The sequence below is a fragment of the Rhopalosiphum maidis genome, chromosome 1 (genome assembly GCF_003676215.2).
Source record: "Rhopalosiphum maidis isolate BTI-1 chromosome 1, ASM367621v3, whole genome shotgun sequence".
NCBI classification, from domain to species: domain Eukaryota; kingdom Metazoa; phylum Arthropoda; class Insecta; order Hemiptera; family Aphididae; genus Rhopalosiphum; species Rhopalosiphum maidis.
The window spans coordinates 3,040,651-3,112,739 of NC_040877.1; the positions used below are offsets into that span (position 1 = coordinate 3,040,651).

The following is a 72,089-nucleotide window of genomic DNA, read 5'->3' on the forward strand; positions in this document are numbered from 1 at the left end:
TATTATTATGTATTTTTTTATTTTAACTACCATACGATAATTACTAATTACTATATTTCCAACTATATATTACCTATATTTAAAAGACAACTTTAATATATGTATTAGTAAATAATACTATATTTTAGTTGAATAGTTCTATTATAGATATGATAATTATAATAACAAAATAGTTACAACTAATAATACTAAGATACTTATATAGTCGGTGGCGTATTAATGAGAGGGGTGCTGATCCCCCCACACCCCCAAGAATTGGTGATTGAAGAACAGAAAGTTTGATTTCATTCTATAATTTGACTATATTTATACATATAAATATATAATTTAATAAGATTTTCATCCCCCCTCCAAAAATTATATGTTTTAAATAGTAAATACTATAACGTTTAAGAAGTGCCTACCTAATACTAAACATATAGTTTATTATCCTATATTTTACTGTAGCAGCTAACGAATTAGTTAATACTTGAATACTTAGGTACTTAATTATTAAAATAATATATTATTATCATACATTTTATATTTTAAATTTTTAATTAGATACCATTTTTTATAATCTTTCATGTGATCGATAATTTAACATTAATATTCATAAATTTGTATATAGGTGTATATATTATATACGTATTATATATGCATATTAATAATATATTGCTAATTGAGACAACTAGTATTCGTTTTTAATAATTATTTTTTATAATGTGTATTTTAGCTAAAATCGCCTGTTATAAATAATTATAATACGTATATTATGACTTAGGTATCTATAATATAAATGCTTTCACACATACAATGATTATGCTTATCGAATATTATATTTAAATTAAATTTTTTTCACTTTTTTAAATTTTAAGTAGATTTTTTGGTTCATTTTTGAAGTTTTCTATCTAGGTTAGGTAAGCTAGGTTAGGGTAACACCCTATTATATTATTATACTCATAATTGTATTATTATAATTTAATCATTTATTATTATTTAATTATTATTCATGCTTACCGGTTCTTTGTAAAATGAGACTTCGATGATTTTTTCTTCACTATTAAAATTGTATATTAATATCCAGTAAAACGTCTACCTAAATTGACATTAAAAACCTTCCATTAAATTATTTAATTGTTTCAAACCGTGTATACATAGATATCAATACTTAAAAGTTATAATATGTTACTACCACACACACTCATTAAGCCAATGTTTCCCAATCCAGTGGCATACTTAGACCTGAATTTGGGGGGGGAGGTGATCCCCTTTAGTACACCATTGTCCCAATCTATGGGTTATATACATTATACATACATGGGTTTTATATTAAAAAATATAATCTAAAGGACATTATTAACGATGATTAACAGACAATTATACTATATAATATTAAGTATTTATATGGTAATTGAGATATAATTTTGACAAAACATATTACCCATTTGCGCAAGATACACATCTGCGATCTGCAAATACAATAATAATTTAATACATTTTTATATACATATATACTGCAGTGGATAGCATTATAAATTGTAACTCTATTTATGGGTTATATAATATTTTATATTACTTAAATGTATTGCATTTACTATTTGATAATTTTTTATCTATGCTACACACAAGGAAACATTGCAGTCAATATAAAATACATTTTTCAATTTCATTTCTCAAAATTACAACTTAAAATTATATACCTATAGGTATTTAAGAATTTAATATTTAGTAATAAAAAAATAAAAAAATTAATAATATAATTAATATTATAGTATGAATATATGTATTTTATTATTCATTATATTTTGACTATACTTTACGTCCTTTATGATTAAATATTATATTATATTCTATATTGGCCAATATACAAAGGCCATTTTATATCAAGCCCGGGCATTATAAAAAACACTAAAATTGTATACTTTGCCCATAACATAATATACATAATGTAATTAATATAAATATAAATTAAACCGTTCCTGTGAAAACATAAGTGACATCATAAATAAAATTATCTTCTCATTTTCAGTGATTTCCACATAATTACTAGAAACTGGGTATGCGTATTCCATATAGAAAATGATTATAGATGTATTTTATCATATAATGAAAGTAGCATAGATAGATTCTTTTAACTAAACAAATAGAAATTAAGACTAACAAACAAATCAAAAGGTAAAAAAGATTCTAGTTTAATTTCTGTAATCATGAGACACATTTTAAACTATAAAAATTTATATTGTTTTCTAAAAAAGTTATATATAATATATTCTAGTCTATAACAGGGGTTGGCTACTAATTTTGAAAAAGGTCTAGAAGTTTTTTATTTAATATTTTTGTTTACCAAGTTATTCTAAAATAAAAAATTCTAAAATATTTATGGTTAATTTATTTTCAATTTCTTTTTCACAGTTTGCCAATTGCCAACCACTGGTATTTACTATGAGTTATGACCTAATGATAAAATTATAATCATAATTATTTTTGATAACATTTGTTTGGATCATGTTTCTATTTTAATACTTAATAGCTGTTAGGTAATCCATTTTAAGTACATTTTTAAAACTTAAATATCTAATTCAATATATATTGTTTTTATTTTTTAACTTCAACATAATATGATTCTATGCAACTATACAAGTAAATGTTAGGCATTTATGATATAAATAAAAAAATAATAAAAATAATTCAGTGGAGATGAGTTTTAAAGGAAAAACAAATTTAGCAGTGAAAAATTAAACAATTTAAAAAGCAACAAAAAAAAAAAAGAAACTGAAAAATAGACTAAAACAATTACATTTTTAAAATAAAATGTATGCCATGGTTTAATATTTTAAAATTTAAAGAATATTTGTCCACAGAAATATAAAAACTAATAAGTCTTTACAAACATATAAATTTCAGAGTTTTAGATTTATGAAAATAAATATGCGCTTTAGCAAGAAACAATATTTTTAGAAAATTATCTGTTGACCAGAATTAAAAGTTCAGTCAAAAAGGCGACATTTTTCTAACTTGAACTAACAACTAATATCTAATATCACAATTTGGTAAAATAATCAAATACAGTTGCAAAAAATAAATAAATAAATTAAATAACAAAAGTTTTACTATGCTAGTGGTAAGCCTTGTACCCATGAACTTAGGTCAGTGACTGTAGTATTAAGTGGTTCGTCTTCACGTTTACATACAATCAACATTTCAGCAGCTGCACGCCCAGACAAATATGCCCCGTGAACAGTAGAGTAAAAATTTGGATGGGTATGTTCCCCAGCAAACGTTATAATAGGCTGTAAACAAAACATGTGTATAAATAATTACAAATACATTACTGATTTTATGTTACTCACAATCTTATTATTATTAACATGCATTGGCCTTGCAATGTGTTCAATATCTAACTGACTAGAACCAACTCCAATAGCTGTATATGAACCGAGACTGAATTCATTAGTTTTCCATCGAGTGCTACAATAAAAAATAATTATAACAAAACTAAACAAGTATTCAGAGTGTTCTACTGTTAAGTTATAAAAACAATGTAATTACTTACCAAATACATTTAGATGGATATGGTATACAAGGGTCATTCAAAAAACGTCTCAATACTTCTGTACACTTGTCTCCAATTATTTTATCATCCAATTTCTCCATAATTTCAGCTTCATTACCAGATAACCAACCAAGCAATAGTGTATCATTTACTTTTGAAAAACTATATATCTTTTCACTCCAATCCCCGATTTCATCATTTTCCCATAATAAAAGTATCTCATCTACATCTTGACTCAAAAATGGCCGATCGTAATACAAAAAAATTTTATCTACAACGCCATACAATAGTCTACCAATAGATTTTTCTTTGTACTTAGGTAGTTTTGGACAGAAAATGTCATTGGATTTGAGTATACCCAATGGCAATGTGCAAATAATACTGTCAGCTTCATAAATCTTATCATCACAATGAACATACACAGTTTCATTGGTGACATCCTCTCCGCCCACTTCAATTACAGTCTTATCAGAATCTTCAGAATCTGTACCATTGTCAATGCCTGATGGCCATTTGATTTTTGTCACTCGAGAATTCAATTTTATGCAATCGGGTGGTAACTTGCTATGTATTGGATCTAGAATACTGCTGTAACCACTGGGCAGTGCAATATTACCACCCTGCAGTTCTTTGTAACTACCTAACTCAACTAAATCAATATCAACCATATTGTTACATCCAGTAATACAAGTTTCTCGCTTCAATAGACAGTTAAAAATTAACCGCTGTAATTTACGAACATTATTATTTTGTACTTTTTCTAAATAAATTGCAATTTCGAGCTGCACATGTTCTCCAACACTGTGAATCCCGGGTGGTGGATCAAATGCGCCCGTAAAGTAATCTTCACATCGCCGCAAAAAACACATGTATGCTTCATATGTTTCCTAATAATAAAATATTATTAAAAAAAAAAAATTATAAAGTATTTATAATGGTGACAAATTTATTTTTTAGTTGTCTCTCAAATTTTTTAACAATCGAATTGATTTTTAAATTTCTACGAGTCTTACTTACTGAATACCCATAGTAATTAATTGTATCTAATATAAACCTTATGAAAAAAGAAAAATCATAGTTACATTTTATTTTTGTATAACTTTTTTTCCTGTCTAATATTTACACTATAGTTTTCCTACCAACATGTTTTGTTCTAGAGAACTGACTCAAACCTAAATCTACCATTAGAATTAAATTATTAAATAAATATTTTAACTTACTTGTAATAATTCAATAGGAACCTTAGTTCCATCCATTGCAGTTGCAATAATACTGGGTAATTTCGGACGATGAGTAATATCCACTAGACCATTAGCCAAAGCTAATTCATACATAGGATTACCTAATACGCCATGAATCCAATGAGCCCCAAGTTCAATTTGTTGACCATCTGTAAATCACTCATATATACAAATGTTAAGTAACAGTAATATATTTTCATACTTATTGTAGTAGAACATATTCGACCACCAATACAATTTTGTGCTTCCAAGACAATAAAATCATTCATATTATGCTGTGACAAATGTGTGGCTGCTGCTAGACCAGCTATTCCAGCGCCAATAATAATAACTTTGTGCTTTAGGACATCGGGTAATGGTTCACCCATAATAATCAGTCTTGATAAAAAAATCTATAAAAAAAAAATATGCAATTAAAATTGATAAAATTAAAAAAATTAAATAATAATACATAAAATATTGATATGTATGATATTTTTAAACACAAAAAATTTTTGTCAGGATGCAACTTGCCATTTTAGTTGATATATGTTATTTATTAATACTTTAGTTTGTAGTTATTAATTACTATTTAAACATAAATCATATTGATTAACTGAAATCTTTAGTATCATCAATCATTCAAGCGCAAATAAACTATAGAAACACAACATTTCTTTATGCTATTATATGATATTAATGAAAATAACAACCAAGGAAAATAAATCAAAATTATTAAAATTATTTTAAAAACTACAAGATTATTTATCCATTATAAATGTTCAATAGAACTGTATTCAAATACTCCATTAAAAATCTCCAAAGATATGGTTGGATTACCTGATCTTAATTACTTTTAGAACTGTAAATATAAAATTCTTAGGTACCATCGTGGCACTGTTAAGTAGTTTTTCACCTTTAGTAATGCAATTTCTAACGTCTAACAAATTAATTAATATAATAATTATTTATTCAAAGACTTTATTTTTAAAACATTTTAAAGTAGCTAAGCTTCATCAGAATTTATATTAATAAGGTTAAAAGTGTCTAACCAATCTTTACTCAATGAATTCCACAAGAAACCTCAATAACTTTTAAAATTGAAAATGAGCATTAGCAGGCCATCTAGTAATAAAACAAATATTTCATGAATACGCATGAGTTACATAAAAATTCATTAATAGTTTAAAGCATTACCTAAGTTATTGAAGACAATATTAATTGTATATATATCACTATAAAACTTATACTTTATTAAAACATTAGACCTGCAAATAGCTAAGTTTTTGCACACTGTTTTATTTGCAAAAAATTTTGTAAATGATTATATTATCAATATCAACAATATTTTATTAAAGATTTTCACTGTCATCAAAATGATTATTGCCTATATACAAATTAGGTTTTGATTTTTAATAGTATTCTAACATACAGCAACATTTCATAATTCTAGTTGTAAAATATTTATATTCTATAAGACTATAATACCTACATTTTTAAAACTATCAAATTTAGTAGGTTACACACAACTAAATATAAATATATTTAATTTTTTTCATATCTATTTTCTCCCTGCATTTGACAACTTTATCCATCATAGTTAGTGCCACAACAACCGGGTGTTTTACATGTGTCAAACACACGGGCCCCTGGCCCCAACCTATAATGGACCTAATGATTACAATTTTCAAGAGGAGGGGACCATTAATTTTATTTACATACGGGCCCAAATTGGTGAAGTTGCGGCACTGATCATAGTATAGAGTATTAATATATTATAAACATTAAACATTATATAATACATATAATACATAACTAAAGTACATATTTTAAGCAAAACAGTAGTATAAAATATTTAAATCATGATTGGTTAATTTAGTCAATATGAAAGTAAGTGTATAATATTATAATTGAATTTATAAAATTCAATTTTACAAAAAAAAAATATTTTCATAAAATAATAATAGTGTCCCACACAAAAGACTAGAAAGTATAAGTTTTCTATACATGACAATCATATCCCCTTTCCACTTATCAATTATTTTCTTTTTCAAACTAATATTATTAAATTTACTTATTGAACTAAGTTAAGAAAAGTGTAAATATTTCTAATAAATAAATTCAATATATTTATCTATATACATATATAGATAATATATAATGAAGAATCTATTTTAAACAGAACTGTAGGTAACCTCAGACCAGGGTCTTGTAATATAGAATAAAACTAAATGATATTTAGGAATAAAGAACATATTATATTATAAAACATTATAATATCTACTAATGCATTCATGCATGACCCATCAAATATAGTTCAAACGAAATCCATAAATTTTTTTGTTGGTATTTACAAAACTATAAGTATTAATAAAATATAAATCTTGAAGCACTTACTAGTTATTTGGTATCCAGAGATTCGACAATCATGCTATAAAATGTATTGGCCAACCTTGACTAGATATATGGTTTTTGGTCATGTTGTGTGGGATAAAGGGATAAATGCCAAGCTAGCTAGTTAGCTGTGGACTATACATAAGAAAAACATTTGATTAAAGTTTAAAAAAAATTTAACACTATTTTAAATGCTAATGAAAAAAAAACAAAACTATTAAAATTGTAATTGATAAGAGTTACGTGATAACATCAACTAATATGATAATGGCCATAGGGTGTATTGACAAAATGGAATTTATGTCGCCAAACGGCCATACGATCATACTCAACATTAATCTCAGTAATTTCGAACAATCTCGACACGAGAAATCGCAAATCTGAAACCATTATACAATATACAATACAATATATTATATTTTGTCATGAAACTATCATTATTCAGCCCATTCAGGAACGAATTTAAGCGGTAATCGGAATAAAAATCCCCGAAATAAAATATCGCATTTCTTAATATTTTAACAATAATGTGTAAGCAGTGCTCGAATTGGCAAAAAAATTGAGGACGGACGCTGGTTTTAATTCAGAAAACACCATTCCATAGCAGATAAATTGTGAGTAACCCGTTATGGACTTCGTCCCCCACACCCCCAGCACATATAGAAAGGTTTTATCAAGCTATTATGTTTCCTCGCTTAATTAGATGAAGGGGACGCTGAAATCTATGAAAAAATGAAAACGGACTCCGTATAAAAACTTCAAATTGATAAATTTTTATGTTAAGAATATCTGAATATGTATTGTGAGGTGACATTGTATTTACAAATGATATATTTTGTTTTATTAAAACCTATATCTTTTTAATTAATTATAAATAATTTTGTAATTAGCGTTTAAAAAATTGAAGTGTAGGGATTTTTTTCTGAGGTTCTTGGTCCTGTTAAGCCTGCTTAATGCTTACTTTTAACTTTACAAGGGTGTTCACTTGCTATTGTAATCCGTTTGAAAATAATAATGATTGACATTATCGATAAATAATAATAGTTTTGACGCTGACCGTCATTATCGTCATTACTATTAAAAAAAAATAGTAGCTATTAGCGACTACGATTTCTGACGCCTCTGTGTATAGTTAGAAATACATTCAATATTATTGTTCATGATCGTCAAAGTCGTCATACACGGTTGGTGTATGACGATTACGCACGATACAAGAACCTCTAGAATCTAGATGCTACTGCAACCGTTCATTTATTTAAAAACATATTACTCAATACTCATCATCACGTATTTACGTTAGTATTCCGTGTTGGTACATTTTACTACATAAAATACAAAAATACCTGTTATTTTTTCAAATTTAATAAATAAATTTATAAAAATTGAATTTTAAATTAAAAAAATAAAGTTATTGTTTAAATTTATACGTTTTTCTGCATTTACCGTTAAATAGTTAAAAAAAAACTGGGGCCCCTTGTAGCTATAATGCAAATCACTTTACCACCCCCACGCCATCATCATAAAAATAATTCAGGCATACTACTACTTTTGACGTCTTTCTTTCTTTTACTTTGTACTTCTCTGATATCTTGATTGCTGGCACGGTCTTAGAATCTTCTAAGTTCTAAGGATTGCTGGTAGTTAGTTAATCATGGCTGGTATATTCTAGGACTGTGGGTGGTAGTGTGGTGTGTACTAGTGTGATACTTAGCGTACTCGATTTCTAGTGATTAATAATAGATATTAGCAATAATTGTCGCGAGCCACCGTAGAAACCGACCACTCAACAATTATTATTATGATAAACTGATAATGTGATATGAATATTGCTCGATACCGGTATCTGCACCAGTGACATGTCTTGTCTTAACGAAAACACTTCGTTATCCGAAAAACCGACACTGCGGCCTTGAGCTACTCAGTGATTACATCTTCTACCACCATGACGATCGCGCACAGCTGACTGATTGACATATCACCACAAAATGTTGTGAATAAATATAATTTTCCAATCGTTTGCCGAAAATATAATTAGTGTATACAAGATATTTAATAACAACGAAATTGATTGCTAGGAAAGTGGAACCGTTCGTGACGAAATAAAATGCAAACATTAAAACACGAACATTTGATTTATCGTTTGCTGTGAGAAACTCGTTCACAACAAAACGTGTGCACCTTCGGAGAGTTCGTTCGTAACATCAGTACCAAATCTCCAAAAATCGTTTTATCACACAGTGTCGCTTTCATAATACATATTATCATCGCAACATCGCCGTCATAAACTCAAACTATTCAAAGCTTATTTCGCTTACACACATGTAACGTTCCGCATTTCATCTTAGACATATTGGTGCTCATCAGTCGCTTAAAGTTCAAGCTTTGTTGTACAAAACATTGTCACAATGAATATAACGAGAGCGGCGAAATCGGGTTTACGACCCTATGGAAGTAAGTCAACGTATTACATTTTAATAAATTTAAAAAATATATATTTTAATGACCCCTTCAGGAAGTATTATGCCATTTAGAAACTATAATTTTTAAATACCGCACCATTCTATTCAAGGTCGACATAGTTATCAAATTGATATTTTCCCCTAATCTTATTTATCTTATATTTAAAATTGGGTATCTAAATCTAAGAGATTATCGAAGTTTCATTAAAATTAATTTAATAAATTGTACTACCTAATAACTGTATTTCAAAAAATTGTCTAGGTCAAGAACTTATTGGTTAAAGAAAATAACTATTTTTATTTTTTTTCTCTATGCATTATTTTTATTTATCTTTAATATATTAATTTGATTATACTTATTTATTTAAACGTTAAATTTTTTAAGTATTTTTATCAAGTATAAAAGGTAATAAAAAAAACAAATAATTTAAAAATAATTGGTATCTACAAATTCAATTGACTTATTAGTATAATACTTAACTCCAATATTTAGATTATTAAATAAATCTATATATTTATATGCACTATTTAATAATATTAAATATGTAGGCATTGGTAAATATTTTGTTTTATATTTTCAATTAATTTTCTATTGCAAACTATTTTTGTACATTGAACATTATACAACTATAATATTATATTTATTATAATATATAATAGCTATTTAATTTAATTTTTTTTAATTGGGTAAGAAAATAATTTTGTATTCAACTAAATATGTATGTTTTTTTATAAACAAAAGTTATCTTAAGTATCAATGTATTACTTTTATTATATGTATGCAGTATTTGTTGACTAATAATATATAGTATATGTTTAATTATAAATCTACAATTTATGTACCTAAATTATTTATGATTACTTATTTGTACCTAATGTACCTATAATAAAATAAGTTTAAAGTCAAACTAAAAATTATTTGTTTATTTGTATTGAATTTATACATTTTTTAAACAAAATCATAAAATTGTAATTTTTAATTTTAAGTAAATACCTATCAAATAAAAAACAAACCTATAGGTATATTTATCAATTTAGGGCTCTATTCAAATTTCAAATTAGTTATTTTAATCCATTTTTATTAGTTCAAGGTCAATATAGGTCATAATTAAATTAGCATGATTCATTATTTTATATAAATGAATACTGGGTAATCTAATCTATATCCAATAACTATGTTTAATTAAACTACATGCAAATTGAAATTCAATTAAGTACCTAATTTTGTATTGATCACAATATTATTTCTTTATTTTTTTTTTCAGATTTGTACAAATTTTACAATAACAAACATTTTGGTGCCGTTTGCTTGAATCCACAACCATGTACATATTCAAACAATTTCTTTTACTCAAATGTTACCTCAAATCAACTTCTTCCTATATCTCGTTTGATAACAAAGCTAGAATTTTCCAATCCCCATATTCGAAATTTTTCTTGCACATCATCACTGTTATCTGAAAAACCATCTTCTAAAATTGAAGAAACTGTGAATGCAGTCAAAGAAAAAGCTCAAAAAGAAGCTGAAGGAAAAGAAATTGCTGCAATCAAACCTACTAAAACAATAAAACAGAAAGTTATAGATGAAGTGATGCACTATTATCATGGTTTTAAACTTTTAGGCCTCAACGCAAAAATCTCCTTTAAGTTAGCTCTTAAAAAAATAAGAGGTCATGATTTGACAAGAAGAGAACATAACTTAGTAAGTTTATTAAAGATGATTGGTATTCTTGTCATTTGTGATCTACCATATAATTTTTATACTTAATTAAAATATAAATAAATATATAAATGAAGAACTATAGTATATTTAATAATACATAATAATTCAATAAAATATGTCACAATATTATAATCCTAAGTTGACAATTAGAATTATGCATGGTAGATAACAAGTGTATAATAGACCACATACAACAAGAATACCAGATGATTTTATAAATATTAATTTATAAAAAAGTTAATGTTTTTTTTTTTTTTTACTTAATTTTTTCAGTTTGTTGAAACTGTGGCTGATCTATTCCGATTATTACCTTTTTCTGTGTTTATTATTGTTCCATTCCTTGAATTCACTTTGCCTATTTTTATAAAGATCTTTCCTGGTATGTTACCAACTACATTTCAAACAAAGGATGATAAGGTTAGCTTTATTTATATTTTTATCCCATATTAAACATTTATTTAATATTTAATTATTTTAGGAAGCTAAACTCAAAAAGTCTCTTAAAGTGAAACTTGAAATGGCAAAATTCCTTCAAGAGACTTTGGACAATATGTCTGTGTCTGGCAAAGGACATACATGTGAATCAGCACAAGAATTTGCAGATTTTTTTGCTAAAGTAATTTACTAACTTCTTATGTTTTTAACTTTTGTATATTTTGATGTTAAATAACATTTTAGGTTAGACAAGAAGGTACTGTTATATCAGCTGATGAAATACTTAAATTTTCTAAACTATTCAAAGACGAAATTACCCTTGACTCACTTCCTCGACCACAGTTGGTTGCTCTTTGTCGAGTACTTGAACTACGACCAATTGGGACTTCAAACTTCTTAAGATTTCAACTGACACTTAAACTACGTTCATTATCTATTGACGATAAGGTAAATACCAACTAATTTTAAATTTAATTATTTATTAATTTAATAACTTAAATTTTCAAATTTTCAAGATGATCCAAAAAGAAGGTGTTGATTTACTGACATTGAGCGAACTACAACAAGCGTGTAAGTCTCGTGGTATGCGTGCTTATGGTCTTACTGAAAAACGCCTTAAACAACAGCTTACTCAATGGCTAGACCTATCACTAAATGAAAAAGTTCCTCCTTCATTACTTCTTCTCTCTAGAGCATTTAGCTTTACAGAAAATATCCCAACTAGTGATTTATTAAAGAAGGCTATTTCTGCATTGCCTAATTCTGTTGGAGTATCAACTGAAGCCGATCTAGGAGAACGTGATGGAGTTATAGATAATAAGGCTAAATTGGAAGCAATTAAAGAGGAAGAACGTAAGGTGAAAGAAGAAATAGAAGAATGTATGGAAGAAAAGAAAAAAGAACTAGAAGATGCCAAAAAGAAACCTAAAGAGCAACCTATTCTTGCTAAAGAAAATTTAGTTGATACAGCACCTATTTTAACCGACACAACTGGAATTAAAAAAGAAGTAAGTCCAGACATGTTACTTTATGCTTTAATTGTTTTTAACCCTTTTATTTATTTATAGGAAGTAACGTCTACGGATTTAAAAACATTGGAAAATGCTATCGAGAATTTGAGTTCAGAACAAAAAACGCTTATTGTAGAAAAAGAAGAAATCAAAGAATTGAAAGATGAACTCAAAGATTACCAAGAAGTTAGTAAAATATATTAAATTGTAGATATTATAAATAGTGTATTTAATTTATTACATTAAATGTTGTCATTTATTCTAGGATATAAATGATCTTCAAGAAGTAATGAAAACTGAGAAAAAAGAACGAGTTAGAGAATCCAAAGCAGCCAAGCGATTATTTAAGAAAGTCAATAATATGATAAAGAATATGGATCAAGTAGTTGATAAGTTGGAGACAAAAGAAAAAGAAATCAAAAAAGATATTGAAACTAAAGAATTAATTGGTGAAAAAACTACTAAGGAAAGGTAAACATTTGGCTGTTCCAATTTTTTTTAATTTTACTTATTATGCTAATCTTTTTTTTAGCGAATTAATCAATATTGATGAGGTTATTGGAGCAGTAAGAAAATTACAAAATATACCTGATGAATTCAAACTACAACAGATAAGTGAAGTTCTTAGTAAAATTGATGATGATCATGATGGTTCAATAAGATTAGATACTGTATTGAAGGTAAGAATCATGACATACATTATTTTGCTTCTAACTTATACTTATTACATATTTATCATATTTATATTTTAGGTATTGGAGCTGATTGGTACAGAAAATGTTAAATTATCTACTAAGGAAATGGATATGATAACACAATTAGTTATCAAAGAAGAAGAAATGGAAACTATAGAAAAAATGAACAAAGTGCAACAATTGGAAAAAGATGATGTAGCTCAAGCAGCAAACCCCAAAGTAACTACAACATCTGAAACAATTCCAAAAAAATCTGTAACAAAAATCATTGATTCAAAAATTGTCTCCGATACAAAAATACCACCATTGCCACCAACGAATATAACAAAATCAGATGAAACTAAAAAACTATAAGTCAATAATACAATAGGCTTTCATAAATTCAAACAATCATTCAAGTATGAATACAAGTTTTTAAAAAAATGTGATACTGCAATACATTTCCACAGTTATGTGACTAATGTGTTAATTCTCCCTTACATTTTAGTTTGTACATACAGTTTTTAGTTCAGGACAATTTATTTAATATTAAAGAAAATTGTCTTCTGGTTGTTCGTTTCTTTTTGTTAAGTACTATATTATACTGTTATTTATTTAAAAATAATAATATTGTGGAATTCAAGTTCATATTTTTTTTTCTCATTTTTCTTTAAAATAATACCCTAATTTAAAATTCTTCTTTAAAAAAGCTTATACAATTCTTCACTAAAATAGTAAAATTAAATATATTTTACCATGATATATATAAGACTGTTTTAAACTATTTATTTATTTATTTACACTTGAATTTTTTATTAATAAATATATTGAAAAGAGTATACTATTTGTGTCTCATAACATCCAATATTAAAAAAAATAATAAACCAAAATTATACAAATAATCTAATTTGGTTTAATGTTTACACCTGTAAATTAAAATCTCAATAATTAAAGAAAATTAGTGATCACAATTTCCAAAAATTACACCTAAACAAATAGGTACATAATATTTGGTTGTGTAGTCATATAGTCAAATATTTTTTAAAAAATTGGAATGTAAAATTTAAAATTTAATTTTATGGTTTTATTGTGAGGATTAAAATCAACTAATCAGTCAGTTAAACAAAATTATATTTTTATTAAACTATCAATATAAAAATGAATTTATTAATAAATAATAAAAAACTTTTTTTTTCATTGTTAAGGTCATACAATGTATATTATTCTGCTAAACTCAAATTGTCCACGTTGTACGTTTGTAAGACAGTGACAACTTATGTAAGTGTTGCATCCTCTTGATTTAATTTAAAAAAATCTATTGGAAATAAACCAATACTTAAAATGTTTACGTTATTAAATCGTTTTTACGTTTTTAATACTATAGTATTTATAATCAATGATTATACTAACAGCTAAGATATAGTAGCCACAGAGCCATGGTGGATAGCAGACACAGTGTCACTATAGGCTTTGGGGGCTAAACTCTCCTAGTTCCCAATTAGTCCCTTCCCCCAAATTAATACCCTAATTATGTACCTAGTTTTATATCATTGTTTCACAAATATACTACTTTTTTTTTTTATTATTATTATTATTAATTAATTCGCGGCAACAAAAGCCATTGGATGGTTTATTTATTTGTAGAGGGGAGGAACGGTAGGTTGAAACACGTTTTTTGTATATGTGGCAAGGATTTATCTCTAAAATCCCGAGTGGTCACCCTCCGGGAACTAGCAACACTGACCGATACGTACACTCGGATCGTTTCCGCAGTTGGTGCACCACACCAAGCCACTAAATATACTATTAAAAGGCATAATAAAGATATTTCTTCTACATCAGTTTTTTTATTTTACTGTTTATTTTTATAAATGTAGTGATATTGCAATACTATGCATCAATACGTTTTAGTTTATTTTTTTATATTTGTTTTGAAATATAATTAGCTGCAATACGCTGAACGCTAACTGATTTTTATTTTTTTGGTTTTACAATACAACAAGATTATTTTTAACTAAATAGGAAATTAATAATTATTTTTATTAAGTAATCTGGGGTTTGAGCTCCCCCTCCCCTTCCTGCTAAATTTACCAAGCTCCACTATGAGTATCACCGACTACCGCCAATCCAATGATTGAGTGTAAGTATCTTTTTTTTTCTTTACGATAAACAAAGAACGGGTGGGAACTGTTTGCTACGAGTACAATACTGCCTCTCGGTCCCGTATCGTTAATTCGCTGAATTTTAAAACATAGATATATATACATAGATGAATGCCTCTAACCACCCTGAAAAGCTGGCATTCGGCTCCCACAGCACTAACCGTACTTAAGCTACCCGTCCTCCTCTTGTCTGCCTAACGCGTTCTGCAACCTCCATCTGCCCGAGTATCGTCTCCACACATGGTGCTAAACACCAGCCTCAATCTTTCCGCCGACACCTCGATCCGTCGTCTTCTTAACATATCGTCCGGGAGGAGCTCCCCATTCAACACAGCACGCATAATGTACATTTAAAATAAGGATAATGTTGGTGTATGTGTATTGTGTATATATATACGTAATTAATATTCGTATAATATACATCAGTTGTTCGAACGCGGATCGATTATCGCGCACTATCGAAACTAGATAATTTACCCCAAATCATGCAACGGGTGGCGAATCTTCTCGGGCCAGTTTTACCCCCTCCCTTTTCGAAGTTTGCCACCGTACCGTCTACCGTGAGTGCTAATTTTATATAAGCTGTGCCGCCAGCCCTTTACATTATAATATGACACTTTTTCCTAGGCGTTCGAGCCTAACGCACCATTGCGTCCGCTCGCAGCCTCATGACGTGTTGTGTGACCAAACCGCGTATGCGGTCAACGCGTTGATTTGTATTTTAAGCCGTTGTGCCGTTGTGTTAACTTATACTCGCTTCCGTTTGCGTCGCCGTCGACAATATTCAGTGTCTTTGAGTGCGTGGTTGAACTCATCGGACGCTACGAAGTTCATCGCCCTAATAACGCCATGGCCACTTAGCCCCGTTACTTGACAGTAATTAATATATATATTACGTGCCGTCGGTATTTACGAGCCGGACAGCCCGGACACACAATCATATTATATTATATGCATAATAAACATCGCGTATTATTGGTCATCCTCCCGTTGATTGCGTACCACGCGGTTGGATCCGCGATTGTGCAAATAATACCTAGTTATCTACCACGCCAATTTCTTACCCGTGGACACAACAGTGCCGAATTGAAGAACCCGTTGCAGTCCCCTGCAGAGTTCAGGTTGTAACCGGCGGAGAGGTCTTCTGCGTGTCAGCGTAACTTCATAGGCGATCAGGTCGTTTTATGTTATTTTATAATCTATTGTATATTTTGATCAATTAATATTTGTATTTTTTTTATATACTCGGTCATATTAGCCGGAGTGTGTATATTATTATTATTATTATATTAGCCATTATAATCTATTAGTACAGGGCGCCCGTTAGGTCTAACGTTATATAATTATACTTTGTTGTATGTTACGGTGTTGATCCGATTATTATTATTATAAATATTTTATCCGTTTTATTAATGTTGTGCCATTAATTTATTTGTATATGCACACATATACCCGGTAACTTTTTCCCGTCTCCAACACTTCGCGAGTCGTGTCCGATAACTGCGAATTTCCAAAAGTAGGATCGGACACGGCGCCAACATCAATAATACGTGTATTATTGGCGTAATGGGGTATTAGTAGTTGGTCGAACTACTCGAACTTAAATAGATTTACGTGTAAGAATACACGAATATATTCAGTTTAAAATACATTGATGTACATTCGTATATTTTCCGTGGTAAAATTGCGTTTATGATATACGTTACTATATCCCAAATCTATATTATCTACTAATATATACGTAATTTATACGTTGAATAAACGTTAGAATTTACGTATTTTACACATATAGTATTATAGCGATGGCTTGCTCCATCTCTCGCTTAACATCCGTCCACTGTCCAGAACGAGCAAATGAACAGCGTATGCTCTGCTGTGTCCTCCGGTTCCTCAATATGGGTGTAGGTATCTTAGTCTTTAGATCATATGTATAATATATTTCGATAGCATGACGGAGGCTAATTTTTGAGGTATGTGCATCAATTACAATTGTGAATAAACAAAATAGGCGTATATTATACTTATACAGGGTATTAGTATATTTCTTATATCCCCTTTTTCTTCTTCAATGATACAGTTATTCAAAATTTGATTTTTAATTTTTAAATATAATTTAAGACCAAATTTTCAAATTCTTAAGAGTTTTTTGTACTATTTAAAGAGTTACCCTTGGAGATACGTATTTATATTTTTCAAGCGTGAATCTCATTCTTAACCTTTCTACTGTAAATTATTTAGCGGATAATTTTTCTGAATATTATAACATATCAAATTTTAATTTGAATGAGAAGTTTTAGAGTTATTTAACTTTGTGCTTTATATTATATTATCAAGGATAATAGGTCCGTATAATAATGTTTTTTGAAAATATGGGTGCAATGATTTGAACATTTTAGTAATAAATATTAATCCAATAACATTTTATAATTTGTAAAAATTGTAAAAATTGTCTTAGTAGAATGAATACTAGAAAATGTTTTACGTATATTTGTAAAAAAAATGTTAAGGAATTTTATCTTTAGTTTAAACATTTTAATGACTAAAAAACTACTCGAATTGGATAAATCAAAATATTCACTAAAATAATTTATGATGTAGTAAAAAATAAGATCTTATATATTTTGAAAAACATAAGCTTGTATCGCTATAAGACACCACTCCATACGACATATATAATACAAATCTTAAGAATTTGAAAATTTATATTTTGAGTGTAAATATCAAAAGATCCAAAGATCAGAATTTGAATAAATTCATTATTAAAGGTAAAAATTATAAAGGAATCATCCTGTATTATACACACACGATATTTCATCATGTTATCGTACTTTCTAGTTCATACCAATAATGCGTATTTCAAAATTCAATCGATGATGGTAACTAGTAGGTTAGCTTTTAACGGTGTTATCGAGTGTAAACAAGCTTATAATTTAATTATTCAGATCAGTGAATCAGGAAAATGGGTAATAACTGAAAAAACGTATAACACCAGATACGAGTATTCCATCGCGATGCGTAGAGAAAAACGTCACTAGCATACTAACATCCTAAGAGTTCAACTTTGTAAACTATCAACGGGAGCATATAATAATATCAGTCATCGTTTATTTATTTATCAACACCCAAACTGTAATTCATCAATTAATTTATTACGTATCAATACCTTAACCTTATATACATTGTACCTACATCTCTATAACGTCTATCTAGAAGTGAAGAATTCATTAAGGTACTTACCTAGTTTAATTTTTATTTAATATATTATTATTTTAGATTTTTAGGTACCTACCTATACTACATAGACCCGTAGTGAAATTAACAAAATGTGTGTGCCTTCAACAGAACGTGTCGATCATAAGTGTTCTTCCGATAGCACGTATAAAAAAGTCATGAAAAAGTATAAAACGATATGGATTTTAAGTACCGTAGCGGCTTTACTTGTTATATCCGCGGCACTGCAAAATTATACCGTCAGTCAATATGTTCGCGCCATCTTGAAATTAACTGTAATGCAGGTAATAAAAGTCAATAATAATAGTTTATAATATTTTTCTTGCGGACATAGTATAGTTAATTTATAGAATTTCTCAAAAGATTCCTTACTGAAACATTATAAATAATTAATAGTACTGGATAGTTTGGAAAAAAGGTACCAACACTACCAACTTAATTAAACGCATTTTGTTACTGAGTTCTCCTCGGATAATTTTTAAAGAATTAATCGGTGCTTTAATAAGTTTACCTAATATTTCAACACATTTTCTGGAACATTTCTACTTTATACCTTATAAATATATCTATATAGTATCACCAAAAACAACCTATCTGTAAACAAATGTCTTTCCTGTAGATCTTATTATAAAATATATTTAAATACTTTACTCGTAACAATCTAGATATATATTATATTATGTAGATACAATATATGTGCTGTAGGTATATTTGGAATGCATAGCTGGTGTATTCATTTAATATATGCATGAAATATCCCATGATTTGTGAAATAATTTAATTAAGTAATAGGTAAGAGCCTACCTAGCAAATAATTATATGTTTTATATTATATTAACTTTGTTTGTACTGTTTGTAGACATTTAAAACAAATACTCAGTATTTATAATAATTTTTTTAAACCTTTACAGTTAATAGATCTGAACAATTTCAAAAATTTACTTCACGATTCGTGTTTAGTGCATAAAAAAATCCCAGAACGCGAACTTACTGAATCGGACTGTTATGTAAGTCAAAATAATAATAATAACATTATAGTCTAATACACACAAACGTTTTAAGTATCTTGGCACCTGTTATCTGCACCTTAGCACCTAAACATAGGTATCTATTATAAACATATATAGCCATAAAGGTATATAGCTAGTGCAGTTGTGTTAATAAAGTGTATATTAATGTTTGTTCATTTATTTAGTCATGTGAAAGCATCGATCAAGTGGACGTTGTTTACAAACCCGAAGACGTTTTAGAATCGTACGCAGATCTCAATTGGCCGGTTGCGTTCCAAAGCAATGTCAAAACAAACCTTACTGTTGAAGATATAGCGCTTGTAGGTATTCGTATTATCATTTTTGCTGTCCATAATGGGAAAATGTCTTTAATATTATAACGATCATGTTTTGTTTATTAAGGTTTTTTTAATCGGAGATCTCTTACCTTGTGATTATGAATCAAACCTAAAAATCGATCCGCTCCGAGCAATCGAAATGAAGTACGGATGGTTTATGCATTGGTTAGTATGGTTAATCATTAAGATTTAGTAATTTAGTATACCAACCTGGACTACCTGTAATGCACGTTACTTGAATAATAATCCAACATCGTACTAACAAATCTTGTTATGTTTGAATATTATGATAAAACTGCAGTGGCAGATTAATGTAATAATTGGCTTTATAAAGTTGGTTAAGTCCTGAATTTACTTAAGGTATTTACTGAACACAGTTCGTCAAAAATTTTAAACTTAATAAAAAAAAAACCCTGCCAGTAAAAAAAATCAGGTAACAGTAAAAATGAATATATATTATTAGTTATTAAAAATAAAATAAAAACCATAGGTACTTTTTATGATAATAATAGTTCATATCAAGTAATAGTAACGTATAATATGAAAAAGTTGATTAAAAATATAAAATGACTTTGTTTATAATATTATTAAAAATATAATTGTCTGAACACATAAAATAGGAAGTAATATTATTGTAATGTGTATTATGTACATTGAATAAATAATAAATACTCATAATAATCGTACAATATGTAGGTACATTAAATTATAATAAATGAATCGATTTGACGCATTAAACTAATATAAATTTTAGCAATTTTAACGTATGTCATCGTAACAGATGTTAACGTATACAATATGTGAAAGCCTTAATACAGATAGAGTTTCCATGTACCCAAATAGGTAAGAAAATTAAACTTTTGAAATTAACATTAAATGTTTTCATTTAATCGATTTCTGGCACAGTTTACAATACATATTAGGTACACTAGGTGATTTGTTTGTGTAATAATAAAGTGGGTCCCTGTAGATTTGTTTATGTTTATAATGTTAATGTACGTCATTTGATCATAATAATTTCGAGGTGCATCAAATTTAGATCGCCGCAGCAATTTTTATCCAAAAATAAGATACTTTCAAAAAAATAAATCGAAATTTTCCAACTGTCTTGAGTTTAACCAGCCGCGTTCAAATGATGTAACTCCGTGTACTTAGCTTATGTATACATTATCTATATAAAATAATCAAGGACCCATCATTCGTATGTACTGAATGATTTTGCACCTCGAGTATTTTTTCAATAATGTTTTCAAGGAGAAATTGTGGTGACATCCAAGGAAAAATAATGCGAGCTTTATACAGACCGGATTCATTTTTGAGCATTTCTTCCGAAACGTGGACAATTATGTCTTTCAAATATAAAACTTTCCATTATAAACAAGTATGATTTAACAATTGAAATGATAACGGTATCTAGCATGCTCTTCACAAATCAAATATATTTCTATTTAGATCAATATGTACTATGATAGCAGAGTGGCGGTATCTCAGATAAGTGGAACGTTTAATTATCGTTTGGTGCCTAAAAATCCTTGTACAGAAATATGTTATCATTTGGATGGACGTTTAGAAACTTACCATACCCGTAAGTACTAAGTACAACGATTTATTCCTATATAATTTATAATAATCCATATATATAAAATCATTGATGAATTGTTTTATTTATTGTGCAGTGGTTTTCGACAATTTTATTTGGGATTTTCAGTATCTGCCGTTGAATAATTCTACCAACAGCATAGCTATTATTTATTACATAGATTAAAAGTCAAATAGGTACTCCATCTATATCCGATCAAAAGCTTAAAATATTTAAATTTTTATTTATAAATTACCTATTATACATTGTTTATAAAAAATAATATTTACTGTTTTTAATGTTATTATTGTATTTGTAAAGTAGCTAATAGCTATACCTACATATAAATTGTTTTTTTTTACGGTATTTTTAATGAATTTAAAACACGAATATGTAACGAAAGACAATCTGTATAATGTGTATAGTTACTAAAAACAGTACAACTACGTATAATAGTATAGTATTGTTCTATACATATATGATATATACGACAATGCGTATAATAATATATACTCAAGTCAAAACACATCTCATCATATATTATCTACAGTATACACGTGTGTTAAATTTTTCAATTCAGTAGATACGAATGAAATTAATGTCATTTATAATTCAGAATTCTGTCTTATAAATAGGAATATAGGTAAATAGGACGACTTATAACTTACACAAATCGTGATGAGAAATAATAATTAGCGTGAGAATAACCTACTCATTATATATTATATATTATTATTTCACGTATAGTACACGAATCGTCTTCCATACGTTATACTTATCTTACGGTACCTACCTAATTTAAATGCACTGTTAGATGCAGTTATAGACTTATGGTATATAGGTACTGATATGATCATTTATGAATATAATACTGTTTATATAGTGTTAGAACGCAAACTAAACAAATTTAGTCACGATTAAAAGTTCCTACTATAATTTGTTGATCTAATTCAAATGTTTATCCGTTATTTGTATAGAGAGTATACTGTATACACTGGCTATTTAATTAATATTTACAGTACCTATTTACTCATGTTTGGGCTTTGTAATCGAATAAGTTCTTTCAAAACTTAACGAACAATAATAAATAATAATATATGATATGTGTATAAGTGGGTTTATAGTTATCTATTAATGCTAAACTGCATGATAATTATTTTTAAAAAATAAATCAATATTGATATAGACATTGCAATTTTATTAAATTGTAGGTCAACGCTTAAAAACCAGAAATTATAGGGTCAGATGGTAAGTAGGAAGCGTCAGAAACATATCAGTATTCAATGAACTTTCTCGCGTGGCTCTTTATAACGACAGTCTTGTCAATGATGGGGTAAACCTAGTGTTAAACGAACGAAGGAGATTAGGAGATTCGGATCTCTATGAAAACGTAGTTGATATTTAACTATTAATACTGTGTTGATAGATGCAATATCAAGTATGTCTGTATAGGTCCTGTACCTCAGGACCTCAGCAGTATTTAAGTTAACAATTAACGTATTATAGATGATTTTGGATAACGTGAGTAAAGGACGCATTCATCGAATTAACTAGGTACCAAAAAACTATTAAAAACTTTTTATATCTACTATTAATTTTGTATTATTAATATTTTATAGTTAAAATGGTTTTACTTTTTTTATAATAAAATAATCACTTTTTTTTATAAGTATTAATAGAAACTTCTAAATTATATTTTAATTAAAATTATTGTACCTGCGTATCGTCAATCATTTGAAAAAATGGGTATCAGTAAATTAATACAATAAATGCAGATTGTATTATTATATACGTATATTATTATTGTTATTATATATATATATATATATTTGCAAATCAAATTAAATTTTTCGCATGGGACACGTATTCAAAGTTTTTAGGTTATAAAATTGTTTTGCACGGTCAGATTCTACGGTCTTAGAAGCGGTTTACAAGTTCCGACGGTATGACTTCAAATTTGATCGTAATATATTATACATTATATTGACAGGCGAGAGCGTCGCCACCGTCGGATGTAGACTGCAATATAGACACGCGCACGAGCGTGGCGAATAATAATATTAATTGTCTGACGTCCGTCTTGGGATCCGGCAAATATATATATATATATAAATCATGATTTTTATTGACTACCGCAATGTCTAGGTGTTTACAACTGTGTGTAGATATTTTTTAGTTGGTCCGATACGTGCGCCAAGCAGTATAAGAGAGAGGGAATACAGTTAGTGGAGACGATATACGATAACGAATGGACTGCTAGAAACTGCAGATACCTGTTGGTAGGTATACGCGTAGGTAACTAAGTAGGTAGATATAGCTGGCACATGTGACTGCGTCTAGAAACGGATCAAGAAATGTGTTCGCGTTTAGTCGTGATCGTGCTTAACTATTAAGAGGTACTAATCGTTACCTATATTACTACATGCCTAATGATACTCATTATTTTTTTTATCTTCCCTGCAAAATCTCGTATCCGAGATAATACGAATAATATTTAATTTCACAGTGCGGTCGTATTTCTGTATATTTTTGTAAATTTAATAATAAACGTATAAGTACATAGTTACCAGGTGAGTGATGAACACACGTTTTTATTAAAATGTAATTGTCGTAATTTAAATTTCTATGTACCTATCTTTAGTTAAACGCATTTTAAATATTCGTATTAAAATAATCAATTATTTATTTTATTATTTAACAAAAGAATCGACTATAACTGTATTCAATTAAAAAAGGACCACCAACTATATACAATTTTAAATATTAAATGAAAATATAATTTTCACTTTTATTAATTATCACTTTATAATAAAGTATTCGTGTGATTCATTTAATTGTTTTTACTAATTTTTAGATTATTTACTATATGAAGTTTTGATATTATATCAGATTTTCTGTTGACTACTAAGTATTTAGTACCTATTATCTGCAGTTTAATTTTTTTCAGGGGTCTTTTATTTTATCACTACCTACTTATAATAAAAGTATTAAATATATTTTTTTGTACTTTTATAGCAAAATTATCAATTTTTAGTATTATTCTAGCTTTTTCAATGTTTTGGTACATCTATTATACATCAATAAACTCTAAACGAACAATCATTTGTGACCATATCTTTTTTTATATTTATATTGCCTATATATACGCGATGAAATCATACAATGCATATATTATTTTATTTAATCATTGTAAAATTCTATCTTTGATTGTGAACTACCCATGTTTAACAAATAATAATTTGTTAATTAAAATTATTTGTAAATTTCTAAAATGTGTGACTAAATTAAATTATGATTTATATTACGATATAGGTAGGTACTTAAGGGGATTGGAAGCGATGATTTTCTGTCTTTGTCTAACACACACGCAACATAGGATTATAGACGTGTTTTATTTCCAACGTACCGATTGATATAATGAAACGATAAGAATTCTTAATATAGATTTGAATTTATCATCAAGTCTTCTTGAGATCGACTTTCCCACGTTTTTGATTTTTTGATTTTTACTACTCCAAAAATTGAAATATGTCAATTTTTTAATTACTCTTTTTAATATAACGTTTTCCGGATTTTGGGAGAATAAAATCAAAAATGTGGGATAGTCAATCTCAAGTAGACTTTATAACGAATTCAAATCTGTATTCAGAATTCTTATTTCTTCATTATATCAATTGGTACGTTGGAAATAGAACACGTCTATAATCCTATGTTGCGTGTGTGTTAGATAAAGACAGGAAATCATCGCTTCCAATCCCCTTAATACGCGTAGTATTGTAAGTAATATTATTGATCAATGATCATTGTACAAGATTACACTTAATTTTTGATGACTTTTGAGCTCATGCAATATTGAATATAGTATATTAACCATAAGTATAGCCAGTATAGGTAGATCGTATGTATATTTGTAATTAAAAATAGTAATGTATTCATTTAATATTTTAAAACCACTTTTTTCAATTACTTTATTTTTATAAGTATGTCGTTTTACGTCATTTTTTTCCGGTACCTATGATAATCTTATAAGAGAAATCTTATATTAAATGGCTCAAACTTTATGTATTTCAATTAAACATATTAATTTTAATTTTAAAAACGGATTTGAACGTTTTAATACCTTTACTTTAGATCCGACGAATCACTTTTTTGATTAAACTATTTGAACAAGCACAATTAATAATTATTAATGTTGTTGAATAACGGTAATGCACAATAAACATTGTATACGACATTTTTAAAGTCAACATATGATAAGTGAATGTATAAATTTGTTTAAAAGTTGTAAAATTCAAAATATAAATAAGACAAGATCAGAAATATAAAGTTGTTTTTAATAACTGTAGCACGTAATTAAATCAATCAATATTCAGAATGAAAATACATAGATCTTTTTATTATACAAAACAGTCCGTTTGAAATCCCTTCAAATGTTAATTTTTGTCCTAAATCTTAATACCATACAGATGGAAAATTTCTTAATCTTATAGCAATAGGTCGAGTGGTAATTTATTGAATACCACAGGCTTGTATTTTTTTTTTTTTTTACTAAAACTGAAAACTTCAAACTTTTGCAGATTACCTCCAAAACGTGACTCGAGCTTAACCCATAGTTTAACTAGTTTAAGCTCCTTGAATATACTAGGGGATATTTTAAATATTCAATATAGCATATTATAGAGTTAATTATTATTATTATTGTAATAAAAACTGATTTTATTATATACATTTATTATTTTAATTTATAATTTATTATTATAAGTAGATACTTATAGTTATAATATAATACAACATTAATAGTATTACTGCTTTAATTCTTTTTAATTAAAATATGTTATTATCTTATCAGTACACTATAGTTTTTCCCCTATTATTGTTTCAACAGCTTAAACATCTAGTAATTTATGTCTGATTGAATGTTAGGTCGTATAGTTCTGAGATTAAAGTGGGAGGTAAAAATAATATTTTTCAATAATTAATAATCAAAATTTATTTTATCTTCGATTAAAAAATATATACATAGTACATACCATATAATCAATAAGAAGACCAACTAAAAATATTATTTTGAAGGAGAAAAATCTTCCCACCAATCACTATTTATAGCTCTTGAACCTTTAATAATTATAGATAAATAAGTACCTATTACAAACATTATTTTACAATTTTTCATACAACAAATATCAAGCATGACTGGAGAAGAAAAAATATTTTTTCAAGCCGATTATCCATCTGATTGTAATAATTATAAAACAATTTAAATTTATTAGGTATCCATAAATCGTTAAACTATCCAGTGCATACCTATAACAACGCGTCAATACTTTCGTGGAAAATTGTACGTTCTCACTTATATTAAATTTATAACCGATTTAATTTAACAATACATAACAATTCACAATTAATTATTGTGATTTATAACTATACCAATTTTATACGCAGTTAAACATAAAATACCGTATAGGATATCATTATATTTTTATTTTATTTTTATAGTTTCACACTTTAATGTCAAGTGCTGTACTTAAATATAGTTATATAGTAATTAATATATTAATAAGTTTTAACACGTACGTCGATATTCGATATTATAATAAGATGTCTTATTGTATGAATGGAGGTCGTGTTGGGTGAGCTACAGTATTTATATTAGAGAAAGATTGTTTTCACTGTGTTTTAAAAAGCTATTTTTGTTTTAGTCTGTTATTACTTGTTAAATCACTGATCAATCTGTACAATTGTACAATGTCTATGTATAATATAGTTATACTTCAATAATACAACTACTTGTATGGTCTAATGAAGGCTAGTGAAAATAATATTTATCAGTTTTTCACGGTTTGTTTTTCTTTATAAGATATACCTGATATAATAAATCTATGAGTATTTAAACGGACAATTCACAATTGAAATAATCATTGAAATGTAGGCGTATTAATATTATCATGTTTATCGCTTGTAGCCCTGTAGAAAATTGATGCCCTAAATAGTCTAAATTACTAAAATATAAATTGTTTTATAAACGTATTTTATTTAATTTAAAAAAATTTCTTAATTTCTCTAGTATATCTAATAGTATTCAGTATTAATTCGAAAATTTAATCGATGCAAAAAATACGTGTAATCTGTACGTTCATAAAGTTATTTAATAATTTTAGTAAAAATACTTAAAGAAAGTGACTTTTACTTTTAATTAATGATTTTAACTTAAAATATGAAATAATACCACTAGAATTAGAATTCCGTTGACTTCAAAGGTTAGAGAAAAAACTTGAACTCCTGCGAGATTTTAAGTTTTATAAAAGTTATTTAGTAAGTACTAAATAGGAAAAGTATATACTTACTCTAATTAATATCTGACAAATGCAAAATATAAATTTCTCAAAAGAAATAAAATATTAAATTTGAACGCATAGGTGCAATACTGTAATGGAACCTATAAATGTAAAAAGCTTTATTTGTAATTCTTTCAATATGACTGATACAACATAATTATAAAAAACAAAAGTAATTTCTAAATCTATACATGATTTCACTTACCATTGAATTATTAAGCTTACAATCATAACAAGTACTAGTAAGAACGAGAAGAAATCTTCTCCTTTACTCACCTTTTCAAGGCTTCAAATAATCCTCAGCACAACTCACCACTACGATCGAACTATTAAAAGTCATCAAAACAGTCCATACATACAAATAATTATAATTCAATAATTATATATCTACTATTTTAATTTTAAGAATATTTCTATACATTTCCTATGATCTCCATTCTCCAATAGACTTTTCTATCTAGGATGCATATTTATTTTTTAAAAAAATACCACATTTTTAATATTAAATTTTAAAATGTTATATTTTTTGATATTAAGAAAACCAATTTAAATAGCTCCAATCATTAAACTTATTTACATTTTCCTGTAAAATAATACTTATATAATCACAAAATTACTATATTTTTTTTATTAATTAAAAACTACCTGCTTAAAATTAAATATGATATCGGCAATCCACATCAGTATAATATAGTATATATTCAATCACAATGTATACATACTAAACTTACCTACTTAGTACTTGTATAGAAACGTGGACATTCGGTGACATACCTACTACATATTTTATTATAATATATAGATAGATAGATCGATAAACAATACAAGTAAATACAAAATATAATATGTATATATTATTACTTATTAGTTGCCGATTTTGAATGCGATAAATGTAATTTTTTCATGTAAGTATTTTGTATTACATTAACATTTCTCAATTATCACCTAAACTGAATAATATCACAACATTCGTAAAATACTGACAACTTCGCTGTTTTCAAATACAATCATCACCGTTGTATTGTTTTGAGGGAAATCGATTTGTCAATAATATATTGTTTTCGAAAAATTAATCATGATTAAAAAAAAAGCGTGTTATAATATTATGTACTATTTACGATTTGAATCGATGTTTATAGGATCCGGTATGACGCGCCCATCGGCTATTAGTTATTAAAACGGGCTGCATCGAAGTATCGTACGATACAGAAACAGAACGTCATTTCATCGTTATCCGAACATCCGATTGCTATTATTGTGGTGATAAAACTCTGTATAGGTACCCCACGAAAAGAAACTCTGTCCAACACTTATATACAGAGACAATTACTATGATCATCAATAATACACGATAGTTTGTGTACAATATACTATAATGGGCATAGGCGCTTTCAGAGGTCCCCAATAATTTATTGACTGTAAACATATACATGTACGCCTTGTTCATCGGCATTGCACGAATGTCGACTGCAGCGATGACCATTGTTCGGCGTGGTGTTTGATTAATGAATGACTGTCGCCGCGCGATGTACAATATTATTATAATACTACATTGTTCTGTAGAGAATAGATCATCGATGAGACGGCGGTGAACGCGTCATTTAAATAAACCGAAAACTGTAAAAGATCGTTGGACTATGAGGGTGCCAAGAAAATCATATTACTACATAATACTTATAATATAATATGATGTGATGCAGTTCCATTGTATATTGTCTTGATAATATAATAAATTATTGTACACGGAGCGTATCTATATTAAATAATATCGGACATCTACTGCTTCATAAATTATAATATATACAGAGTGATTCGCCGAGTATGCTCGCCCCCTTTTTTCATCAATAATGTTGTTACTCAACATTATTTAACCATATTTCCTAATGGAATTTTTATATAAGCTTAAAGAGCCTATTTTCAAATTCTTGTGAATTTTTTATATTACTTAAAATCATTTGTGGAAATACAAATATATATTTTTCAAACGAGAACTTCCACTTTCCACTGTAAATTATTTAGCGAATTTTTCTACAAAAATACAAAAAAAAATTACAAAATTCAAATTGAAACAATTTTTAAGTTATTCAACTTTGTGTCTTGTATACTCACTAAGCATAATATTATAGGCCCATCGCCCATGATAAAAGTTTGGAAGATATGGGGGCTATGATTTGTACATTTTTATAATTAATATTAATCTATTGACATTTATAATTTATAAAAATTGTCCAACTGTCCAAGTATAATAAATTCTAGAAACAATATTACGCACATAAGTTAATATAATTGTAAGGACTACATTTTGTCTTTATACTATAAATATAAACATTTTAGTTTCCAAGGAACTACGCATTTAAATTTTCTAAATTTTTAATAGAACATCAAAATAAATCTTACCACTAAATAATTTACAGTAAGAAAGTTGAAACTCATACGAAAATAAAAATCTGTGTCTATCACCACAAGACTTTCTTTAAGTAATTCAAGAATATCTTCAGAATTTGAAAAAACAATTTTTAAATATATTTAAAAATTCCAAAAAATCGAAATTTGAAAACATTTATTATTAAAGGAAAAAATGGGGGCGAGCATGTTTGGTGAATCACTCTGTATAATATATTGTATTTATATACACGCATGGTATATATACCTAATATAATGAAATGTCGTTAGAAAGTCAAGGACGCGGCGTTTGTAGAATCTGGACTATCGGAGACCAGTTTTAGGCGGTTCCGTTACTTTATTTTCAACTTTCTGATGTCCATCGTCTGAGTACCGAATAATACCGACAAACAATAGTTAATACCTATAATATATTAAATACAATACAATTAATATTTAGAAAATAATTACAAATGTGTTTTCTAATATACAAATAATAATAACAACACCTATCGTTGTATGTATTATGTTTATGAAAAATATGATTTCTCACGATTTTACAATCGAATTTAAGACGATGAACTGATCATTGTTGTCTCTATAAATAAAGTCTAAAATCGCTATGTATAGTTTTCGATCTATAGTTATGCGTTAATAACTGGGAAGTAATAATTCTAAAATATATTCGGTTTTATCTACAGATCCGCACACAAAATACGACTATAATGCTGTGTAACGTCTGGGGCGATACAGCTGTAATATACCTGAATATAGATAGGTGCAATACTTACTGACTACAGTAAATATAAGTACTATAAAATAGGTTTTAAAAATGTTGAAAATGTAATTATCGTTTAGACTTTACAGCAAATTGCCGCTTCATGCATGGTTGCAACCCCATTATAAATACATACCTACTCTTTATATGGAGGTATACAAAAAATAAAATAACCCCCTCCCTCCCTACATAAATAATTATTAAATTATTAGAGTAGACTGAAAATAATCTACTTAAAAATGTTAACAATCTAGACTAACACATCTTGACTATAATCATACATTCATTATTCATACATCATACATAATACTATGATAAATACAAAAAGGTAATAATAGTCAATATATAGATCTACACACATGTAGTGCTTAAGTTTAGGTATTGGATATGTAATTACTATGTATTAACTACCTACTTTTTAATTTATCCATATGATTAACATAGGTACCTATTTTTAAAATTCGAAAATTCAGCTTTTAATGCATTTGTGGTGTTGATAATATATATATGAATATAAACATACGCAGATGCTTTCCCCTTTCGTAGTTCATACGTAGACGAAATTTGAGTTTTAAATTTGGGGGGGAGCTATTATAATTTGTATATATTTACTGTTTGTATACTCCCTGAGGTATGTAAAGGTGAAAAGGGATATATATAAACCATTTTAAGGGACTATGATCGATTTTGAGGGGCTTAGCCCCCCCTCAAATTGCGCTTATGAATTCATATATCGTATCGTATAGTTTTCAGGCGTGAAGTGATGTGAAATACCAAGAGATATTATCACTGTCAAATCTATACCTATTCTGCCGGAGCGTAATAATGACACTGCGACGTCACTTGACGTTAGCCCTATGTCTAGCTCTATTTTGTATGATAGAAGTGAGTATACCTGTTTTTGGCATAGTAAATAACGGAATAAATATATCAATTACCTACTGTGAACTTTTGTTTGTGTGTAATTTTTTAGTGGACGAGTGGATCGAAGTTGAGGAAACAGCGTGAGACAACAATTATGAAGTTTGTCAAGTTACTATTCTATAGGTTGATTTACGGTTTCGCCAATATGATCGGTATGGGAGAAGTGGCTGAAGAATTTGGTGACGGAGTGCTAGCTCCTCCGGACAGCGATTATCGACAAGAAGACGCAGAGGACGATTATTACAACGACAATAAGAACGACGATTATTACAATTATGAAGAATATTGATATCAAGACCGAACGAACCCTGCTTAGAATATTTATAAACTATTAATTAGTGTAATTAATATTAATATTACTACCTATACTCTATTCAAGTTGAGCTTACTGACTTTTGCGCATTCCTATTGAGTCCACAACGATACAAATTATGTGATGAATGATATTATACTTCATTATACCTTGTAACGTGTTGCTTACAGCGTTAACTTGAATAGAGTACCACAGCTAGTCGCTATACCATTTTAATTATTCTGTTTCACTCTAATAGAAAGTGATGAATGTTTATTTGCATATTTTTACTATGTCTTATTAATTTTACATAATCATTTGGTAAACATTTTTAGAGTGAACGTTAAATTTGCAATTTTATAACTTTATTGTAAACGGGTATAATACACGCGAGTATGGTATCTTCTTAGTGCTTTGCAATTTTTGTTCAGAAAATTGCTTACCAATAATTGTAATGTTGTAATACATATAGGTTAGGTAATATTATTATATTAACTATAAATTATAATATATTTATTTTATAAAATATATTTATATGTATAATTATTTGTATATGTGTGTGTATCTGTATAGTACTTTCTTTATATTTCATACTTCATAATTTATATTTATATACATGATACAATATACGACCTCATAATATCTTGGCAAGTTATCTATAGTTTTAGTACCGTCAACATTTTAGATTTAATTGTTTAGAATTTTCAGATGATGATTATAGTGAAATAGACATAATATATTTATTATTTTGTCAATTCCTTCTGCTTTCAATAGATACACCAGCAATTGCAGCATCTTAAAGTCAGGCGTATAAAAATAAATTAAACGATGAATGCATCTAGTTTCATATTAAATAAATCTCAATTTTTAATTTAACATATTTTATTGACTGCAGTGGTTCTATATTTATATGCGTCCGTCCTATGTTTATTTTATAATAAGCCTTTCGAAGAAATGTGACTGAGTATAATGAAAATAATGTATTTACAAATTATAGTAGATACCTATTGACTGATTTATATTTACTTTTATTACTTTGAGTCCTAAAACATAACGTCATAAACTATTATGTATTACTTATTAAATAATATAATTTATTATACTACACTTATCTGTATATGTAATTTATTTTTGTAACAATACAATTTAAATTAAAAATAAATAAAACCGTATTCAAACATTGACTGAACGATCCTCAATTAAGTATAGAAACCTTCTATGCATGGTTGCCCGGAGGAGGGGTAAAACGGGGCATTTCCTCCTCCCTGAAATTCAAATAGAATGTATATATTAATTTTTATTTTGATTTATAAACATTTCATCGATATTTTTACTTTAGTCTGTGGGGTTGGTATTTGATTTCATATAATTCTAACACATTTTGTACTTTACAAGGAATAAACTTTTTTTATTGTATTTTTTGGTGTTTGATTTCATTATGAATCTCGTCTTTGTAATTTTTAAATTTTAATTTTAATCTTCTGGTCTTTGACTTTATATCAATAATCAACTATATATACCTATTTATTTGATATTTTTATTCTATTGTATTTCTGTTTATTTTATAAAATGTTTTTTACTGTCTAAATTTAATTTAATTACTCCCTATCTCTAACTCAAGCATTGCTTATAAGAGATAGATAATCATTTTGATTCTGTATGTCAAAATGTAAACTTGTACTTATATTATGATTCAATAAAAAAAAAAAATATGCTCCTCCCTGATAAATTTCCTGCGGGTGCCCATGCTTCCATGTATAGGGAAGCTAAATATAGCCAAATAGTATTATATACAAAGATAGGTTCCTACTATATTCTGTACAAAATAAACTGAACCAATGACGAAATATGCATCATCTATTCCGATCACCTTCGATTGCCCACAATAGTGATCTCATTACAGTATGAAAAAGCGTCCATTCCTGAACAGCCGGCTGCAGTCATCAGACAACGTTTCCGACTTCCTATTTGGCCCCTTGGGATGGAAGAAATCCTGATAATGAAGGAAGAGAACAAAAAGGTGAGGCAGAACATAGATAGCAATAATTGAGAACGAGGAACTTGAAAGTAAGCAACTGTCATCGTAACCCCATCGAAGGTACTTCATATCATATCACTCATAGGGAGGGTCGACAGTCATAGCATCGAAAAGGCATATAAACATTCAGGACGGCGATCTTCAGTCGGCCCGTCAACAAAAATGTCTGTAAATAAAACATTGTGAGGGCGTAAAGCAGGGCATGCCCGATGTAACCCATTTGGCTATTGTATAACTAGGTATCAGAAATCGTTGTTTATCAATAAACGATGGCGACGTGGCAACAGTAATGCAAAAGCACTTCCCTCAGCGTCAGTTATACAAAACTGAAAAAAATAAAAAATGTTTCTTTACTATATATTAACTACATATCTTAAATCATCTTCTGAATTTTTTTTCGCTATATAATTTTTAATCGTTAACATATTAATAATATCCTTTTGTACTATTACATATCAGGCTATGTACTTATTTATAAATATATCATATAGGTATGTATATATATATACTTACTATTTAGAGATACATATTCGCCTCTCATTTTTATTTGACTCAAAACCGATCAATTATAAAAAAATTTGGTTTATTTAATAATAATTTTTAAATCTGAAATTATCCATTTGTGAACATATTATACCTACATATTTTATACAGCGATTTTCGCTTATTTAATTATATTTATCAAAATTTTAAATATTTACAACTCATAAAATAAACTTGTCCGACATTTTTTGGCTGGGATATCAGCAATAAAATTAAGAATATTATACACATTTTTGGGGGACTATTATTAATTTTCTAATTTATTTAAACACTAAAAAATTATTTCATACCCCCTCCCAAGAAAATCCTATATACGTCCCTGGTTGACACCGGCAATGGGTTCCCGTTTTCAGTAATTTATAATAATTTATTTTTTATTTTCAAATAACTTTTAATAATACATTTATATAACCATAAGTTATAAATCTGAATTGAATCATAAGAAAATTATGATACTTTTAAAATATTAAAAACAAAAAAAATCAAAACATATTTTTTACTTTGAAATTATACATTTTGTATTATAATAACACTGTTTATATAGAATAAGAACAATTTTAAAAATGTTTTAAAAACGAAAATAATTTATAAATAATAAGTTTTTTTTTAACATTATTTAATAGAAATATATAAAAACTGTAAAAGAGTTTACAATAAGCATATGAGTGCAACAAGGTAGATATTCAAGCGAATGCTTGAGGCGAGTAGCTACTCAGCAGTGGCACGTAAATAATAAGTAATAACCAATTTATAATTGTGACAATAATTTCATTCCCAGTACACAATATTATGAGAAAGTATTTAAAATATAGGTATTTTTTTTTTCGTCAATAATGGTTAAACGGCAACAACCAAGTACTTGCACATTGGGCTGCTTTTCAAATCAGACAAGGATCCGCTGTACTCACCCTCAAATGATGCAATTTACCACAGCCTATAATGTGGACCAAAAGCTACTTTAAAATCAAGAACTGAGCAAATACATACTTCTAGTGACCTAGCCTCAACCAATGACGCTTGATAGTATACCTACTTTGTTAGTTATAAATAAGTTTAAATTAAAAAATATTTTTCCCAATTTAGGTAATAAATAATTAATATTAAAAGTTAACATTTTTTATGATATTAAGATGTGCATGTTAATAATAATGTAGCTGGAATAAATTTGATTGGACCCTCTGTACAAGACCTCAAAAAGTATTTAGGACATAATGCATTTCTATTTGTTTTAACACATATGCAGTATAATAACAATTATACTATCATAGAGGTGAGGAACTCAAAATAAGATTAATATGCGCAGGTGATTGATGCAGACCGAGTGTAGTGAGACTCATCAAAGTTTTTAAAATCATATTCCGGTGTCCGATAAAGTGTGTCAGGACGGTCAGTTGTCCTGAGGTCAAACTTCAATAAGCTGTATTAACATTATGTCTTTTATTTAACATTTAAAATAGAAAAAAAATATTGTTTTAATAATATAATCAAGTTGAGTTGATTGATAGAATCATAAAATAATAAATCAATTCTTAATCTTATAATGTCCTATATATTTAATATTTATAAATCGTCAAATGCAATTATATACCAAATAAAGAATACAACAAAACTTATTTAGTATAGTATTCTTGTTTATAGCTTATAAAAACAGTAATAACTGTAAAGTAAAAAATTCTTCAACTAAGTGTTTACACATTGATATTTAACTAAAATTCTAAATATTGATATTATATTTTATTTTATTATATTTAATATTCTAAATCATGTGATAATTATATTAAGTAAAATAAATACATAAGAACTAAAAAAAAACTTAAGAGTAATTAGTACTTTAATTTTAAATTGGTAAAAGTATAAAAAAAAAAAATAACTTACAAGTATATTATAGTTAATTAAATTTAAATTAAATTAATTTATTGATAAATTATAAATTTATAAGACATAAACTTATAATTGATTAATTTATTATTAGTTTTAATAGGCTTTTAATTGTAGACTATGCCTTATAGTAAAATTTAAAACATAATGTTGAATAAAAGAGAATGATATTATTTTAAATTTTTATAATATTTTAAGCCGTAATAAATTACATATCATTGAGTTGTTTTTCAACAGCATCATCAAGTGCAATATCAGAAAATGAACGGTTTTGATATGCCTGAGCATCCATAAGTTCATCCTTATCATTTTCTACAATGCTTTCTTGACTACTCTGACGGTTTTCCATCATTTCTTGCAAATCAAACTCCATTGAATTGTTCATCATTTGACTGGCTATTGAAAAATATGAAAATTATTATTAATTAAAATTGATATTAATAAATTTATGGTTACAATTAAGAATTACTTGCTATGTTAAAAATCAATCTATCTAAATTGCATGTGACTATATATTATTAAGTTAACATTTTGATATTTGTGAAGTTTAAGCTAGTATTTATTTGTTATTTTATAAATACAATGAAATCTCTAACAGACCCATAAAGAATTATGAAAACATTTGAAAAATAAATTGGTATTAAATTAAATTTAAATTTTAGATAATAATTTAACCTATAGATAGAATTTTAATATCAATATAAGAATTAGTTTATATTGTGTATTAATAATTAAAATTATCCATAAACAAATAAATAATATATAATAGTCCATATTATATCTGATTTATTTTTTTTTCCTTTGAGGGTTTGAATAGTTATTGATGTTTTTGCAGATATGATCTGATAAAATACTCAAACCAAAAATCAGCAGTCATTACTATCTTCTGATATAATATATATTAAGTTTATGAATGGTCTTAATCAATTTAAAACTGATTTTTTGACAGATAATTCAATAATTGTAAATCTTGTTTTATGTTCTTTATGTCTTTCATTTTATTGATCACACCTTAATTTATTTGTTGTGATAGCTGTATAGCTGTGTAATGTCTGTAATGAGGATTATTCACTTAAAGAGATTTCACCATATATATTCACTATTCACATATCTAACAGTAACTTTTATCATACTATGAAGCTATACATTTTTTTAAAGAATATACTAAAGAAAAGAAAAGAATTTAAATTAATTATTATTGGTTGTTTAAGTTCCATTTTTTTTTTTTAAAACATTTGTCAAGTAGAATATTAAAATAATTTACCTTGATAGTATTTTATTATCATTTAAGTTTAATATAAAATAAAACAAAGAATGTGAAATTAATTTTTATTACATAAAACAGATGGATTATTAATATAAAACCAAAATGGCAACAAAAAAATAACAATTTTAAGTTAAATTAAATCAATAACATCTGGATTGTAAACCCAAGATTCATCAAAAAGAAAATGGTGATATCAATTTGTTGATCAGATAAAATAATAAGCTCAACTTGCTCCTTCCTGAATAAAATGATGACCAATTAAACACCCTTTTCCTGTTTTTTTGCGATGTGAACTAATTATATTTTTATTTTGAAGCATGCATATTAAATAGCTAATAGAAGTATTTACATTTTGTTCATAATAATATACTGCTAATATTTATAGGCATGGTTAAACATTACATCAGTATTAAAACAATTTCAGTAAAATTTAATTAAGATGAATTTAGAAAAATAAACAAATGATATAGTTACTTTTTTGATAAAATCAAATTAAAATATTCAAACAAACAAATAATCTTGCTAAATGTTATAAGTGTATTTATTCTATTCACAGTACCAAAACTTTTAATTTTACTGGACAGATTCATTTACTATTAATAGATAAAACATTTTATTTTTTAGATGTATAATAGATATTTACTAAGATGCTATTTTAAATTCATCAATGAAGATCAATACTTAAATAGGTAAAAGCTATTATTATAACTTTTCAACTAATTTAGTTGTACCATTTATATAATGTGACATATATCTTTAATATATGACATGCAATTCAGAAGCATCAATAAATATAATTAGATAAATTTAATTACATGATGGATAGGCATTATCTTCAATTTCAATTTTTCTAGATGCCTCCAACATTTCTGCAGCTGTTGTTTTAGTGTCTGCTTTACGCATATTTCCTCCAGAGTACTAAACATCAAAATATTAAAAATATTCATTAAAAAAAATATAATATTGAATTTGAGCTTCATTTCAATAGCATGTACATTTGTGATTTTTTGAATTTTGTTATATACATTATTTTGCGGACAAATAGTTTTTTAGCAAATCAAAAAAAATTCTTGAAAATGTTGCAATTTTGCGAAGTATTTAAATTTTCCTGATATGTTATTTCATATTTTGTTTTTAATTCTCCATTAGTATTTAACTATAAAATTAGTGAACCACTTGAACCATCGTGGGTATTTAACTTATTAAACTATATTATCTATTGTTAATATTTTTTTTACTATATTTTATGTTCTTTAAATGCTTTTTTTTTTGTAAAAGATTAATATTTATAATATTGCAATTAAGAACACGATTCTACTTATTTTAATATTTTGGTTAAAATGATTTTCTTATAATAATAAGTTTACCTTATATTATTCTTTAAATTCTTTTTTATAATTTATTTTATTAAGGCAGTCTTTGTAAACTATCTTATTATTATAATGTAGGCAACAGCATTACGTAATGTTTATCACTTTTAACTTGGCTTTCAATGATTACATTCTTTGACAAACAAGACTATATAATATCTTTATTGCAATTCTCCAAAGTGTCTTGGACTCTTGGCTATTAGCTAAAAACCATCTAAAACGGTTGTACTTGTTAAATCAGCAGTAGTATGTAATACATATTATGTTATACCGGTGCATATATTAGTGCATACACCCTAATACTATTATACAAATATTTAAGTCAAAAGAGAGTTCTCTTTGTTATATTTGTACCATGAATTGCAGTTGTTCAATTTTATTTTATGTTTGAATAAATTGTATCATTTCGAATATTGTTCGGTGAATACTTAACAAATTATAATATATTTATTGTATACATAGGTACGCCATTTAAAATCATATTAAAATTTAATTAAACTTAATAATAATAAGAAAATCATTTTAACCAAAATATTAAAATAAGTAAAATCGTGTTCTTAATTGCAATATTATAAATATTAATCTTTTTAAAAAAAAGCATTTAAAGAACATAAAATATAGTACAAAAAATATTAACAATGAATAATATAGTTTAATAAGTTAGATACCCACAATAGTTCAAGTGGTTCACTAATTTTATAGTTAAATACTAATGGAGAATTAAAAACAAAATAAGAAATAACATGTCAGGAAAATTTAAATAGTTCTCAAAATTGCAACATTTTCAAGAATTTTTTTTGATTTGCAAAAAAACTATTTGTTTGTAAAATAATGTATATAACAAAATTCAAAAAATCACAAATGTACATGCTGTTGAAATGGTGCTTTGAATTTGTAAGTTCTGGCCTCATAGTAGAATTAAAATTAATAAATAACTACTCTATAATTATGTAGTATGTAGTATTTTCTTCAGAAACTGAATAATAGAATGAATTAGGTATATAATGCTAAGTATCAATGAATTAGCAATGATGCAAACATATTATTTTTAGCAATCATTTTCAAATAAATATAATACAAAAATATTACATATTTTTAATTAAAAAAAAATAAGGAAAATTCTAAAGTAGTCAATTTATATGTTTAAGGTAATATAAACAAAAAAGTAATCATCAGAAATTCACAAAAGATAAAACTGTAAGATAATATATAAGATAGATATAGAGAATATAAAATGTACTACAAATCAAAGTAATAAAACAGAGAAAATGTTATTATACTAGAACAATTCTATTTCTCTAAAAAAGTTAATCAATATGAAAAAAATCTAGTAAAGAACACAATAAAATTAAGGTTAAATCAGGATAATAATATTACGATAAATATTGGATTAATACAAAGGTTCTCTTAATCTGGTGATATAATCGAAGACTAAAGTAAATAATAATATTTAAACGTACTAAAAATAGGAAAAAAAATGTTAATATAGTATTATTATAATAGACCGCTCCTGCCTATAAAGATAACTGTCAAAAAGACAATCAAAGGGGCCAGAGTTAGCCCCTTCCATTTAAATATTACTATAAATAAATAATAACTTGTATTTATACAAGTTCTAATAACATTTATCAATAATATATAGGTATAAAATTTAAATATATATTTTGGACCCAATAAAAAAATTCTATTGTCACTACCGATTTCTGAAGTCACACATACAAATAGTGTACAAGATAACACATTAAATATTAATTAATTATCACCGTCAACCGGTACTACAATATTATAGTGCAGAACTGCAGACCCAAATAACACATGAGAAGTCTAATTTATTTCTGAATACTCCTAATTTCCTAAAAGTAAGTCTAATAGTACTACAAAATATAAATGTATACTATTATCTTACAACCTAAAAAATATTAACTGATATCCTAATGAAAACAATTTGTGAAGACTGAGAAATCATTAAGTCAAAATCACAACACTTTTTACTAGTTAACTAAGATATGTGATGTAAAGTAAATAGTAACTTAATAAATAAAATATACCACTAACAACTTACTAATATAAGAAATTGACAAAAACAATATAAATAAAGTTTTTTTAAGATTAACTAAGATTACCAAATCATTCCTAAGCCTGTAGTTTGTTTGCAAGAAATTAGAACGATCATGAGGAATTCGCAGTCCACTGGCAGGCTTCACTGGAGGTAATGGTATTTTGTTTACTTCGCGACTTGCAGTCATTAATACCTAAAAAATAAAACAGTATAAAGTAATAAAACTCTCACTTCTTAGTCCTATAGGTAGTTGTAATTCTAATTAATACATTTATAACATTAAAAAAAGTTAACATATTAATTTTAGTGAATATTAGTTTCACTAATATTATTAATCCATTAATTTGTGATCAGCAAAAATATTTTATTAAATGTTTAAATCTAATAAATTAACACAGGATTTAAAAAAAATAGCAAGAGGTTGATTTATGTCAAAAAGATCTTACATCACGCGGAGGAGGTCGACAAAATATTCCGTCTTGAGCCAATTGTATTGCAACTTTTACATCGTCAGCATCAACATTCTTTTTCTTTGCAAAGTTTGAAAATGTCTTAGCATCGTCCAGAAGTAGTGTTGTATATCCTAACAATAAAAATAAAAATAATTCATTGCAATGAAAAATGAAAACTTTTAATTTCACTGTATTAATTACTGTAATTAAACTCCAAAAGATGATTTAAAACTTGTTGATCATAATCAGTTATTCCCAAATCTTTCATAATCGACACAATAATTTGTGTGTCTTTGGGCATATGTTTTCCTTGAGAAGACGCCATTTTATGAAGTCAAATTATTATAATAACAGTATGAAAATGTTTATTCAAAGTTATGTCCACGAACTGAGGACTTAGTTTAGATTTTAGTACGGAGCTGTATCAAGCTAAAAAAAAAAAAACCTATAATACTATAATAAGTAGGTACAGTCTACACTATAATTATTCAGTTACACAAACCAATAGACTTTGTATTTAGAATGATACTACTTACTACTATGCCGCTAAATATTCTGTAATGTATGAAATCTATAATCATGGGCGGCTCTCCGATCTTGGGTTATAGTTACTTGCCCCATCGACCATAAATACCAATATTGGTAACACAGAAACGATTCTCTCTACAACACTTGTATGACAGATGCATTGATTTAATTAATAATATACTATAATAAAAAATTAATAATAGATTGAAAAAAATGTAAATATGTAACCATACATTATAAAAATATAATATTTTATTAAATAATTTTCAAAATTTAATTTACATAATAGTCAGTGAGATTATTTTTGAAAATTCTTTTCCGACTTGTAATGCCTTTGGAATCGTACAATTTTACTTCATAACATATAAACATAAATATTTATTATTTAGTATTAGTATTTACTTTTTTTATTTACATACCAGCCCGTGCGAGCGAATTTATGATTATTACTTTTTAGTATCATATATTTAGATTTTGGGCGTCTAGTGTATATCTAGTGAGTGATGATTGATGACTAGTGTTAACGTTAAATATTAATATCGGATTTGACCGTTTTGAGACAACCCGCGATTTCATGCTTATTAGTTATTATCATATGTAGATAGTGGAAAGTAAAAGTAATTATTATTTAATATCTATCGTAACCACATTGTAAAAGACGTTCGTTGATCGATAATAATATTTTGTAAATTGGCATAAAATTAATCCGAACTTCGTGTTCCTTCTTAAGCCCGTCTTATCGAGTATAGACAATGCCGAATAACCAGTTCATGCACCCGAGAAATATATACCGTACACCTCCCGCTTTCAAAGAGTTGTCGGTTAAATATCCAGAGTTCAATAAATATGCGTCAACTGTACGTACCCAGTTGTTTTTTTAATAAATTCTAATGATTTTTGTTTCCTTAATATTTGGTATTGTCTAACAATTAATTTTACAGGGTTTAAATGGAAAAATTGTTTTCGATTTTAAAAATCAGGAAGGTCTTCGATTATTAACTACTATACTATTGAAGAAAGACTTTGATTTAGATGTTGATTTGCCAGTAGGTAGATTAATACCTACCATTCCATTACGACTAAACTATTTATTGTGGATTGAAGATCTGTTCAACTTGAACTACGACAATACAAAAAAAATCAAAGGAATAGATATAGGTAATAAATTAAACTAAGTCTATTATACTTAATAATGTAATAATAGTTAATACTATAGTAAGCGCTTATGGATAAATAAATAAATACAGAACAAATATAAATGTTTATTATTATATTTATTATTAGATTTAATTTTAAATTTTGGTAAATTAGGGTTTATCAATTAATTATTAATCATTAATTTAAAACCCCCAAGTCTAAAAAAATAGGTAGATATTTACCAAGACCAATGTTGTAATAAAATACTTTTTTATTTATATTTTACATTTATGTAAAAAAAAAAATCAAAAATACAGTATACATTCTTCATATTTAAAATAATACCTATACTAAAATTAAAATATTAAAAAATATTTCCTAGTTTCTTATTGCTTATTGCCATTTACATTGTTAATCGTATATATGGAAATGGCCAATAGAATAGAACAGGGTCGGCCGGAGGGCCGGTATTCCTGCCTGGGCCCTTGCCGTATTATAGTTCCTGGGTCCTCGTGTTACCCCAAAATACAGTATACAATTATTTGGCCCCTAAAAGTATTTCCTACCTGGGCCCTTAGGTACCCAGGCCGACCCTGGATTAGAACAGGTTTGAGATCCTGTATTGTCTACCATAGTGTTTTTGTTATGACAATAACATTTAGTAATATTATAATTAAAATTATTGTATATTATCATTAATGATTGTTTTGTATGATTGCGGCGACTATAATATAAGCTCATAATTCACATTAACAAATCAATAAAAAAAAGTTAGGCCACCACTGTTTTAAGAGATTAAAATTGAACTTTTTCTTGAAAATATCTTAGATATGAAAAAAAAAATATCTTGTCTATAAGACTTAAATCATTATTTATAGTATTATCATCATTATTCTCTAAAACTAAATAATTAAAAAAAATCATCTTCAGAATTCTATTTATACATGGTCTAATTCAATTAAGTTTTCATTGAGTGTTTTACATTCTACAACAGTAATAATTGTATCTTAAATACTTTATTGAAATAAACTATATTTCATATCTAAGATATAGATATTAATAAATAGATAAATAGATATTAATATATATTAATTTAAAAAAAAGTATTTAGATACAGATATAAAGTACAAAAAAGTAATCTAGATTCTAGATACATTACAATACAGGCCAAGACAAAATGGTTTCCCATATTCTCATGCAGAAATTCATCTGGTATTTTAGTATTATTATTGTTGTTTAACAATTTTTATTTTGTTTTAATTTTCTTGTTAATTATTATAATGACACATAATATGTAAACTGCTAATATAAAATAAAAACTTAGGTACTTAATTTTTCATATTAGATAGCTTTGTAACTGATAATTAATATCTAACAGTTTGAAAATTATTTAATTTTTTCAGGTACAGGCTCATCATGCATTTATCCATTATTAGCAGCTAAACAATTTCAATGGTCCATGGTCGGTACTGATATCAATAAAGAAGCTGTTAAAAATGCTATTAAAAATGTGGAAAAAAATAATTTACAAAATTTAATTCAAGGTAATTACTTAACAAGAATGTAGTACAATGAAGTTTTTTAATTCTATTTTTCTATTTTTCAGTTCTTGAAGTATCAGAATGGGAAAGATTATTGCCAGTAGCAGTAGATGAACATTATGACTTCTGTATGTGTAACCCACCTTTTCATAGTTATTCAAATTTAAACTCAGATGATGATGAAGCTGATAGTTCAGTAGGAATTACTTCTGAAATGTATACAATAGGAGGAGAAGTTGATTTTGTAAAAAAAATGATCAAGGAAAGTGAAATATTACAAAATTCAATAAGGTAACAATAACATAGTATTGTTTACGATTATTTATATCTAATTAAATTGGTCTTATTTATCAGTTTGATGTAAAAATATTCTTACTTACTATTAATTACTATCACAGATATAATTGACATAATTCTAGTTTAATGCACAGACAAATAATAAATTTCATGTAGTATTTGATGAAAAAAATTGTGGTATGTACACTCAATGTCCGTAGTTGTACTTAGTTTCTTTTCAAAGTATGCATATTTGTTAGTACCGTTTTAAATATGTTTTATTTCCTACTCCTAATTAATGTAATTACTAGTGCACTCGGTTTAATAAATTGAAATTCATTGTTTATAAATTTAATTAGGTTTGATTCAGTAATTTTTTTTATTTTATACCGGCTTGGAGTGGTGTTACCTAACAAGTTGAGGGATATTTTCCATTAAAATGTCTTAAATGATTAATTCATATCAGTCCTTAGGTGTGCTAAAAATTTGTTCTGTTACTCTGCACTGTGTGAATATGGCATTAACATATTCAGATAAATATGATGTGTTTAGTGTTCATAATAATAAATTTATATTATTGAGATATTTTAAATATGGTTTAAACCTATGTAGGTATGTTTATTTTGTTTTTAAATTCCTCTAAAAATAGCAATAAAACATATATTTTAGAGCAACTTTTAATAAGTTTGCAAACTAAACTAGATGATAAACAGGAACGTCAGCTAAATTTTAATTTTTGTTTTGTCATTCAAAAATATAAATTGGATAATGTATAATGTGTACTATTATTAAACTGCTCAACATCTCTTAGTTTTTATTCTAAGTCTCGAGAACATCTCATATGTAATATTATGTGGTTAATATGCCTACCTATTTGTTTAGTTATGGTAATATAATATATACTAATTATACAAATATACACAATTGAGTTCATTAATTAACTTGAAAAAAAATCAATAAGACAAATTTGATTATTACATTATACCTGACCTTATTCAAATATAATTTATATAAATATATTTAAAGATTCTAACCAGGTTTGGAGGTAATACCTTGCACACCTCATATGCCGGTGCTAATTTTTATACTGTTGATTGTCATATTATCTCTGCAATGATGATTCAATTAAAATAAAAAAATTCTAGGTTTATTGATAACATTTTTATTAACTAATTCAATCATTTTATTTTTAACCATAGTGTGTGTAAATAGGTGTGTTGTGACCCATCCCTAATACAATTTTTATATAAATATATTAATCAATTAATATTATGTATTATAGAAACTATTTGTATTACATAAAATATATAAGATATTTTTCTTTTGATAAAAATATTTTGTTATCTAGTGTAATATTGTTATAAAAATATTTTATCCTCAACAATTTCCATAGTTATAAAAAAATATATTGCATTTATATTATAACTTTTATTTATTTTTATTAGTATTTATACAACAATGGTTGGTTATAAAGCATCATTAGACCCTCTAAAAAATGAACTGAAAGCTATTGGAGCATGTACAGTTGCAGAAGCTGGTTTCTATCAAGGTCGGAATGCTCGTTGGGGAATTGCTTGGACATTTCAATCTGATATAAAATTAAAGGATTTTTTGCCTAATAAAGAGTTTCAAAAGGAGAAGTTAAAACAACTTAGACCTCCTGTGTCTTTTAAAATTCCAGAAACATATGACTCTACAACTGCTCTAACCAAACTATCAGAACTTCTAGCTAGTCTTAAGGTAATTCCTTATTAATAATATTTATAATTTTAATTTCATACATACTATTTTATCTCTATTTAGTTATCCATAGCGACATTAAAATCAAAAAGTGATGAAAATGTCTTATACCAAGCTGACATTCAAGCATATGAAAATACATGGACTCATCAAAGACGAAAGAGACGTTTGGAAAAAAGATTAGCTGATATCAAACGTCAAAAAACAAATGATAATTGCTTACACATTGAATCGGATGATGAAAAAGCTGATCAGCATTTAGAGACTACAGTGAATGCAAAGCCATTATTTTCAGCTACTGTAGTTCTAAGAAAAACAGACAATTCAATTTGTATAGACATGTTGCACATGTATGGCAATAGAGACAATTCATATCAAGTTTTTCAGTTCTTTAAGAATAGATTTATATAATGTAAGATTTTTATAATTTATTTAAAAACACTTAATTACATAATACTTAAAATTAAATAGGTTTAATGTGAATAACAAAATAGTATAGTGTATAATATAATAATTATGAAATAATTATATAAAATTAATTTGGTATAGCATTCCTTCAATAAAAGAAAAAAAAATAAGAAATAAAGTCAATCAATTGATTTAACTGATGTATGAATAACACAAACAAGTCACATTTTATACATTATCAATTGTAATAAAATACTACAAAAAAAATTAAATTAAATATGAACACTTATTTTTTATATACATTTTACGAGATCATACTAAATATACTTTATAAATATAAATTAAAAATACTTTTAAACTGCTACTATTTTGCTAGGATCTACTTTGATGCGTAGAAATATTGTATCATCTTTAATGAATTGTCTTTTTTTTAATAGGGTTTCGTGTGACACAAATTTAGGAAAACCAAATCCAAGGCTATCTGGCTGTGTGCTTGGTCGTTGAAAATTCTCCCAAGATGGATCAGGCACAAAACTTTCAACTATGTTACATGGCTATAAAATGACAAAGGTAGTTGAAATATTAGTAATTTATATATATTTTACATTTGTACATAACCACTAGAATAATATATTTGCACATTACAATGCAAATACAAGTTGCTTATCAATGTTTTTTTTTTCAATTTATATTATATAATACATTATAATAATATTATTATATAGTATTTTAAAAATTATTGTTTATATTGACTGAAAATTATATTTATATTAATTATAGAAAAGTGTTATCAAAATTGATATTGGGTGTATTTTGATTATATTTGATGTTCTATTTTTAACTATTATTTTAGTTATACCTATTATATTTATGCTATTTGTCCTTAGTACATTCAACTCTAATGTGCAAATATATATTTCATGACAGGTTAGTTTCATAAATGTATAAAATATTTTTCAATACACACCTTCTCACTTTGGTCAAATAATGTGAAAGATACGGAATGTGAAAATGACCATTTCAGTAAAGCATCAAATTCACCTGGCAGTATTTTTATATAAACAGATACATGTGTGTTTTCACCAGATCCGTTGCCATTCAAAAACACCGATGCTTGCAACTTATACCCAAATTGGCTGGTATAAAACGGCGAACTAATGAGTTCTAGACCATCACCACATAATTTGTGCCGACCCTCTTCAAGTTTTTCCAGTACAGTCGCTGATTTTCCAAATTAGCGTACCTTTAAGTAATAAAATATTTATAAGCAATTGATATTTAAATTTAATGTATTGTTTAAAAAATATTATGTACCAGACTGATTAACAGCTAAATTATTTATCACTTTTTTCATGGATACAATTTGCTGTTGTTGTTTAGTGACCATTGAACACATTAATGTTAAATGTTGTTGGCTTGCTTCTTCCATGTGAGTGTCCATTTGCTTACCTCTTAAACTCTATAGTTGAAAATATGAAAGTTAGTTAAAACTTTAAAAGGTACTCAAATTATATCTTTAACTTTGTACCTTGAATCGACAACCGACATCTTTAAAGCTACAAGATGTTAATATCGAATGACATGCATGTTTAATGTGATGTTCTAAATCTTCACGTGCTACAGTGACAATTTCACATCGATTGGGACAAGTTAAAGGGAAACGTGGGCATGATGTTGTATGTGAGTTAATAGTGTCAGCTACAAATTGCCGTCCACAATGACGACAGGGTACTAATCTTTTTGAACATTCGGTGACCTGAGTAAAATTTTGTATTTATAATTAACCATTTAATTAAAATGTATTTCTAAAATTGTATACCTTATGTTTGGCTAACATTCGTCTTGGAATTTTAACACCACATTTAGCTTCACAATGAATTGGCTCTACTGGACATGTTCTACTATGTTCTTCGCCAGCTGCTTCTCCTTTCATTTCACCATTACAGTATTCACACTTGATAACACGTTCAATACATGTGTATCTCACATGGTCATCCATTAGAATTCTGGCAATTTGAGCTCCACAGTGGTTTGTGCAAGGTAACGCATCATATTTACATGTTTGCAAATGTCCCTGTTAATATAATGTTAATATTTTGATTAATTAAAATAATATTTTTACAAAGAAATTCAATATTTTTTTATTAATTTAATTTTTCTAATTATTATAGGTACCTCAACAACAACAATATATTATATTGAATACTTACTTTTAGACGTCTTAGTTGATCACTCCATTTACAACCTTCTTTATGGTGAATGCAATAGACAACAGATCCCATTATATCCTTGTCTTTTTCACAATCTGAGACCTGAAATATAAAATGTATTATTTTTAATTTTGCGATTTGTTTAAAAAAAAAAATAAATTCTATATATTGTAGACATCCTATTAAAATTAAATCTGAAAATGTGCAAATATTGTCAATAAACAAAATTAACAAGTTATCAAAATTGTTAAATATTTTTTTAAAAAGCTTAAAAACATACACAAAATAGAAAACTAACATTGTAATAATGTAATGATGACTTAATTTTATATTTTAAATTCTTAAAGAAAAAATCTAAAAGTAAAATACTAAAATTTTAAATTGTACAGTTGAGATCAACAATAGATAATTATAGTTTTTGATAATAATATGCATATAAAGCTTATAATTTAAACTATTATATAATTTAAGGTGTGATAATTGATAAGTTACTTCATCTGCAATCAGAAATTAGTTCCAATAGTATAACAATTCTTAAAATATTATTGTATTTAATGATTGAAACCATAAATAAAAAAAGGTTATGCTTCCCACACAAATTCAATGGATTTATTAAATTATATGTCCGCTCACTAGTCATTATTATTAAATTTGTAAGAAGTACATTTTAACAAAATAATTTAACCTAAGCTTTGCAAATCTTATATAATATAATATATACACATATTAGATTGTTCGATAATAAAAGATTAAAGTATTGTACTTTTTAATTTAAAAAATTGTTATATATTAATATATTATCTATCATTATAAAATCTAAAAAGATATGCCGAAATATTTAATAAAATGTATTTAAGAAGATGCCGTATCCGCATGTGTCGTCTCCGTCTTATTAACGCATACCATATTAAAATACACGTTCAGCAGTTCCAATTTTGTGAGTTTAACTTAAATATTAAAGTGAAATGGCCTATTATCTAATTTAAAGGTAAAAACATTATCCGTGTTTTCGTCGATTTTAATTTTAAATGAATTATGAGCTTTTTTTAATACATAGTATAAATGTACCCACTCATAATTTGCTTAACAATTAAAATACAGTAAGAAATTGACAAAAAAACTCAGATAATGTTTTTACTCATAAGTTTGATAATAGGTAATTTCACTCTAATATTTAAGCTGAACACAAAATTCACAAAATTGGAACTGTTAAACGTAAATTTTAGTATGAACAGTATGGTTGCGTTAGTAAGACAGAACCAACACATGTGGGTACTACAAAATTCCTCTAAAGGTTTTAAGAATATTTTGTACGTTTATATAGGTTTTACAATAGGCTGAAATTATATCTTTCCTCAATGTGTTGTGTAGTGTACCTATTGTGTGTAATATCTCAAATAATAGAGATCATCCAATGTTTTTCCTTTCACACTTGGGTTTAAAAAATTACGTACTTAATGAAACATATGTTTATCGCATATATTGTTAATTTATAGAACCTATAAACAATATTTTTTTTCCTATAAGAATTAAATACGGATATGAAGAAACAATGTTTAAAAAAAATATACATAGTAGAAAAATATTTTATATGTACAATACCCAATATAGTCGAAATGTCGAGTGTAAGCAGATACCTAATTATAAAACTTCGTTTATGGTCGAGTGACGACCACAGGGAAAGAAACCACAGAAATCGATTAAACTATTTAATAGTGGATATGATAGGTACATTTCGAGTTAGTACTGATTCTCATGGTATAGTAATTTATATACTACGCCTCTAATAGTATACTCTTGATAAACTAGTAAATATCGGGCAGCTTCTGGTAATCTATCCCGATTCCTTTATATTGCAGGTAAATGATTTTTTTCTTTATACTTTCCATCGTAATATTACAATACACACTATATATTAAGTAAAATACCTACGGTACATTGTAGTTGTTTAACATGTCGTCACTCATAATCGTATAAAATATCGAACCTATTATTGTTTTTGGTTTAAGTGGTTTAATAACAATTTGTCTAAGTTTTTTTCAGAACTTGCGTACCTATCTACCTATTTTAAAATGCATTACGATTATGAATTAAAAACTGTATAGTTGTATAAGGCAGAGGTCAACCTATTCTACTTAATTAATGTAAAATTCAACTAGACTATTAATATGTGTATGATGTATAAAATCGATATTATATAGTAGATAGTAATAACTAAATGTTATTTTTTAACGTCGTGTCAAGGAAGACTGAGCACTAAGATAAACTAAACCAGGTGTGATTCCTATTGTGCGCATATATACCTACTGCCACAAAAATAATATAATAATGAAAGGCGTTTCGAAGGCAAAGGATATACGCTTGGTGAAGTTTAAGGGAGGCCCGTAGTTCTGGTCAAATCATTATAACATACGACTATACGAGAAGTTACGGTTGCTGAAACACGCACCTGTTCATCCACATGGACCTCCTGCAGGCCCGAAGTCTAAAACTGATCGGTAGATTAAGTACCTATATAATATGATTACATTATTTTTGGAGAACTGTCCATGTACAAGCAATATTAAAACCTTTTTTAAATCAACCACAACAAAAATTATTCTTGCAAAACACGGGGTATTTTGTACAACCAAAGTATAAGTATTTTCGCTTTGTAATTTAAAAGGTAAGTACCTACATAATATTATGAATTATAATATATTAAGTATTTAAGTCTTGTTATGGTTTTTTTTTTTTAATTTAAATTTAAAAATCATTTTAAGACTAGTACTTAAGTGTAATGTTGAAAACATTTACACGATAGGATATTATTCTTGATGTTGAGCGTTATTTATGCTATTATACGAGTACAATTCAAGAAGATCATTAGTCACTCGGCAATAGAACAGAGTTATTTTGACAGCCCTAAACATTCCTATGACAATCGTATCGAATTTTCCTTTAAGAATATTATTGCATAACGCACATAAATTATATTTATGAAAAAAATGCTTCACAAATTATCTGACCTCCCGATAACATTTAAGTCACACGTACTCACACAAATATATTTATGAATTATTTAGTTCAGAATAAATACATTTGAACAGATGTCCATTAAGGAATGTCTATGTACCCACTCAGCCGAATAGGGTCATATTATTTTTCCCCATACACATATGTTGGATCTGTGACAGATGATTTCGAATTGTGATTAAATGAATCCTCCCTTAGTTAGGGTCACGTTCAGCTTGTTCCATTTTCCTGCCGGTTTCGGATTACAAGAAAAATAAAAGACTATACAATATTCTTCATATGTAAAATAACTCATTCATCAAATAATATTGTTAACAAATAACAATGTCAATGACGCAAGAGAGTCAGACAAATATTTTCTCATTTTTATGAATACGTTTGAAAAAATATCAAACGATATGATCTAAGAATCTTATTTATGTTTATGTATTATTACATTATTATTATTATATTATATTTTTTATTATTATTATTATATTTTAAATATATGCCTATACTAGAATAGTAAATTTTTTATACCTTTAAAAAAATTATTATTAATAATTTTAATTTTATGACATAAAGTATATATTATTATTACCTAATATAGGTAGTATTGGATACTAGTAATTATAGAACCTATAATATGATATGCTCCTATTTTACATAGGTAAATAAATACACAAATATAACACTTAATAAGATGTTTGTTAGTAAATTAATATAGTTAAGTACTATGTTTCTAGTAAAATAAACATTATTTATTAAAGATACTATGCCAACAATATTTGTTTTGTATCTATCACTTTAATTCGCCATAATTTAAATTTGGATAAATAGGTGTCTGTATTATAATGTACATACTATTTTAGAACACAATTATCACAACTCAGTAATTATGATACAAGTAACCTAATAGGTAGGTATCTAATTAAATAAATACCTTATTCATTAAATTAATTAATGTAAACTTTTCAAATAATATGCATAGACGCACAGCCGTATTATTGATTATTCTTAAATATATCAAGACTAGGTACCTAATATTAAGAATATTGATGAATGAGATATATTTGTAAATATAGCTTAATACATATTATACATAGGTACACAGTAAATAAGTTTCCAGTAATAAATAGTATATCTAATTAACTATTAAATAAGTATCTACTATAAAAAAAAATAATAATAATAAAAATAATTGTACGATCTGTCTAAAGAATTCTGTATATATTCTAATTTATATTTTTTTTTACCAATAAAATCACCAAACTAAATATTATTTTGTTTTCGAATTCCTTTACTTAATTATTATAGTTATTACTTATTAGTTATCAAAAACATACTAATACAACAGTATCTGCAAATACTAAATTTTACGTGAGCAATACGATTTGCATGTCAAGAATATAAAATGTTATAATTTAATTATATTTACTAAAATAATGCACTAACTAATCTTTAGAATTGCACAGATCTTGAATCTGAGTATAGATATGAGTTTTAACCGAACAATAGTTACCAAAACTATTGCCAAATAAAGTTATTTAATTACTTTTTTAATTCATCGTTGTTGGTAAGCAGTTTCTTTTCGGACCTCTGTAAATAGTTAATGCAATTAAGAATGGTGTATATGAATCTTATGATCATTAGTCGGAGTATATAACTAAAGATGTTTTTCACAATAATATTATATATTATTACCTAGGTCCTCGCAAATTAACCTACATCTCAAACGATGCGTTGTGTTGAATTTACGTTATTTCAATTAAAACCTTCGTTCCATATAAAGATTATGTAGGTGCTACTACCGATTCCTAACATCGAGTATACCAACTCGTGAATAATAATGTGCAATATGGTAGGTACTTACGTATTGCATGCATTTAATTATTATATTATTGTACCCTAAATATACAAAACAAAAAGAAATATATCACCCACACCGCAAACGGATGGTGGGGCAAACACATTGCACGCGTATAATTACTTTCGAATTAATAAGTCGCCATTAAAATTGCATAAGGATTTTTATGATTTACACAGGAGAAATGGAACGTACACGAAGATGAATATAATAATAACATTGTGACGGGATAGCGGCAACCGGTTGGTTATGTGTGCGCGCGAGTTTACAATAATACATAATAGCGGGTAATATATAATATATATTTATATGTACAATGATTTATACTATCTCTTGTTTTCAACGAGGTACAAAATGCCAAAATACCCGTTAGCTATAGGACTATTAGACTTTATACTTCGCAGTCCGAGAGATGGTTATACAATGGCGCTTAATGAGTTTTATTATAACTACTATAAATATATTTCGATGTTTATTTTATATTAGAACGATGCCGCAGTCGTTATAACATTATGATAAAGACGCGATAAAAACTAGTGAGGGCGAAGGGTGAAACTCATTACCGGATATCCTGTGGAATAAAAAATGAGCATTCGACCCCTTAATGGAATTTTTTATACTTATATGCATATACTCTATAATATACACTATTTCACTATACACTCGACCTATTCGGCGGTATTTAATATCGACACCGGCAATTCGATATATTATTATAACACTATAAGTTATAACATATTTTATTTTTCAACCACGCGTACGCGCCAAAGCCATATAGTTATAGGTCGGGTCGCCGGGACATCGCATTTACGACGGCTCCTCTATTCGTGACTCTCCAGACGGAAACTAATAGTTTACACCTGTTGTGGCCGTGATGACTGGTGCTGCGCGCGTGTCTTGCATAGGCAATTTATACATATACGATTATTATAATAATGTGAGGCGAGAATTTAATATGAATAGTATATATATAATAATCTACGCGCAGCGCTTTACGCATACAAAAACAAGGAGACAGTGTACGAAATTCGGTCGGAAGTCATCTGATGAGTGGGTGTTTTTTCAATGAGTGCCTATTTATTTGATATTAAGTAATAGTATAGGTAAATAACGTTGGAGAAACGCTGTATGTCTATTGCACTTGACTGTCTCGACAAATCCAACACATTCAAACATCTATATGTATGTTTACATATTTCAAAGGTAGGACATAGGTATTTCTTGCTTTTACACATATCTCAATTCTCAATACCTATACATTAATGATGCCTGGATTTAGAGGGACACGTACGCGAGACTCGCATATATGAACTATGAAGGGCACATTAAGTTTTGTCAACTTATTAAAAGCTTATTAAGTGATCATTTATACTTTTTATACTAGAACTATTAAACGATAAAAATATTATTGAAGATCTCAAGATAAAAAGTACAGAAATACAATGAATGATAAAAACAATTGTCCAAGTAAAAAATTTAAAAAAGTTTATACAGAATGTTAAAAAAAAAAAAATTAAAACCAATACGGTTTTAATATGTTATATATTTCGATTTATTATCCTAACACAATATAGATATATCATATTATAATACCAATATTACAATATCTCTCTTAGTTTTATGAAATTTATCAATTTTTTCCAATTTTTATCAATTAATTTCCCTTGTATCTTTTCTTCCAGATATTTCACCCGAAGGTAAAAAAAAAACATATCAATATATTTACGTACAATATAGGTACTAGGTAATATCTGTAGATACATACCATTATCATACCAATATTTGTAAATAAGTACCTATTATATATTTATACCTATCTTTAAAATATATACTTGACCGGGAAATATAACACTTATAATAGTTATAATGTTAATTTTTTGTTAGGTACTCATTAGTTTTAGTTATTTTAAAATTAAAGAATATATTTTTATTAATTCAGTTTTTTTTATTGAGTAAATAAGGCTTCAATATTTGAGGTATTAGCCAGAATTTTATACATATTAATCTTAATTCTACATAGGAGTATTGGGAATATATCGTGCTGAAAATTTAATAAGTTGTAGCTTTAAAAGGCCTATGCCCGTAAACAACATGAAGATATTTCCCTAGTTTTCTTCTCCAAGTGTTATTTAGTTAATGAATAAAAATAAATGTACAAATTTAATGTTGTTAATTTATATTTATGCAAAATGTAACATTTTAAATTATATTATTTTATTGAAAATAATAATTTTACGTAGACGTGATATAAATAATATTATATACAAATACAAGTACCTATAAATTGTATTTAAATGTTTGCATCTTTATTATACTAAGTGATATATTACGTAATTGTTAAAATAATAGGTAAGTGTCAATAAACTATATTAAGTAAAACAAAAAGGTAACATTTTAGTATTTCATTTAAAATAAGAACAGGAATGCAGTTTTTATATTTCCTTTGATGGGGCCCGTAACTTGCAAGTTTTAAACCCTGCCCCGTGTGTCCCTATATAAGTTTTAATCTGACATCAACATAAATACTAATGAGATAACGTAATTGTAAATATAGTTTCACAGGTTGTTATGGTTATGGTTCTTAATTTATTGGGTCGGCGGCAATGGGAACCCAATAACGTGTTTCGCAGACAACGATCGAAAAAGTGTTTACGAACAACTTTATACATACTTGCGTTACACCCGAATGTAAACAATTATTATGCAAAGGCGAACGGTCAACTGGTGTAGTAGGTAGTCTCTAGCTATTATATAATATGATAATAATCCAACGATTATTTTTTTAAATAATATTTTTCATTTCTGATGACGGGTAGCTCTATTTGCTCGCAATACCTCTGTGTATAATAATGAAATAATAATTTCAAAATAACTCTGTCGACAATTGTATGGTAATAGCTATAATGGACAATATTATTATTATCATACCGTAGCCGTTGACTTGTAGCCTGTAGGCTGTAGTATTATTATAATATATACACATGTACTACCATATATGTATATTATATAACTTAAGCGTGCGCACTACAATATTAAATTGTTAATTGTTATTATTTACTTTATAGATTTTGGTACGTTTTCATCTTTACATAAACCTGTGTTTGTCCAAAACCGTATACAGAATAATATAACTTCTATTGTACTGATACGGTTTTACGCAAATATTATGATTAAATGTATAAGATATCCGAAACAACTAACTTACAATTATTATTACGCTACTTATATAATATTTGTGTCGGTTGTAACCCGAAATCACCCCTTATGGTATTTACTTGCATATATTAAGTATCTATTTTATATTTAAAGGTTAAATTTAACGTAGTAATGATATATTATTATTAGTTTATTATAAATGATAGTGAATAGTGATTGTTGTGCAGGTTAGTAACCAGTTCTCAGATGAAACATTGTTAAATTTTTTTGAAAACATTTCGTCCTAATGGCCGGATATTAGATATTAGATTTTGTCTGAAACAGTCAGTGAAATATTACATATTCATCATTTTATACGAACAACGACGACAATTTGTAAGTATGACAAAATGGATTTCTATGTACTTATTTGGTTCATATTCTTTAAATTATTTATTTTATAAACGCCTACGATTTTTATGCATATTCACTATATTTACTCTGCCTAAATCTTGCATATATACAGACTATACACAGAATTAACAAAGTACAATATTAAAATATTCTGAATAGACCTTCGAAAAATTATTATCAAACCTCTGCAGTCTGCACCTCTCGTATTACAAACATTTAAAAAAAAATTATCATACAATATAATAAAATGTACCTATCTATTTTATTTCTATACTTTTCTGGGTTAATTAATTTTGATAACAATATTAATATACCTACCTAGGAAATTACGATTATAGATCACAATATACTAGTACAAGACTTAATTAGGTCTAGGCCTTAATCTCGGATCGAACCCGCGTGAATTCTTTATCAAATATTACATTAAAAAAACCACTTCACACCCTATGAAGTCCCTGGATGGATTCTTCAATCAAGTCTACTATTTTCCATACATAACGTATACTTATTGTAAAAAAATATATTTACCGATTGTATAAATACAAATAAAAATTAAAAAAAAAATTACATTATACCATACACGTACACACTATACAATTTATATTAATAGATATAATTCTTAAATAGTTAAATGTTACAAAAAAAAATAATACGTATATCGTAGAACCCATGTTAGATTCCAAATTGGAAAAAAATCACAAAATGTATTTTTAACCACTATTGACCATTTTTTCTTTTATTTCTCAGCAAATTACGGAATTATGTAATATTTTACAATGGACAATATAAGTAGATAATATTACCAATAGTATACAAGAATACGGAAATTAATTATCTATTTCTTTATAATTTCATATAATAATATAAAAAAAGTAATGTATTCTGTGGACTACGGTTTTGTCATCGATTTTAGTCGAAAAACAAATAAAAAAAATGTATATAAATGTACATACAATAAAACGAATAAACAGTAATCAGTGCCATTTCCTATTAAATAATTAAATAGTAGAAGGGAGGCAATATAAATTTAATATGACATTTTTAACGATATTTAGATAAAACATAAATATAAAAATTTGTGATGTGAGTGAACTTACATCTGGTGTGGACGCGGGAGTGTGGCTATCTTTGGTGGGCGTTGTGGCTGGCGCGAAAATGGTGCATGACGACGTGTTAATGGACGTGGTAATGCTGTGCTTGGATGACTTGTTGGGCGAGTTTCGGGATGGAAAGCTCAGAGTCTTCGTCCATAGTGCAAGGCTTCGGCCCATGTCGGAAAACGTGTGGATAATGTCCACGAAATATACGAAACGACGAGTGACAACCGATGTCGCGGATAGACAGGTTTTCGACAGCGATACGCGTATTACAACAGTGAAATGGCGAGCGAGAGAGCGGACGAACAGTACGTGTAGTGCGTGCGGCTAACGTGACGCGACTGAATGGTAAAGACCAAACATAAAAACTGAACGGCGATTGTGGCGATTGCCGTGCTCTACGAGCCGGTGCTTGTCAGAGGTGGTGTTGTGAGCGGTACTCCCGCAGACAACAGCTGTGCACCGCGATGGCAGCGGTCCCCCGCTGAGGCCGCGGACGTGCACTGACTTGCAGTGCCGTGTTCCAGAATGTTTGTTATTGTATTTTGCTGCGCAGATCTGGGGTCGAGAATCGAGATTGGTTTAAATCAATACTAAAATTCAATTCAACTCGAATGAGCTTTATTTTAACGATTAAATGGTTCCCTGTAACACGACAGATAATTTCCGTTAGGAAATGATGTTTTTCAATTTTTCAATTCTGAGTAAAATGAATTGGTTTCATTATATAATTGTTTTTTAATTTTCCAAATTATTTTGTTGTTAAAATGTATATAATTTTCAATTTTAATAGTTCTAACTTAAAAATATACTACTATGTTCATCATAAGTTATAATACATAACAATTTAGAAATATCGAAAATACATCATGGTTATAATTCTTTTTTTTGAAAATAAGTTATTTCTTAACTTGCGTTATACATAATATCATTAATATCTAGAGATAATAAATAAATATACATGTTTTGGTTTACTAAGTTCCATAAGTAAAATAAAAATAATTAATTTTTGTTTTTATATTTTACCTAATTCAAGAATATTAACCGTGTCGTGCGATTTTGAAACTTTTCGTTATTACGTATATTATTATAAACTTGACACAATTCAAAAAAATTCATAAAAATTAAAGGTTAACCTTTTAACTTATAGAAAAATTAATTAATAGTTAATAATAAGTAATAGGTATTTTAACTACCTACCTAAATAAATAATACGTGAAGAATTCCTAGAAATAAGAGCTGACACCACCTCAGCTCAGAATTGTTTATCCTGTGCATTGATTTATCATTTAATTCAAAAATTAATAAATTATACAGGATTACAGTGACCTACTCGTTGACAAGGCGTACTCGAAACCGCTTCTATACAGCAGAATGAGGGGCGTCTACTCCGTTTTTTCCATTGAAGTTTTCGTGCAAATAATTTAACATCAACATTTTTGAGATTTTTTTTCACATTACAAAATTGAATTAGTTTTTTTAAAAATAGCTTTAGATGTGTAGGTCAAAAAACTATTTGTTAACTCTAAAAACACCGACCAATCGTTATAACTTATAATATGCACGATTAATTTGCATTAACCATTGGCTGCTAATAATAGTTAATAGCAATATTATAATGTATATAGTAATTAATAAGTAATGTCGATTATTATGTACTTAAAACGTATGATGAAATGAATTGGTTATTATGTTTAGTCTATCTACGCAGCTGATTCTGTATTTCTGCTTATTTGTACATTTTATTCAAGGGTGTTTTCATTATATTAATTAATTATTTTAGATGTTGAAATTTCTAAGATTAAATAATCAATGACCGTCAGTTTTCTTTAGTTATAATATAATACAAAAATGTAAGTATAATCAATAAATCTATTAGTTACAAACATCAATATAATAATATTACAATACCTATATGCCTATATGGCTATATTTTCCACACCCGATAAAACGGCAAAAATGTTAATAATAGTATTTTCACGATTAGGAAAATTTAATCATGTTTGTCATGGTTATTTGCTATTTATTTTATTTTTTGCTGTACATAGATTAATTTTTAGCGATACTCAATTGGCTTATTATAATGTAATAATGTATGATGAATATATATATAATGTATATTATAAAATAAAGATATATCAAGGCTAGAAATACTTTGTAGTGTATTAAGTACTTAATTATTAATATTATTTTTGTTTGGACCCGACGATATCGTAGGTTTGGTATTCCATACTTCAATAAATAATATTTATGCCAAGTTTTATGTAGGTACGTTACGTATACAAACGAATCAATGGAATCTGACGAAAATCGTTACGAGAGAGTGGAACATTATACGTATAAAAAACACGCGCGCGTTAAATTGCAACTTTGCGACGTCGTCGTCGCACTTTCTCTAAGCGAATATTTACTCCGTTAACGCGACGCGACGCGTTTTACCGCGTTTTAGGTGTATCGAATTCGATCAAATTACCAGTTTTTTAGAAACGTGCAGCGTCGGTGTACGCGACAATCAAATAATTAGGTCGGGCATTTTCGCGAACAACGTGTTTTTTTATCATAGATAATCATATATTGGTAAAAATAAGTATGTTTTGAAATACAGAGATATCCATTTAAATTGTAATTTGCAAACCTATTGGTATATTAAGTTATATATTAAAAATGTATTATACAAAAAATAGTAGTGTTAAAAGTGACCGGTTAAAATGGAAGATTACTCGTTACAGTTTTTACTAAGCAATATAACAATGTATACCTACAAATTAAAATTACTAAAAAAACTGATAATTTCTATTAAGTTCGATGTTTTTTTTTGCTTTTTCTAATTGAAATATACAGAATTACATTAAATTCATAATTTTTATTTCTTTAGATTAATATATTTACCATTGATATTTGAACAACAAAACTATTATACGATCATAAATATATGTCTATTAAAATATTTGTCTGTGTATACACTATACATTGTTTTTGTAATGTAGATAATAAAGTAGGTATACATATTAATATTATCTTATGATATTCTTCTTTCATATCAAATAATTAAAATATAATTAAACTTTAGTCAAAACACAATTAATATAGGTATGAGATAAAATTTAAAACGTTTCTAAGTATTATTTTATAGTTACAATTTAAAAGTATATTTTTACAGTTATTAATGCCATTAACAATCAAGTAATTAAGTAATGATTAGCTGATAGGTATATATTTTGACATTTGACTTTTTAAATGATCAATGCTAAGAGTTTTTTATTGTTGCTAAGACTTAAATTATTTAAAGAAAAACACACTCATCATTTTATACAACAGTCAACAGAAAAGGTTTTAAATTATAATTTTTAAATCACATTAACATTTTTTTTTTATTGAAGAAACATGTGATCGATTGTTTATTTTTTATAATTTATTGTAGAACAATTTTAATTCTTTTCTCAATACATAAAAATCTTAACATCTACATTAATATTTTTTGATATAAAAGTGGATTGTGTTATAAAAATAATTAATAACTATGTTTACTGTTTTTCTACCTAATTTAAAAATTAATCTAATAATTCGACATAATTAATTGAAATAAATTATAGAATATAACATATAAAATAATAAAAATAAAACCATTAGAGAAAATGACCTAAGACATAATTAAATATAATATATATACCCCTAGCATGTGTGTAATCTAATCATTTTTGATGTTTAACCCGCGGTTTTGAATATAGAATGTACCCTGATGTATATACTTAGCCCATATAATGTATTCAACTAATACGAGTTTTAACATATTTTAATTTACATTTTTTTCATTCTCAATGAACTATTGACATTATTACCGGAAAACATTAAAAAAAATCCCTAATATAAGTTATGTATTAGCTGAATTATTATTAGGGGGATATGGATATATTTTGTGTTTTGGACAAAATATAAAGGGCATTCAAGGTCAAAAACATGGCAACTGCTGTTTTCCATTGCATGCTATAAGATAATAGACTACTATATTTTATGAATATATTATAAAGAAATAAAGAAGAGAAGCGACATAAAATAATATCTTCTACTGCAACTGCAGTATGGCCAATATGTCTCTACATAAAATAATTATTATTGTTTATAGTTATACATACATTTTTGAGTGTTAGACTATAATATCAATATTTAATTCATTGGTTTTCTGTTAAACAGAAACTAATGTATAATAATCGAAATATAAATATCGTAAATAAATATAATTACCTATATACCTATATATAATATTAACTATTTAACATTTTAAATTATTATTGTCGTATAAATAATCAATAAAATGTAGGTCGTAATTTATAGGCATTAATAGATTATGTATAAATATAATAAAATAAAAGTATAAAATGTACCTAAATGATGTATTTTATCGTGAAGTAGTGAATATCTATGTATATATATATAGTTTTATAGTATATTTTATAAATATACACGAGAGAGAAACAATCACGAAAATAAGAATTTTCAATATCATAATATATTTTTAACTAAATAGTAAATACACCGTTGTTGTAAGTCGTTAGACGATTAATGACCTTAACATTTTCCTAAGCTTACCTATTCAATATAGGAACCGTAGTGATTTTAAGATACGTCATGTATTTTTATAATAACCGTGTTATAATTAATTTAAAAAAAAATCATATCATAGTTAAACTTATTACTGGGTGATATTTTAAATTTAAATAAATGAATATGACAAATAATACTAAAATAAATTAATAATTTTAGTTGTATCTAAAAGCAATACTATTTTTCGAATTGTTTGATATTGACTAAAAAAATTATATAATAAATAAAAAATTCTATAATTATAACTGTAATTTTTAAATTTTGTTATTTAACTATATAACATATAGGTCAAAGTAAACTGTTGTTACAAAAATACTTTTTATTAACCGCATAAGTGTACAACGTAATATTATACAAAATATTCTTCTAATTTATAAAAAATAAATCATAAAAATTAATATTTAAATTTGTAAAATAATGAAATACTTTAGTTACATCTTAATCTTAGGTCGTATATTATTTGTATATTAAAATAAACTAATATTGGTAACAGCATATATGTACATATCACGATTAATATTTAAAATGTTGCCCGAATTACATTATAAAATATAACATCATATAATGGTATAATTACTATGGTCACAAATAATTATTAATAAATCGTAAATATATAAATTCTAAATTTGTAGGTGTTACATTGATTGTATGTGTATTGTTTGTAATCCATAGACAAAATCAGAGTGTTTAATTACGCACACTTCAAATTATACTTTTAATTTTTAATTGCTTATCAAAATTGATTTTATTTTTTATTTGCTCAATTGAACATTTTAATCAGCCACTAAAGGTTATAAAAATATGCATTTTATAAATTGTATTTATTTTATTTTGTTTGCACTGCTTATACACTAATAAATGCGTCTATAAAATAAACATTTTTTTTTTGATGACATTGAACTATTTTTTCATCAAGGATCTATTTTAATTTTATTAACCTATATACATACCTTATGTCTAAAATATATGCAACTAGTAACTATAATAAATTATAAATAACGGTCGTAGAGGTTTCCTAGACTCCTATATAATATCTACAATATAAACCTCGTCAATAAGAAACCTGTAAATAATATGATAGAGCTACGCGTTCCCCAACTTGAAAGTGATGATGACGAGAGGCTTGCAAATTTACGTATACTCGTTTTTCTAGAATATCGGCACATTGCACTAGTGATGTTGTTTAAGCGCCCGTAAATATCATCGCAAAAATGGTAAAATTGAGAATCGTATATACAACACTAAGGGAAAACGTTCGGTCAATAGCTGAATAACGTAGTTATCCTTTAAAACTGAAAAACAGAATATATGTGCTTTATGGTTATTAGCTCGCGAGTAACAAAAACTTTGTGGTTTCTCGACTGTGGTATAAATTTTGCAACCAGGGTCATAGTATAAAGTTATTCACTTAGACCGTGGTATACAGAATCTCCTAGCCCAACCACATCCTTATTGTTACAGTATATTTACAAAAAGGTAACTGGAATATTATCCGTCGTCAATCAGTCATTTTTTTAAGAAAACGCAGTCGTAGCGGTGACTTTTTTTCCCGTGATTTTTGTTTTCGCGTCTGTATCTTCAATTAAACCATTTTTACTCGTCCAGTTTTACCAAGTTATATGTAATGTTATGAAATTCTAGTGAACTACTGTGTAGATATTTTCGAAGCTCACTATTTCTACACTATACCGCATTATTCCTGATTTGACATCATCCATCAAATGGCTGATGGTATCGTGTCCAGGTAAAACGCACATAATGATTTTTATTTTATTTACACGTTCCTTGAAATTTGTAAATGATTAAAATAATATAACAACATTAATATTTATAAATAATATTAATTTAACTAGTAGAGCCATCATTGACTTCTTCTATTCAAAAGAGCCAATATGTATTTAACTACTTAAACACATTGCTTATTGTTTCTTATCTGAACAAACAGTAAATATTTTATAGAAATAAATGAATAATAATTTTAAAATAAAACAGTGGACATAGACAAATAGTATCCGTGGATGCTCCCTTCTCTCATGTTTTTTAATTCTTGTACAAACGTTCACTAATTTACTCATTGAATTAATAATTGTATTAACAGATTGTAAATATCGTTTATAAATACTAATAATAAAAAAAAATAGGTTTGATTCAGATGCGATTCAAACGTTTTTTTAATTGTTATTTTTGCATTGTTTAGAATATGAAAATATAATCAATATTGTAATTTAATATCATTCGATTTTTGGAATTAAATATACTAGATATAAAGGTAATATAAATATAAACTATATAAAACAATGGTTGTAAATTTTCTCCATTTTGTTGTGTTTATACTGAATATTGCAGTATAATTATACAAATACTATATGTATATAATATACTCTAATGTATACTATATGTCTGTATGTTTAGGTTAGATATATACACAGATTTGTAAAATTCAACAAGTAAACCTTAGTAAAATAGTCACGTTGAGCACTCATATGCCGTTCATTGAATTTTAATGTTTAGGTATATCATATAAAATAGAAATTGATAATTCCATAGAAAATAAAAATTACGCTGATAATTTATAGTTAAATTTGTTCACTTAACCATAAAATAGAGGTAAGTGTACTTCAAAAATCATCTCGTACGTATATAAAAATACATTATTGTTATTGAGATCAAATTATTGTTAAACTTACCGTAAAAAACCATATTAGTTACCGATACACTAACATGAAGTTTGGCATACTTAAATTATATCGGTAAAATCAATGAATTATTACTTTAGATTTTGATGTATATAATGTTCATACAAAACGTACAGTTTTGTATAGTTACAAGTTACAACTTCTTAAAATATTTATAACCGTATCGATATTCGCAGTCGATACGCATGCAGTCATATTATTATTACATTGAATTAATTCAGCACTGATGACATCGTGGCAAAGAGGTAAAACACATAAAAAAATAGGTATGTTAATAATATTAACGGTTAAACTTATGCATTTAAGCATACAAGAGGATTTAAAAAATCACCACATACGTGTATATAAAAATGTTTTATTGTTATTGAGACCATATTATTATTATTGCTACCTACCATAAAAATCATACTAGTTACCGAGACATTAACATGTATTGTTGAACATACTTAAATTATTTTAGTGAAATTGATGAATTATTATTAAGTACATTTTGTTACATTTTCATACATTCAAAAACCATACAAAACGTACATAGTATAATGTTGAATATTGTATAGCTACGACTGTCTATAATATTTATAACAGCATTGATAGTTCATACGCAGTCTCATATTATTATTATATTGCGTTGATTCTACGCTGGTGGTGAAGAGGTGAAATGTCACACACATTCGACCGTACGGTGTATATATTTAAATTTATTATTATTAGAAACAGGTTTAGCGCCTCCGCCTGTCTCGCGTGTCCTTAACGACAACATCCGCGTCCTTGCCACCGGCGCTGCCTCGGCCGCCTAACGCATTACGATGGGGAGGGAGAGAAAAACTCCGTTTAATACGTGTGCTGTTTCGTCGCGACTCACCTGCCCAGGGGAATGGCATTTCAAATAGTTCCGGTCAGTTTCACACAAGCTCGATGCGCGACGCACGGATGAACTATTACTCGTTATATTATATAACGTAATAAATAATAATAATACGTGATCCATAAACTGCTGCGAAAATACGAATGAAAATCGTAAGACAATTAAACGTTATTTTTTTGACTGTTTATATAAACGGTATAAACGATAAATGGCATGTTTCAGTGGAGCGGCGAATAGAGCGTATTGAAAGAGGTTAATGAGAGAAAGGGAATGGTTTAAGTGTGTACATAATAATAATAGTCCGAGAAAATCAATATTGGTTACAGGTAAATGCGACTGCTTATACTTGTGTATCTTATACTACATGTTTTGGTTTGTTTTCTATAAAAACGATCTATAGGCATAGTAGTTATTTATATTATCATCTTTCAACATACATGTAATCGGGGTGGCCGCCCTCTTACTCGCAGGTATTAAATATATCTATGGAATATACACTGCTACAGTGCTACATGCGCGCTATCGTCGACGTGGTATATAATATATTATTACGCATTTACGATTATACATATGGTATAGAGAAAAGAAAAAAAATTAACAAAACTATTATAATATATTACGCGAGAGCAGTATAGTTATTTTACCGTATTCAATATTCATACCTAAATGATAAAAATATATCTATTATTATTAAGTATATGCATTACAAAATTGCTATTGTATTCCGCTATCAATATTATAGCTAGTTAATCATTTAAACAAACCGATTCTCTTGAGATCAAGAAAGGCCTACAATAGAAGTAACTTATAGATATTGTGGTGGTTGATGGGTATAAAAGGTACCGTGCGTTATTGTTATTTCTAAAAAAAATTGAAAAACTACGTACCTAAATAATATCAATACAATATAAGTATTACGTATAAAAGTATTTATTTAAATTCCTCAGAATTTTTACGCCATATTTCATTTAAATAATATTATAGCAACAACTTTTACGATAAACAATTAATACTGACTACACTTGCTTATCGTGTAGTCCACGATGAATGTGCGTTATTTTGATACAAAAATCGTTAATGTTTCAATTCAAATAGTTCAATCGTACCTATTGTGTATAATATTAACATTTACTATTATACTGATTATCGAATATAGAATATATAACTGTGCGGCTGGTACAGTAAAGTAAAAACATTGAAACAATTAAAATAGAGAAAAATTTACAAAAGAAATAATTTTTTGATGCGTACAATTCTATCAATGTCGTAATACAAAGGCACCCATCATATTCAGCTTATAAATTAATTTCAATTGAGTAAGCATTTTTACTACTTACAGAAAATATATCATTATGTTATATTATCTGCTGTAGTATACCCTTTTTATTTTAAATTTATTAGGGTGAAATACTGAAGTGGTATCACGGCATGTCGATGTCTGTTTATTATTATGTTATTGGTATTAAACGAAACGAAGGTCGCACAGCGGTTTCAGTGGTGGTAGTTTTTGTTTTTTTTTTCACTATAGTTTTATTATTTCGGACAGGTGTAAGACAATGGCGAGGACGTTCGAGGACGTTAAAGCGGTAATACGGTGGGAAAAGCATCTTAGGAATTCGGTCTGACAGGAAATGTGTGAATTAGAAAATCCGTTTCGAAAACTCGGGTCATGCCTTTTTATATATACTTGCATTGTTTCCTGTGTGACTATGATACCTACTCGTGTACATATTTGTAAGAAAACAAACGCAAAAATAAATAGTTCTCCCAAAAACGGTTGCTTTTCTCGCAATTCAGTTTAATCGTTCAATCGTATACACAACGTATTATTTTATAAATATACTTTCTTCACAGCGCTGTGTATGTTCGCATATCGCGTAGATAGTAGTATATACCTGTTTGTATACAATAAATACAGTATACGTTATGCATATTACATATATAAAGACTTCGTGGTGTAATAAAATCTGTAACGGTAAGGTGAAAGACAGACGATTTGGAAAATTAATTTAATTAAATCGTTAAATTTTCACCATGTGTTTCTTTTTTGTGAATAATTAATGACATTCATCGGCGTAAAACGTAATTATAGCAATATTACATTAATTGATATTATAACGTCTAATATACGTTCCCGCGTAAGCTTAAAAGTCTCAAATTTAAGAGTCGATAGAAAACATTGTCTTAAATTATATAAACCAATGTAAAATAGATGGACACTTTTATTATTATGTAATTATTAAAGTGATATGATTACAAAAATAAAAACTTGTTCAGTCAAACAAGTAAAAACTAAATTTGTTTTAAATAAATAAAAGAAGGATATAGGTAACCACTCTGCCTAAAATTTTAACTGTCCTTACATCTCGAAAATGTCACGTTTTAATTTATTCGATTAATAAATGATATAGTCATTATATTATTGTAAATCCAACTTCTAAACGAAATTAATAAGCTACGGTATTTTTGCGATGAACGATTTATCATTTTCATTCAAAATCATTTTAATCATATTTTAAAATGTTTATTGTTTGCACACCATTTTCGCCACGTACTTTGCACTTATTTATCCACTGTCAGTTGTCAGTGTATATTAAATAAATATATAAATGTTCACAATTTAAAATGTATACTTTAACCTTTTGATCGTTTACTTCATGTACTTTATCCTTTACATAAGCACATTACATATGACACGATGTGATATCAAAATATATGCAATAAATTAAGACCAATAATCAATGAATGATTGTCAATATTATTATGATATTAATCTGTTCGGCTTCAACAATGAACTTAATCAAATGTAAATTTAATTTTAATTCAACTATTATTTTTACGAATTTTTCATTTTAATTCACTGCTGGTTAGTGATTATACTGTAGTTTTTTATTACATTATAGGTAGTATACGAGTATTAAGTATTAAAGTATATTAGTATATTACGTGAATTTAAAATCGAAACATTAATCCTATACAATTTTTAATAGGCGCCAATAATACAATGGGAATAATTTATGTATTACGTACTAATAAGTAAACTCTACTAACTGTAATCACGATTCTACAGGTCAAAATCTAAGCATTAAATTTAGAAAAATCATTTTTATACTCGTGTTTTACTTTTAAATAGTTTATAAATAATTATAGCTAGAATACAAAACATACATTTAGATATTCAATAAATTACAATTTTCTACAATATTTATTACTACTATTTTTGAACTGTGTGATCTTCAAGAACTTTAAGACTTAGCTGTCTAAATATTCGGATAATATAATTAACCTAAATGAATATAAATCAATTTTATTGAATCTTTGAATTAATAAATTACTATAGTACACACATCATATTACATTATATATACATCGTTAGCTGAGATTATATTATGGTTATTTAATTAAAAATTAAAAGTCTATATATACTGATATAACATTATTAGAGCAAAACATTAGTTTTTGGTTTGGATATTTTGACTGTGATATTAATCATATTATATAGTGTATACTAATTAAATAATAATAAGTCTATAAGTTGTTAATTATTACCTATTATAATGTAAGATGCTTATTGTATATAGTTCAAAATTGTCAATAATTGATATACGAATTGCAATATATAGGGTGTGAATAATTTTTTGCAAAATACATATGTCCTTTTTTCTTCTACTGCACCTTCCCGACAACGATGAAAATATTCTATTATGCCAAATAATACCTATAGCAGTGTGCCAGTGTGCGTTTGCGAACATATTACATATGTTATAACTTATAATAATATACAATTGTACTTTTAAGGGATTGACTAAAACAAAATTTGACTTGATGGCATTTTCCTGTGGGCGTGCAATGTGCATAAAGGTATGTCGAAATTACCAGACCGTGAATATATTATTCGAAATTACCGACTGGTAGCGAGTACCCGGCTGTCGGTGATATAGGTAATATACTCTTTCACGGATTGACGTCCGCTTTTGTACGACACTAATAAGATACGTATGGTATTAATCCTGCTTGTACCTACCGTCCTATACCTATATGGCTTGCATATGTAATGGCCAATGATATATCTGTATTAAATTAATATACACTTATATTACTTTACGCAAATTGGATGGCATGTTTACATTAACTCGTAATATCGTATATTCTATGTTTATATATACAGGGTGATTCACTAGGTTAGGTTAGGAATTTTTTTTTTATTTTAAAACCATATTTTCAAGTTCTTAAGATTTTGTATACAACTCAAGGACTATTCTATAGGTTTATAAACTTTTGTTTTTAAAATGAGGACCCTTTTATACTATAAATTATTTAGATTAAATTTTTTCTGGAACTTTGACATATCAAAATCAAAATTCAAACGAATATTTTTTGAGTTATTTATAATTTTGTATAATTTGGTGATTTGAAAATTTTAACATTTATAATGTATAAAAATAGTCCGAGTTTAATAAATGCTTGGTCTTATATTAAGTATATTAATAT

The 72,089-nt window shown here is 27.0% G+C and overlaps 7 protein-coding genes across 16 annotated transcripts; 4 read left to right on the plus strand and 3 right to left on the minus strand.

Annotated features, from left to right (window-relative positions):
- Positions 1 to 2,844: 2,844 nt before the first annotated feature.
- On the minus strand, positions 2,845 to 9,435 carry LOC113549709 (spermine oxidase). Of its 3 annotated transcripts, none has more exons than XM_026951169.1 (7): positions 8,720 to 9,435; positions 7,153 to 7,284; positions 4,979 to 5,168; positions 4,756 to 4,925; positions 3,536 to 4,422; positions 3,333 to 3,450; positions 2,845 to 3,272 (listed from the first exon to the last, which is right to left on the minus strand). In XM_026951169.1, exons 3-7 carry the CDS (start codon positions 5,142 to 5,144, stop codon positions 3,093 to 3,095), a joined length of 1,521 nt encoding a protein of 506 aa, XP_026806970.1. In that variant the 5' UTR covers positions 5,145 to 5,168; positions 7,153 to 7,284; positions 8,720 to 9,435; the 3' UTR covers positions 2,845 to 3,092. The 3 variants fall into 3 exon arrangements, with proteins under 3 accessions (XP_026806970.1, XP_026806954.1, XP_026806962.1); XM_026951153.1 differs by having other exon boundaries at positions 7,153 to 7,529; XM_026951161.1 differs by having other exon boundaries at positions 7,393 to 9,435.
- Positions 9,436 to 9,554: 119 nt separating this feature from the next.
- Positions 9,555 to 13,825, plus strand: LOC113549704 (mitochondrial proton/calcium exchanger protein-like). The gene is made up of 10 exons (XM_026951139.1): positions 9,555 to 9,600; positions 10,874 to 11,310; positions 11,605 to 11,748; positions 11,810 to 11,947; positions 12,010 to 12,213; positions 12,282 to 12,773; positions 12,834 to 12,962; positions 13,042 to 13,247; positions 13,309 to 13,456; positions 13,529 to 13,825. Exons 1-10 carry the CDS (start codon positions 9,555 to 9,557, stop codon positions 13,823 to 13,825), a joined length of 2,241 nt encoding a protein of 746 aa, XP_026806940.1.
- Positions 13,826 to 18,302: 4,477 nt separating this feature from the next.
- Positions 18,303 to 21,987, plus strand: LOC113556886. Of its 3 annotated transcripts, none has more exons than XM_026962111.1 (8): positions 18,303 to 18,841; positions 18,894 to 19,127; positions 19,755 to 19,850; positions 20,039 to 20,173; positions 20,256 to 20,356; positions 21,446 to 21,572; positions 21,644 to 21,776; positions 21,868 to 21,987. In XM_026962111.1, exons 2-8 carry the CDS (start codon positions 18,936 to 18,938, stop codon positions 21,954 to 21,956), a joined length of 873 nt encoding a protein of 290 aa, XP_026817912.1. In that variant the 5' UTR covers positions 18,303 to 18,841; positions 18,894 to 18,935; the 3' UTR covers positions 21,957 to 21,987. The 3 variants fall into 3 exon arrangements, with proteins under 3 accessions (XP_026817912.1, XP_026817904.1, XP_026817919.1); XM_026962103.1 differs by having other exon boundaries at positions 18,303 to 18,824; positions 18,886 to 19,127; XM_026962118.1 differs by having other exon boundaries at positions 18,303 to 18,741; positions 18,886 to 19,127.
- A 2,061-nt stretch (positions 21,988 to 24,048) lies between these two features.
- Positions 24,049 to 34,922, plus strand: LOC113549741. Of its 3 annotated transcripts, none has more exons than XM_026951198.1 (3): positions 24,049 to 24,166; positions 32,012 to 32,150; positions 32,239 to 34,922. In XM_026951198.1, the coding sequence occupies exons 2-3, from the start codon at positions 32,091 to 32,093 to the stop codon at positions 32,476 to 32,478; spliced, it is 300 nt and encodes a 99-aa protein (XP_026806999.1). In that variant the 5' UTR covers positions 24,049 to 24,166; positions 32,012 to 32,090; the 3' UTR covers positions 32,479 to 34,922. The 3 variants fall into 3 exon arrangements, with proteins under 3 accessions (XP_026806999.1, XP_026806998.1, XP_026806997.1); XM_026951197.1 differs by having other exon boundaries at positions 24,065 to 24,371; XM_026951196.1 differs by having other exon boundaries at positions 24,065 to 24,340.
- A 2,186-nt stretch (positions 34,923 to 37,108) lies between these two features.
- On the minus strand, positions 37,109 to 42,771 carry LOC113550632 (transcription initiation factor TFIID subunit 9-like). Its single transcript, XM_026952585.1, has 6 exons — positions 42,625 to 42,771; positions 42,290 to 42,517; positions 42,083 to 42,219; positions 41,701 to 41,829; positions 39,023 to 39,125; positions 37,109 to 37,336 (listed from the first exon to the last, which is right to left on the minus strand). The coding sequence occupies exons 2-6, from the start codon at positions 42,411 to 42,413 to the stop codon at positions 37,149 to 37,151; spliced, it is 681 nt and encodes a 226-aa protein (XP_026808386.1). The 5' UTR covers positions 42,414 to 42,517; positions 42,625 to 42,771; the 3' UTR covers positions 37,109 to 37,148.
- Positions 42,772 to 43,023: 252 nt separating this feature from the next.
- LOC113550631 (U6 small nuclear RNA (adenine-(43)-N(6))-methyltransferase) lies at positions 43,024 to 49,396 on the plus strand. 4 transcript variants are annotated; one of them, XR_003405035.1, is made up of 8 exons: positions 43,024 to 43,473; positions 43,558 to 43,774; positions 45,157 to 45,297; positions 45,360 to 45,585; positions 47,016 to 47,310; positions 47,374 to 47,722; positions 48,156 to 48,288; positions 48,784 to 49,396. XR_003405035.1 is itself a non-coding variant. In XM_026952583.1 (7 exons), the coding sequence occupies exons 1-6, from the start codon at positions 43,369 to 43,371 to the stop codon at positions 47,719 to 47,721; spliced, it is 1,332 nt and encodes a 443-aa protein (XP_026808384.1). In that variant the 5' UTR covers positions 43,024 to 43,368; the 3' UTR covers position 47,722; positions 48,156 to 48,424. The 4 variants fall into 4 exon arrangements, 1 of the variants encoding a protein (XP_026808384.1); XR_003405034.1 differs by having other exon boundaries at positions 48,805 to 49,396; XR_003405036.1 differs by having other exon boundaries at positions 48,646 to 49,331.
- Positions 47,975 to 59,808, minus strand: LOC113550630 (TNF receptor-associated factor 4-like). The gene is given in 8 exon segments (XM_026952582.1): positions 47,975 to 48,272; positions 48,686 to 48,925; positions 48,927 to 48,961; positions 49,033 to 49,177; positions 49,247 to 49,474; positions 49,538 to 49,792; positions 49,929 to 50,030; positions 59,436 to 59,808. Coding segments are annotated over 8 exon segments (1,380 nt in total). The 5' UTR covers positions 59,610 to 59,808; the 3' UTR covers positions 47,975 to 48,071.
- Positions 59,809 to 72,089: the final 12,281 nt, after the last annotated feature.

Excerpts from the sequence above, each read along its gene's own strand:
- LOC113550631 (XM_026952583.1), top strand. The coding sequence starts at position 43,369 with ATGCCGAATAACCAGTTCATGCACCCGAGAAATATATACCGTACACCT. Across the intron at positions 43,474-43,557 it reads TCAATAAATATGCGTCAACT|GGTTTAAATGGAAAAATTGT; the intron begins GTACGTACCCAG and ends TTAATTTTACAG. Across the intron at positions 45,298-45,359 it reads TTTACAAAATTTAATTCAAG|TTCTTGAAGTATCAGAATGG; the intron begins GTAATTACTTAA and ends TCTATTTTTCAG.
- LOC113549704 (XM_026951139.1), top strand. The coding sequence starts at position 9,555 with ATGAATATAACGAGAGCGGCGAAATCGGGTTTACGACCCTATGGAA. Across the intron at positions 12,963-13,041 it reads AACTCAAAGATTACCAAGAA|GATATAAATGATCTTCAAGA; the intron begins GTTAGTAAAATA and ends CATTTATTCTAG. Across the intron at positions 13,457-13,528 it reads GATTAGATACTGTATTGAAG|GTATTGGAGCTGATTGGTAC; the intron begins GTAAGAATCATG and ends TTTATATTTTAG.
- LOC113549709 (XM_026951169.1), bottom strand. The coding sequence starts at position 5,144 with ATGGGTGAACCATTACCCGATGTCCTAAAGCACAAAGTTATTATTATT. Across the intron at positions 4,423-4,755 it reads TTCCTATTGAATTATTACAA|GAAACATATGAAGCATACAT; the intron begins GTAAGTTAAAAT and ends TTTTATTATTAG. Across the intron at positions 3,273-3,332 it reads ATGTTAATAATAATAAGATT|CCTATTATAACGTTTGCTGG; the intron begins GTGAGTAACATA and ends TTTTGTTTACAG.
- LOC113550632 (XM_026952585.1), bottom strand. The coding sequence starts at position 42,413 with ATGGCGTCTTCTCAAGGAAAACATATGCCCAAAGACACACAAATTATT. Across the intron at positions 41,830-42,082 it reads GTCGACCTCCTCCGCGTGAT|GTATTAATGACTGCAAGTCG; the intron begins GTAAGATCTTTT and ends TTTATTTTTTAG. Across the intron at positions 39,126-41,700 it reads ACAGGCTTAGGAATGATTTG|TACTCTGGAGGAAATATGCG; the intron begins GTAATCTTAGTT and ends TTTGATGTTTAG.
- LOC113549741 (XM_026951198.1), top strand. The coding sequence starts at position 32,091 with ATGACACTGCGACGTCACTTGACGTTAGCCCTATGTCTAGCTCTATTT. Across the intron at positions 32,151-32,238 it reads CTCTATTTTGTATGATAGAA|TGGACGAGTGGATCGAAGTT; the intron begins GTGAGTATACCT and ends GTAATTTTTTAG.
- LOC113556886 (XM_026962111.1), top strand. The coding sequence starts at position 18,936 with ATGTGTGTGCCTTCAACAGAACGTGTCGATCATAAGTGTTCTTCCGAT. Across the intron at positions 20,357-21,445 it reads TACGGATGGTTTATGCATTG|GAGAAATTGTGGTGACATCC; the intron begins GTTAGTATGGTT and ends AATGTTTTCAAG. Across the intron at positions 21,777-21,867 it reads TTTAGAAACTTACCATACCC|TGGTTTTCGACAATTTTATT; the intron begins GTAAGTACTAAG and ends TTTATTGTGCAG.